General features: G+C 32.3%; 1 protein-coding gene across 1 annotated transcript; it reads left to right on the top strand.

The window, feature by feature from the left end:
* Positions 1-19,370: 19,370 nt before the first annotated feature.
* On the top strand, positions 19,371-58,800 carry LOC114327660 (tubulin polyglutamylase ttll6-like). The gene is made up of 2 exons (XM_028276332.2): positions 19,371-19,800; positions 57,206-58,800. Exons 1-2 carry the CDS (start codon positions 19,458-19,460, stop codon positions 58,798-58,800), a joined length of 1,938 nt encoding a protein of 645 aa, XP_028132133.2. The 5' UTR covers positions 19,371-19,457.
* The last annotated feature ends 13,289 nt before the right edge of the window (positions 58,801-72,089 follow it).

The following is a 72,089-nucleotide window of genomic DNA, read 5'->3' as shown; positions in this document are numbered from 1 at the left end:
CAGCACTATCAGTCACAATTTTTAATACTTCCCATATTTATATTTTGTTTGATTATTATTTAAAAAAAGATTTACAGGTTTATAACCTGATCTTCTAGTCATAATATTATAAATACAAAATAACTAGTGACTATTTTGGTATGTACCTAGAGTGTTATCGATTATTTTTATTTTACGCCTATTAAGTAATCAATATTATTCATTTATTGTACATGTTTAGTAAATATGTGGTCTGTTATATTATTATTTTGCATGTAGACCAGGGCGCATCTGTAAAAATATTAGTAGGGGAAGTCGGGGCAAAGTGAACCAGTTAAGATTTGTCAAATAATATGACTTATACGAAGATAATAATTACGACTATTTTTTGTTCATACGATAGCAGAATCATTTCATTACATATTCCAATATCTAATAACTAAAACACAGTTTTATGTAATATGCTGTAGACATATTTCCCAAAAGTCGCAAAAAGTTCACTTTGCCCCACAGGCGGGGCAAAGTGAACTTTGTGTTTGGGGCAAAGTAAAACATATCAGATCAATTAAACATTTTATCAGGAAATACAATTAAACAAACTGAAAACATAAAAGATTCTATATAAACTGGATTTTTCCATATCTGAGTCTTTTATGGCGAAGCTTTCCCATGATTTGAGATGCAGTTATTACCGAGATATCATCTACCTCTGGAAAGACGAAGATGTTCCAGTTTCCTCTATACTGTCTCATAAATTTTATTTCATACCCGTTTTTTAATGGATCTTTAACTTGGGCAACAAATTCTTTTTTTATTTTATCATTAGTTAGTTGAACTAATATAAAATCTTCGGCAAATACATTTTTCGTTGGAACTGCATTAAGCTGGTTTGTTTGCAAAATTTCAACATCTTCATCACTGAAGGTTTCCGTGTCACTGGAATCTTCGCACAAGTGGGCGTCATCAACATCATGGTCTTCGGAGTCAGAAGATTCTGGAACAGCAATTTTTGGTTTTACTGCAACTTTTTTTTCTTTTTTCACTATTTTTGCCTTCTGTTGTTCTTTTTCAGCTTTCAGGTCAGCAAGGTAAGGGGAAGATGTTATTACCGTTGTAGATCCTTTTTTTCTCTCCTTTCTCAGAGCAGTTTTAGGAGCTACTTTAGGGACAGGCATTATATCTCTTGGGGATATCGCTTGGCTAAAATTGGCTGAGTTTGTGGTATGGAGTTCGTTAGCTACCGAAACATTTTGCAGCTGATAATGTGACGAGCTAGAGGGTTTATGGATAGGCGATACATCTCTTGATGGCACCAAGTTGTCTAAAATGTTTGAATTTTTGACAGCGCCTTGAACTTCATCAGATGTTGAACGAGTTTGTTTTATTTGTGAAGTATGACCATAAAATTTATTAGTGGATAGTGGTGGTAGATTTTCATTTGTTCTGCTTTTCTTACTAACCGTACTGGAACTTTCAGCCCAAACATAATCATTTTTGGGTGCATTACAGCGGTCGGCAACATCTGCAGTATCACGAGTGATATTTTCTACACCGCCATTGTCATTATTTTGAGTTAAAAGAGGACGGTCAGTAACCTCTGCAGCCGTAAATGCCATATCTGGGAAATTGTTGTTATCATAAGGACAAATTCCCGTTTTTTTAAAACCGGATAAAGCATATTCAAGTGTTGCAGCCCTCATATATGCTTGACCAAATATTTCGCTCACATCATGTATCGTCACGACTTTACCAGGATTATTTCTTAGCCAATTCTGAACACCCTGGCTATAATATGAACTCTACGGAAACATAAACGCAACATCAAGAGGCTGCAAACGATGAGACGTGTGTGGGGGATTATAATAATGTGAACGTTACTTTTTCTTGCCATTAAAATCAAATTTAAATTTTTAACATGTGTTGAATGACCGCCACAGATAAGTAACACTGGGTCTTCTTCTGTTGGCTTAGCATATTTTATAAAATGGGTGAACCATGTTGGTGCAAAAATATCACTTTGCATCCAACCTGAAGGATGAGGAACTACTATACTTTCAGGTGGTAGACTCCTTGAGAAGTTGGGATTATTTTTTACACGAGGGAATATCAGCAGAGGTGGTATATATTGACCTCCTGCATTAAAACAAATTTCTGCAGTGATGAGTGTACCTCGCTCTGCAGATGAGAGGCTACCGACCTGTTTTTTTCCTTTAAGAGATAACACTTTGGATTGTCTATTCGGAACTGTACTAATTCCGGTTTCGTCACAGTTATAAATTCTACTGGGAGAAAATTTGTAAGTGTCCATAAGATGTTTTAAAAGATCAAAAAACTTTTTGACATTTACTTTATTAAATGCAGATGCTCGGGCTGCAGATGTTGCCTCCGGTGTTCGAAGAGATAAGTTATGGTGTCTTTGAATAAATTTGGAAACCCAGTCTCTTACTGCTAGTTGTTTTTCTTGAGAAAAAGTGTGCGGAATATTATTTCTTTCGGCATATTGATAGGCAAGGTGCCTAAAATTTTGAATCGTTAAACCAAACAAATGTCATTCCATGTCAAGTACATGCTCATTTAATTCATTTTCCTGTTCTGGCGTAAATACTGTTCTAAATCTACCCAGCCCTTTCTTTGCTGCCAGGTCAGATGTTCTATTTAATTTCAGTCTTCGGAATAACGTTGCTGGTGGCACATTAAACTGTGTAGCAGCTGCTTTATATTTTAATGTTCCCTCCCGAACAGCATCAATAGCATTTTTCATCGATTCCTCTGACCAAGACTGTTGATTGCTTTTACGAACATACGTTCTAACCATTTTACCTTAAAGATAAATTTCTCAACATTAAAAGTGTACTCACTCCAGCAAACAACTAATTTATAATATATCTATAGTAGTCGTTTTATCCGGTTTAATTTTAGGCGATACAAGAATTAGTAAATTAATCTCGGATAATTATTAAACCGAGATTTACAAATCCCGACTAAATATAGTTTCTAACCACCAACCTTCAATAAATACATTCTACAAATCTACCTACTACAAAACAATAGTGGGGGCAAAGTGAACCTAGGATCACTTTGTCCCTTGTGAAAAACTTCACTTTATCCCACACTGGTACTTTTTTGACATTTGACATGTAATGTGAAACTGTCATTACATATCATCTTCGTTTTCTTGCAAAAGTATATCTAATTAGATGCCTAACATAATAGATTAACAACGTTTGAATGTAATAATAACTAGTTGAGTTATACATTAGATTACACACTTACCAGATTAGAATTTTACCACGATAAAATAAAAATTTCATCCACAACTTAGCAGCTTTCGTCAAACGTGTTCTCGTCGTAAGCACACTGTTACCAACTTAAATATATTCAATTTACGTTTGAAACTGTATAACTGGCGCGAATAATTTACAATTTAAAAAGATAGTTCACTTTGCCCCAACGGTTCACTTTGCCCCGACTTCCCCTACATTTGGACGTTGAAAGGTGACTCAAATTTTTTTGCAGAAATTGCTTGAAAATAACTCAAATAATAATATTTGAGTTATCCTCCCACTCAAAAAGGTCCGGAACATTGTTTAAATAATCCAAATATCAAAAAGTGAAGGAAAAATTCGATTTTTTTCTTCGTTTTTGATTATAACTTTGAAAGTATTCATTTTCGAGAAAAGTTGTATTGACCTAAAAGTTGCGTAATTAAGTTTCCCACAATACAGAATAGGTTAAAAATTTAAAAAATAGTCATCCTTGTTGCAAAATAGCAATAATTGCGAAAAAACCATAAAAAAAATAAGTATTCGCAGTTTACGTTTTCCAACCATTTATGCTACACCTAAGACCTTTATATTTTACCCAAAACAACTTTATGATATAGTAAACAATACTGTAAATTTCATTAAGATCGGTTTAACAGATTTTGCAAAATAAATTTTGCAATCCAGCTTTCGCAAAACAGAATCATTTTTTCAAAATATTGCAGGACTCAAAATAAAGAAGATAGCAAGTTGAAATTTTTTTTTGCGTATAGAAGTGAACTACCTTTCATTTGCAATTTGCAAAATTAAAATCGATTAACTACCACGGCGTCAGAAATTTTGTAATTACACATTAATTTTTGGTGCTACGCGCAGGACAGCGGATAGTTGGCTCTGATTGGGCATTCCAATGACCTGTGATAATGATTGATACATTTTAATTTTTATTACATTTCGATATAAATAAATAAATTTGTTTATTGCAAAATAAAAACACATACTCTGTCCTTTTAAATAACACTTTTTTAGCACAAACTATCTTTGTTAATATATTTTAACTTAAGAGAATAAAAGTTTATTATTTTTAAACATATGCAATTGTTTAAACAAAACTTCACAAACAATAATAAAATTAGTTGATTTTGGTGGAATAAAATATTAAAATACAACAAAATATAGAGTAAGAAAATAATATATTAGATAAAGATTGGAAGAAATTTTGGTGGAAATCAACTGGTGAATCGAACACCGCTGTTCTGCGCGCAGCACCAAAAATTAATGTTTATTTTAAAAATTTCTGACGCCGTGGCAGTTAATCGATTTTAATTTTGCAAATTGCAAATGAAATGTACAGTACACTTCTATACGCAAAAAAAATTCAATTTGCTATTTGCTTTATTTTCAGTCCTGCAACATTTTGAAAAAATGAATTTTTTTGCGAAAGCTGTATTGCAAAATTTATTTTGCAAAATCTGTTAAACCGATCTTAATAAAATTTACAGTACTGTTTTACTATATCATATAGTTTTTCTGGGTAAAACATGAAGGTCCTAAGTGCAGCAAAAATCGTTTGAAAATGTAAAATGCCAATACTTGTTTTTGTACGATTTTTTTGCAATTAGTGCTATTTTGCAACAAGGTTTGCAACAAGGGAATTAAAATTTTTAGCTAATTCTATGTTGTAGGAAATTTAATTACGCAACTTTTATGTTGGTACAACTTTTCTCCGAAATGTACACTTTTTAAGTTATAATCAAAAAACGAAGAGAAAAATCGAATTTTTCCTTCATATTTTGACATTTTGATTATTTAAACAATGTTCCGGACCTTTTTGAGTGGGAGGGTAACTCAAATATTATTATTTGAGCTATTTTCAAGCAATTTCTGCAAAAAAATTTTAGTCACCTCTCAACGTCCATCTCAAAACAGATGCGCCCTGGACAAATGATAAATATAGAAATATAAATTAATATAGTTGCATAAAATCTCGGAACTCATTTTGTTTCATTTTGGGGAGTGCAATTAGAACGAAAATATGCATTGTTTCGGAAAAATCCAAACAAACTTATATTTTTCTAAAACTTTTTTTGTTAGTTTATATACCTGTTAAAGTAAAAAGTTCTACTCCCAGATTTGGCCGCTAATTGTTTATTAATTGTTTTGGCAATAACAATTGGTTTGTATAAATAATTTTAAAAATATTGTTAAATTCATCATTTTACTTTAATCAAATATGTTTCTATTTTGTTTTTGATTATGCTGAATCCATTGCAATTTGACAATTCTTATACAGAAGCTCTTATACAGTGTGTCTGCGTAGCTAGGAACCATATGAAAAACTTTTCAACGAAAACTTTTCGTTTATAAATTTGCAAAAGTTTGTGTGTTATTGCGTCGCCGCTACTGCAATACTTAGAGCAAGTGTATCGATGGATTCTTATGTAGTTTTGCCTTCTGAATCCAAATCTGAAAACGGCATTTCGATACCTCTAACCGTCTTCGAGATAATCGACCTCAAACTCTAAAATGTGACGTCACAATCCGCTTATCTCCTACCGACGCACTAAACGTCAGCTCAAATGGTTGATTAGGAAGTAGGCTACTTTTTTAAATCTCGATTTGTTAAACATAACATAGGTTATTTGTTATTTACATTTGAGTTTGACACTTCGTGAATGTCAAACTAAATTTTAAATTAAGTATTAATAAAACATCAATGACATTTGATAGTGAATTTAATTATTATATAAAATAAATAAGATGTTCAAAAATACAATTTGAGTATAATATTTTAAAAGCAATAAGTTATTAACAGCTCTAAAAAGGTTTATACCCGTACGCCCTCCCCTTTATGATAAATGGACTGTTCCATTTGCTACGAAATATGAAATTAAAATATACCTAGCCGGTTCGCTAAACTCGACACAACTGGTTAGTGATTTTAGTAGGTAATTTTTTTGTTTTTTGAGAATTTTGCCGAAATTGGCAAAATTACTAAATATTTAGTAATTATTAACTATTTAGAAATTATTTTTTTGTCGAATTGGCAAAATTATTGACTAAAATCACTAGCCAATTGTGTCTGAGTTTAGCGAACCGACAGTATATGAAATAATATTGTTTGGTATAAAAAATATGGTCTGATATGTGCAATTACATCCTTCTAATGGAAAAAAATATTTGAAGATTTTTCTCAAATTACGGATACTAACAACATTTTCATTTATAACTATTTTATTTTTAATTTGACGAAGAAAAGTTATTCTTCATAAAAAGCTCTTCATGTTCTAAGATTTATGATGCAACCATCATATATAAAATTTTATTCATTTTATACGAGGTATATAAAAAATATGAAATTCGATCAAGAGTAAACTACCTTTATAGTTCATAACATTTAAATTTTAATGATATAATTGCACATTAAAACATAATTATTAATTCTAACCTACTTTTCATAATAGCAATTTTCCATATTATGAATTAAAATACGTAAATATACAAAGTTTTCGTTATGATAATGCTCGCATTTTCAACTTGTTTATTATCAATTTTACGGAAAAAAGTTATTCTTAATAAAATGCTCTGGATAGTTAAAAATTTAAAACTGAACCATCAGATATTAAATTTTATCAATTTTATACGAGTTATGTCAAAAATATGAATTTCGTTAAAGAGTAAAGTACCTTTATATTCCAGAATATCAAAAAATGCTATTATGAAAAGTTGTTTGAAATTAGAAACTACATATGTCTAAATATACAGTCACATCATTCTAATCGAAAAAAAATTTTTCAATTTTTTCTCAAATTATGGATACTCATCATCATTTTATTACAATTATTATAACTAATTTATTATCACTTTTACGAAAGAAAATTATTCTTCATAAAATGCTCTCCCTGCCCTAAAATGTCAAAAATCAAAGACACAACCATCAAATATCAAACTTTTTTAATTTTATACGAGTTATGTAAAAAATATGAATTTTTCTCAAGAGTTAAGTACCTTTATTATTAACAAAATTTTACTTAGAAGGATATAATTGAACACCAAAACATTTTTTTAATTCCAAACAACTTTCCTTTATAACAATTTTCGGTATTGTGGAAGGTAAAGGTACTTTACTCTTGAGTGAAACTCATATTTTTTGACATACCTCGTATAACATTAATTAAATTTAATATTTGATGATTGCATCTTAGATTATATACGATGCAGAGTATTTTATAAGGAATAACTTTTTTTTCGTAAAACTGATAATAAAAAAGTTATCAATTGGTTCCAAGTTACGCAAACATACTGTATAAGAGCTAAAAAAATTTTTCATGTTTGTGAGAAGGGTGACTTTAGCGTTATAAATAAAAAATTCTAGAAGATACAGATTTATTTTAGCAAATTCTTTATATAAGGTTTTTTTTTTAAATTTTCGGAATTTTTCAATTAGACCAGTAAGGATCTGCGAAAAAACGTCTATTTTTGGATGTGAGAGATTCGGATTTTTGCAGATAAAGTTAGGTGACACCTTCAGTAATAATAATTGACTTATGTTCCTTCTCAAGTAATCCCGGAGCACTAATAAAAAAATTAAAATATTTAAAAATTTCGAAAAACATCGATTTTTGCTGATTTCTCTGCTTATAACTTTAAAACGATTCGTTTTGGAACAAAATCGGTGAGAAATAAAATAAAGATAATTGAATTTTGTATGATATACGACTGGTAAAAATGTCTTAAGGTATTACCTTTTCTGCAATATAGCAATAAATACAAAATAAGGGGGCAAAATTAGTCTGTTGATATTCAATATTTTTTAACCACTTTGGTGGCACTTAGAAGCTTAGTAATTCTTATAGGAAATTCTTTGTAACATACTTAAATCGTGTACCAAATTTCAATAAAATCGACCTCAAAGATTTTGCATAATAAATTTGCAATCTAAATGTTTTTAAAAAAGTTCAAATTTTTTAAAATCTTTCTGAACAAAAAGTAGACCATTTAGAAGTTGGCTAATTTTTTTACATATAAAGAGGTGCTTTACCTATCTAATACACTTTACAGAATTAAAATCGGATTATTTAAGGGGCCTCAGCAATGTTTTAAATTTATAAAAAAAAATTTGGCTTATAAACAAATAGCTTTGTTTAATAATAAAAAAAATAATTTTTAGCAATGCAAATAATTAAAACCGGCATAATTTGACTTAAACTTTCAAATGCTGTCAGCAGAATTGCTATTTTATTTTTTAATCAAACGTTATTCGCGTTCAAAAATTGCAATTTCTCGATTTTTTTAAAGTTCCACCGCGTTTATCTCGAAAACTATGCATCCTACGAAAAAACTTGTAACTTGTATTTTTTGCTTAGAATTACCCAAGAAATACAAAAAAAATGTTTTATTTTGCGAAAATTCGATGTTATGTAATTCCTCAAGTTCTTTGTTTATAATAATCTTATAGACATCCGGATCAACTGTTACCCAAAAAATTTGTGTTATACGGGTCAAAATATATAAAAAACTTAAGTAAGTCTATCTAAATAAAGGAGCCCGTAGCACCCCCTCCTGGCCAGAGCACTAATTTGTTTATAGGCCAAAAAATTGTTTATAACTTTAAGACATTGCTGAGGCTGCTTAAATAATCCGATTTCAATTCTATAAAGTGCATTAGATAGGTGAGGTACATCTTTATATGTAAAAAAATTGACAAATCTTTGTATAATCTAGTTTTTGTTGTGCAAGATTTTAAAAAATTTTAATTTTTAAAAAAAAAATTTAGATTGCAAAATTATTATGCACAATCTAGTAAGTCAATTTTAATGAAATTTGGTGTACTATTTTAGCACATTACAAAAATTTTCTAAGCCAATTAAGAAGGTTCCAAGTGTAACTTAAATGATGTAATAATGACAGGCTTGTTTTGCCCAATAATCATTGAATAATGACAGGCTTGTTTTGCCCCCTTATTTTATATTTATTGATATTTTGAAGCAATTGTGATAGATTAAGACATTTTTAACCAATCGCATCTGATAGGAAATTTAATTATCTTTGTTTTATTCCTATACGACTTTGTTCTAAAATGAATAGTTTTTAAGTTATAAGCAAAAAAATAGAAAAAAAAAACGAAATATTTTGAAATTTTTAAATATTTTATTTTTTTTATTAATGTTCCGGGCATATTTGAGAAGGACCATAAATCAATTATTATTAACGAAGTTATCACCTAACTTTATTCGCAAAAATCTGAATGCCACCTCTCACATCCACCTAAAGACAGATCCTTACTTGTCTAAATGGTCACGTCAGTTTTTTTCTAAAATTTATATTTTCGGAGTTATTTAAAAAAAACATCTAATTTCGTAATTCTTTTGTTTAATAAAAAATTAAGCACCCACTTCTCGAGTAGAACATTTTGACGTGTTGTTTATTAAACATTTCTTAATAAAATTACAAAAAGTTCTATTTTGTTTGATTTTTTCCGAAGTGAAAGTCTATATGCACTCCCCTTTAAATAAAAAGCAATGTTTAACATTCCTCCTTTTTAAAAATGACGATTTTTATAATATATTTGGGTTATTAAGGGGATGACAAAATACTATAATTACTACATAAAATTAAAAATAGTAGGGAGCAAAGTATGCTAAATGTGCAGTCACTCGGGCGTTATGGGGACCTATTAAGTTGTGAAGAGTAGGTCCTAAACCCAAAAAAAGTTAAGTATAGTTTTCCATCTTAGTGGGCGCTTGCCATTTTTTAATTTAATTTTCCATTTTCAACAATCGTTTTTCCGATTATAACGCCATCTATCCATAATTCGAAAAAATGTTTCGAATAAAAGTTACTTATTTTTACGTAAGGAATCCAAATCTGAAATAAAAAATGGGGGTCCTTATTTAAGATTTTAAAGTAACTCCCCACCCCACCTCAGTGGGAGGTCGTGTTTGGTGTTATTCGGTAGATTTTTCAAAAATATTGATTAAGTGTATTTTGCAGTTTTTCGATCTGATGTTTATTTCGGGAAATATCGCGGGATTCGTATTTAAAATAATAAATTAACCACGCACCCCTCTCCGTGGGAAGTCGTGTTTGGTATCATTCGATAGATTTTTAAAATATATTGAGTACGTATTTTTAGTTTTTTGATCTGTCATTTATTTCGCGAAATATTAGCTTTTTTCTTGTAAAACTTTGGGACTCACCCATTTCCTTACGCCCGGCTCAAATCGTCAGATTTAAGAAATATACACTCTTTTGCATGTACTTAACTTACCTTATCTTAATCTGACAATTTCGAGTTTTTTTAAGGATAGATATTTTTTTCGGGTCCCCTTAACGAACTTCTCTTGAAGAGAGATTAGCTCTTCTAACGAAGAGCCAATATATGGTAGAGGTATCTGCAGGGTACCAGGTTTCTCCCCATAGGCTAATCTGACGCGCTCGAGTAACTGCAAAAATCCCCGCTTGGGCTCCCCTACCAAAAGTATAATTATGATTTCAGTTAGTAGGTTAAGGCAATTAAAGTTATATCAAGATCTATGAAACATAAAACTAATTTATAAATTTTTAGGGATATAAAGGTCTTCAAGTGTTTAAAATTGCAATTAGATTCTAAAACTAATTATTATTAAAAAATATTGTCAGGTATTGAGGTTTTATTTCTTTCGTTGATGTATATATTTATTATTTATGTAGTACAATCTACCATAACATGTGATACAGATATACCACAGTTACAATATTTACAGGGCGTTTAGCACAAAATAAATCAATAGCACCTAGAGACTTGCAACTTTTGGTATTGTGTTCAGGATGATGTCAGGAAAAAAGTCTACTACAGAAAATGGGGTGAAAATGGATAATTGCAACTTAATAATATGCATCCAAAAGTACATAAACACGTCAAAGTAAGTTTATCAAGGGCCAGATTTTGTTATTCGGGGATTTTTGGGGTCGCTGAAGATGAATACGCCATCAGAATTGACCACCGGAAGAACTGGTCCCCAATTTTACTCCTAAGGCACGTCATCTGTAATATCGAGGGTTTTATTTGCATCCATGCAAATCCTTCGAAAATCCAGAAGATGACGTTCCTTAGAAATAACCATGTGCACTAGGTGCTCCGGGAGTCGGTTCTAATGGCATATTCGTATTCAACAACCCAAAAAACCCCTGGTGTAGTATATGTTTGCTTCAAGTGGTCAAATTACTCCACACTCCAGGAGATCCCACCCAAAAAGCTCCCAAAAAATATGTTTGCGTCAATTTAATGCCAAAAACCATCAAAACTGCAGAAGATGACGTGGCTTAGCATTAACACTAGTGTTTCCCAAAATCGGTCTTGGTCTTGCAGTCTTGGTCTTGGTCTTGCGTTTCGCAAGAGCAAGACCAAGACCAAGACCACCTAATTTTAGCAAGACCAAGACCATGACTTACCGTGCAAGATATGAGTAAGAACAAGACTAAGCCTGCGAGACTCTTGCATCTTGCAGTTAGAACTGAGGGTCGTTTTAGGGAGTATATAAATTTCCTCCACATACTATCACCTCTATTATATAACGCTTATTCTGAAGAGGTAATGCGAGAAACTCTGGAAGATGAAAAAGTCGGCATAAGAGTAAATGGAGTCTTAGTTAATAAAATCAGACATGCAGATGATACAGTAATAATAGCCGATAGTTTACAAGACCTGCAAAGACTCATGAGTAAAATAGCAAGGTGTAGTAGGGAGTACGGCTCTCTCTCAATATCAAAAAGACAAAGTTTATGAAAATTAGTAAAAACAACCATAATACTAACGAAATCTTGATAGTAGAGGGCCAGCAGATCGAAAGAGTAAAAAAGTACACTTACCTAGGAACACTTATAACAGAAAATAATGACTACACTACAGAAATAAAAGTCAGAATCGAAAAAGCACGTTCTAATTATATAAAAATGTAAAAGGTCCTATGTAGCAAAGATTTAACATTAGCTCTTAAAGTACGCCTAACAAAATGTTACGTCTACAGTGTACTATATTACGGAGTGGAATCATGGACGTTAAATGTAGAGACAATGAGACGACTTAACGTCTTTGAAATGTGGACCTATAGAAGAATTATGAGGGTTTCCTGGATAGATAGAGTTACGAACAATGAAATACTGAGAAGAATAGGTAAAGAGAAGGAAGTTGAACTTACAATTAAAGAAAGAAAGCTACAGTATCTCAGACATGTGATGAGGCGAGAAGTATGGCATCCTACGGCTCATAATGCAAGGAAAGATAGATGGCAAACGAAGCATCGGAAGAAGACGAATTTCATGGCTGAAGAACCTGAGAGAATGGTTTGGATGTAGCTCAAAACAACTATTTAGAGCTACTACCTCAAAAATTAAAATAGCTATGATGATTTCCAACGTTCGTAGCGGAGATGGCACCTGAAGAAGAAGAAGAAAGGGGTGATTTGATTTACGCATAAGGTACCCATGAGTTGTTATTCTGCTGTTCTCTGTACGCAAACGAGCGACTTTAACGTATAACTGGCGGCTAATAATTGTTTCACACCATGAGTTTATTGTAGGCTTATTAGTAGGGCAATAAAAGATGCCCTAATTAAACCAATCGGCGAGTTTCCTTGCGCAACTCTTTGCCAAGGTAATCGACTAATTGATGGGTACTGTGGGTTGATATGTGTTGATGAGGAGTCCTTTAACCCGCGAGTAGTCGCGCGGTGAGATAGAATCTCAATTTTTATCCTTTTTCGCGATAACTTGATGAAAAATTTTGCAATTTTGAAAAAATTTCGTAAGTGCCTCAAGGAAGGGTGTAGTAATGCGTAGGATTTTTTTTTTCTTCTTCTTCTTCTTGTGGAATTTATGGCTTTTGGGAGAGCAAATTAGCTTTAACCCGCGAGTAGTCGCGCCGTTAGATAGAATCTCACAGTTCATCCTTTATCGTAATACAGTAAAACCTGTCAGTAACGGCCACTAAAAATGAAAGAACTATTGGCCAATATAGAAAGGTGGCCGCTATTGCCAGTTTTTGTAGTCTACATATAATTGGTTTGGGAAACTTTTAAACTGGCCGTTAGGACAGGTGGCCGAGGTTAGCAGGTGGCCGTTAACACAGGTTTTACTGTACAGTAAAATTTGTCAGTAACGGCCACTAAAAATGAAAGAACTATTGGCCGATATAGATAGGTGGACGGTATTGCCAGTTTGTGTAGTCTACATATAATTGGTTTGGAAAATTTTTAAACTGGATGTTAGGACAGGTGGCCGATGTTGGCAGGTGGCCGTTAACACAGGTTTTTTAATAAAATTGTTAGAAATATATATTTTCAATATAAAATGTAGATAAAAATAATACAAAATAAAAATTTGTTTTAAATTCGTATTTTGAGATAGAATCTCACACGCGACTATCGACGTTACAGAAGTGAGCGCGACTACTCCCGGGTTAAGGTACCAAAGAATATTTCCATACCAAATAATATCTGGTACAGTAAGAAAATGTGCCATCCATATAATATATAAAATTGAATGTGGCTAAAAGTCTTATATTTGTTTCACAATTATTTTACTTTTGACACAGTTTATAAAGAGAAAATTTTCCCTTTTGGTTGTTTTTTAAGCACAACAACAAGTTCACAAATTCTTGAACCTTACCAATATTGGAAGGAAGTCGACCAGGCATCATTTTTCGTCAATAATTATAAGTATATATTTTCAACGAAAACTTTTCGTTTATAAATTCGCAAAGTCTGTGTGTTATTGCGTTGCCGCTCCTGCAATACTTAGAGTAGATTTATCGATGGATTCCTATGTAGTTTTATCTTCTAAATCCAAATCTGAAAACGATATTTCGATATATTTAACCGTCTTCGAGATAATCGACCTCAAAATCTAAAATGTGAGGTCACAATCCTTTTATTTTCCGCCGACACACTAAACGTCAGCTGAAATCGTTTATAGTAAGTAGGCTAGTTTTTTAATCTGAATTTTTTAAGCAAATCATAGATTATTTACATTTGAGTTAAATTATTATTTATTATAGGTTTATATTAGTATACGGCCTCCCCTTTAATGGGACTACCTAATGATAAATGGACTGTTCCATTTGTTATGAAATGTAAATTGTTATTATAGTCGGTTCGCTAAACCCAGACACAACTGGGCCTCGATTTTTGACCCTTCGCTTCGTTATCGAACGTATTCGTTTCGTATCTGTTTAGTATATGAAGCGAATACGTTCGATAACGAAGCGAAGGGTCAAAAATCGAGGCCCTAGCTAGTGATTTTAGTAGGTATTTTTTTTTGTTTCTTGCCAATTTTGCCGAAATTACTAAAACTACAGAATTACTAATTATTTAGTAATTATTAACTATTTAGTAATTATTTTTTTGTCGAATTGGCAAAATTACTGACAAAATCACTAGTCAGTTGTGTCTGAGTTTAGCGAACCGAATATATGAAATGTTCTTTGGAATAAAAAAATATGGTCTTATAATATGTGCAATTAAATCCTTTTAATGGAAAAAAATATTTGAAGATTTTTCTCAAATTATGGATACCAACAACATTTTCATTTATAACTCTTTTATTTTTAATTTGATGAAGATAAGTTATTCTTCATAAAAAGCTCTTCATGGTCTAAGATTTATGATGCAACCATCATATATAAAATTTTATTAATTTTATACTAGGTATATAAAAAATATGCTCCCAAAGCCACGTGAGCGGTATAAAACGGGAGACTATTATTATATAAAAAATATGAATTTCGATCAAGAGTAAAGTACCTTTATAATTCACAACATTTAAATTATAATGATATAATTGCACATTAAAACATAATTTTTAATTCTGAACAACTTTTCATAATAGCAAATTTTCCATATTATGAATTAAAATACGTAAATAAACAAAGTTTTCGTTATGCTGGCATTTTCAGATTATTTCTTATGTAACTGACATCAATCGTAGAATTATTTCAGGCAAATTAGCTGCAAGCTCTTGGCGTATAATGTTTGCTGGGTTTTCAGTAATATTCTCTTCAGCTTTACGTTTACAAAAGTTAGAAACAATTTTCCCAACAATTTTCTGACGATCTGGTTCATGATAATGTTGTTGTTGTTGGTTTGGGTTTATATTACTGCGGATACTAAATCCATTCGCCAATTTTACTATTTTTTAATTTATTAGTCATTTTTTCGTATCCTATCCTAAAACTAATACTAATATTAATCTCTAATAAACAATTCTACTAATAAATAATGTTTTTTTATTTTTTTTAATAATTTTTTTTAACATATTTTTTTATTTATTTTTTTTTCTAAATGATGTTCTCATAGTTCGACAGCAAAAACTGCAACATTCTTCTTTAGCCCTCTACTTAATTCGAAAGCTATTTACTATGGACTGTCCAAGTTCGTCATTCATTTTTATTTACATATTTTTTATATATTTTTTTATTATTATATTTTTTTTTTCTATTACTTTTTTTTATATTTTTTTTGTTTATATATTTTTATATTTTTTCTTTTTTTTTACTTTTTTTATTTTTTATTTTTTTTTATTTATATTTTTTTTCTTTTCTTTTTTCTTTTTTCTCTTAACATATAACAATTTACAAGAAATACTCTATATTTTACATTTACAATCTAAGTTTAATATCTAAAATATGTTTATACAATAGTCGGTATACCAACTCATTATTTTCTAATGTTAATAAATAATTTAAATTAATGGGATGGTGGACATCAGTCAAAGAATACAGTGAATTTAAAAACATATTAACTTTATTAGAGATAAGAGAACAGGTCAAAATTTTGTCTTGTAGATTGCCCAACGGTCCACAAATACATTGTGGACTATCAGCTATTTTAAGTTTAAATAAATATGATTGTGTAAGACAGTGGTTAAATCTCATTCTGCATATGGTTCTTGTCATATCTTTTGTCGACTCCATTTTAGAGAACCAAGGTTTATCTGTTATATAGTTTCTGATTGATCTGTAGTGGTTTCCTCTATTTATGTTTTCAGCAATATACCTTTCTTTCCATTCTTTCTTAATCGCTTTGAATAAATCTGATGCAATTTCTTTTGAAATATGTTGTAGGCTACTTCTAGGTATTGTAAAATTTGCACCAATGGTAAACAATTTCGCACTACAAGTTGTTTTATTACACCTCCAGAACATTTCTGCACTTTTTAAAACTTTCACTTTATAAAAAATAAAATTTTAAAATACCAGTAAAGGTTTATCGCGATTATTTTCTAATAAGGGGATGGGTACCTACGTATTTTCGCCTACAATGGTATTTAAATGGGGATTCATTTTTTTTCCAATCCTGAGAAAACTAATAAGTATTTTTGAAAAATATAAACGCAGAATGAAAGATTACGTTCTTACCGAGGGCCGAAAGTCCCTGAAAACTTCTATAATGTATATTTTAATAAGTTACAGGGGTGAAAATCTAAGAGAAAATGTAGTGTGATTTTTAATTTCAAATATCTCATTCAAAAGAAACTTTTTATTCATTCTAAGGGCCTTTCGGCCCTCGGTAATAAAGTAGTCGTTCATTCTGCGTTTAAATTTTTCAAAATATTTATTTTATTAGTTTTCTCAGGAATCTAATAAATGATTTTTGTCAAATTTTAATTGTGACTAAAAATAAAATACTACAATAATTAATTAAGTAATTATTATAGGTACCTACTGTAATTTTATAGTAGGTAGATAAATAATTCCCTTGCATGCCTTTTATTAAAATCTACCTGAAATAACCACTTCGATTTTGGCGAGGAAAATACCTGTGTGATTATGACATGACATACCCTTCAAAACGCAGGCAAAAGATTATTTTAGTGGGGAAATTACACCCGCCGAAAGATGGAGTGACGAGGTAGAGGGGATCTTAAATCATGAACATCAGGCAGTGGCGAAGGAAAGTATCCGACAGGTCAGAATGGAAAAACATTGTTAAGCAGGCCAAGACTCACACAGGGCTGTAGCGTCGTTAGAAGAAGAATAGGAAGAAGTTATTTGTCGAAAATAATTTATTAGTAGTGCAGTAACTGAAAGTTTTCACCTCCGATTTCGTTGAACCTTCATCGATTTCCATGAAAATTGGTGTGTAGTTAGAGGATACCTCAAGGAATAAAGGTGACACGATGCCAAGTTGCGCTTTTACCCTGGGGGTGGATGCCACCCCTTCCTGTGCATGAAAATTATTTTATTAAAAATAATACCACTAATCGATAGACGGACAAATTATAAGCAAAATTTGTTATATAAAGATATTAATATAAATAAATACTTTTTGAGTTATTAAAGATCAAAGATTTTATTTTTTCGTAAAAAAATGCATGCTTTAAAGCTGTTTTTCACGTATGACTCAAAAACTCTAAGCTTTTACAAAAAAGTTATTATTACCAAAATTGAAGATAATGAAAAAATTAATACACTCCTTAATTCAAGAACTAAACTAATGTTAATTCAAAGTGAGTTATGGGTAATTGAATGCATATTTTTTTCGACGAGTACTCAAATCTAAGTATCCAATCTTAAATAAAGGGAAAACTGTGCATTTTATAAAATATGCATGCTAAACGCTTCGTCAAAGTACTTCGGAATACCTATCAAATGAGCTCCAGAAGAAGTTAATAGTGTTAAAATTACGCAAGTTATGATGGATATAAGAGAACCCTTTCGAATTTTTTAGGAAAAATGAAAAATAAAACATACGCCATTTCCACAAAAATTAAAATGTATAGTAACCCTTACCATAATTATTTTTTTATATTAACATAAGTAATGATTTCAATAATTTTGACCGGCTTAGAATGCATATTTTTGAAAAAAAGGTGTAATTTAAAAAAATCAGAATGTTTAAAATTATTAATTTCATTTTCTTTTGATAATAACTCAAAAAATATCTATTTTATAACTGTATTGAATATTTTACCAGTTTTACTATTTCTGTTGGGTAAAAAATACCCGAGATAGAAACGTTTAAAGCTTAAATTTTTCTACGAGAACCATGCAGGCGGGGCCATTTAACCTATTATTTTTTAAAAAGTAAAGGGTTTTGAAGATTTAATTCAACGCGGTGTGATAGCCCCTGGAATTAGCTTTCAATTGGTTTTCAGGTGAACCAGATATCGTAAAAATTAATATATAAAAAAATTTTAAAAGATAAATTTTTAAAAATTTTTGGAGCATGAATTTTAATGGAGTTTACTTGTTCGGGGGCAAAGTTGATAGATATTTCTAAGTACCTTGACAAATGTTTAATAAGTTTATGTTATAAATTGCATCATTTTGCCGTTATTTAAGCTTGAATACTTAGATTTGGGTACTCGCAGAACAAAATATACATTCAATTACCTACAACTCACTTTCAGTTAGCACTAAAAGGTTTTTCTAGTAAGGAATGTATTTAGTTTTTTATTAGTTTCTCACGAAAAATTAAAATTTTTAATCTTTAATAACTAATTAAAGGTTTTGGTTTATTTTAATAACTTGTATTTTTAATATAACAAATTTTATTTAAAATTTGTTCCTTTATCGAAGTATGGGGTCATTTTTAAGAAAATAATTTTCACCACGAGAAGAGGTGGCATCCACCCCCATGGTAAAAGCGCAAGTTGGCACCATGCCACCTTTGTTCCTTGAGAAATCCTCTATCCACTCACCAATTTTCATGCATATCGATAGAGGTTCAACGAAATCGGAGGTAACAGCTCATATCCAACTTCAGTGACTGTACTATAGTCGATTATAACATTATAATTGTGTTTCAATAAAATTTTGAAATTTAAAGTTAAACTGACGAATTTTCTTTGTTATAGATATTTAAAGCGAGTTTAACTTTTCAATTTATTCAAAAAGTAAAAATATTTATCTGATAAATAAATAAATAAAACAAATCTTATTTGACGTTGCGCGTTGGTGAAACGCAGATCTACTAGTTTTTTTTGATCGAATAACTTTATTCATCAAATAAAGTACTCTTCGTCATTGGTGAAACCGGCCATTAGATTTATAATATTATACGAGTATTTCTATATTGTTTATATAAATAACAATGCAAAGTGTACTTTAAAAACTATACTGACAGATATAATATACAATATAAACAAATTTCAGTTGTCAATAAATGTGACCATGTCACAATCAAATTTATAAAATGTGTAAAAGAAGTAAACAATATATATATAAATACAAATAAAATGACTAACAGATCAAATACAACATTATACGCTAACGCTGAGTCCGATTTCTCAGATTGGTCATCTAGTGAAGAAAAAAGTCAAAGAAATACAAACTCCATAACTCTACCACTTTATACAGCGAAAAAGGATGAAAGCAGTAAGCCAAAGAAAAAGAAAAAACAACCAGTAACAGTTTGCCTCACCCATTGTAGGTACGATGTCATTCGAAGAGTTGCACAAAAGTTTGGATTCCGGGAAGTAGCTGAAGGAGAAAACTGGAACATGTATTGGATGGATTTATCTATTACAGTTGATAGATGTAAAGATATGAAAAGATTTCAAAAAATTAATCATTTTCCAGGTACTAAGATTTTGAAATTATACAGTCAAATTTTTATTATTTAGAAAATATCCGCATAACCCTTAAAGTCTAATAAATTGAGGTAAAAATAAAACAAAAATCTGTGGCTAACGGACCTGCACCAAGCCAATTTTTCACATACACACACACACACAACCCTTATACGCCCAACAATATTTAGGTTTCATGTATGCTCAAGGGTGGGTAAAAATGTCCATCTCGAAAATTGCTAGTATATTTATTGGGAGTTGTTACAAATGTCAGAGATAGATTAAACTTAACCCTTAAGTACTAACACCCCGTCTCTCAGACGGCATGCTTGTCGAAAGTGGGATCTTTCCCTTCCAAGAAAATTTTGAAGGTCACCCGTTTATGACTTTTTAAGTTGAGTTGTTCTTTAGTAGTACTGAACTCGGAAATTTGCGGCAGGTTGTTATTCGAAAGATATTTAGGCTCAAAGTGTGATTTCCGTCTAATAGACGGGGTGTTAGTGTTTGTGCCCAGTTCGTCATTACACATAATGTGTCTCAGTTCGTCAAAAAACATCAACTAAGGGAATAAAGACCCTGAGGAAACTCTTTAGAAATGGTTTGATGAGGTAGAAGACGACATAAGCGAAGTGGAATCAATTTGTGATGAAAATGTTGCCATTGACTACCATCTCTACACTGTAATAACTATAGTACCTACCTGTCAGTTTTTGTTTGTTTTAACATTTTTTAAAAACTACTTTATTTTAATTTTTCCCTATCTTTGTTTAACTCGATTATAAATTTTTATTAATATTTTTTAATTTGTTTAATTTTATCACACTTTTTTCAGGAGTAAAAAGTTACACAAACAATCCTTCCATTCTTGTTATAGTGTTTAATATTTTAATAAATACAGAAAAACTAGAATAACTACTGTGTTTTTTAGATAATAAATACTTTAAGTAAGTCATCGAGATATTTGTTTGCGTTAAAATGCCGGGTGTCCACTTATATTTCCCCCATTTTAAATGTCTATAAACCTATAACTTCTAAACGGCTTAAGATAGAAATATGCAGTTTTCGATGAAATGTTTTATTTTAGTAAAAGTTTTGTCTGAATGGATTGAATTTTTTATATCGCTTTCAAATACGAAAAGAGAAATGGCGGATTTTTGAAAAAAACGTTGTTGACTTTTTTAGTAGAAAACCCAGTATATTTTTTTGTAAATTGAAAGAAAGGTCATTCACCTATCCAGCGATATAAAGTTTTTCAAAATCGGTTGTCAAATCACTGAGTAATTAATTTTTAAAATGAGCGGTGCAACGTGGATATCACATACCTAAATAACATAACTAAGCAAAATGATATTTATGTGATTTCCACATTGCATCTTTCATTTTAAAAATTATTTGCTCAGTCATTTGACAACCGATTTTTAAAAATTTAATATCGCTGGATAGGCAAATGACCGTTTTTTCAAGCTACAGAAAAATATACTGGGTGTTTCAATAAAAATAGTCAACAACGTTTTTTTTTCCAAAAATCTGCCATTTTTTATTTAAAAGCGACATAAAAATGGTAATTTACCTAAAAACTTGAAAAAAACGGTCATTTCCCTATCCAACGATATACATTTTTTTTTAAAATCGGTGGTCAAATGACTGAGCAATTAATTTTTAAAATGAGAGATGCAATGTGAAAATCACATATAACATAATATCAATTTGCTTAATAATTATGTTATTTATGTATGTCATATCCACGTTGCACCTCTCATTTTAAAAATTAATTACTCAGTGATTTGACAGCCGATTTTGAAAAGCTTTATATCGCTGGATAGGTGAATGACCTTTCTTTCAATCTACAAAACAATATACAAGGTGTTCCATTAAAAAAAAGTCAACAACGTTTTTTCTCAAAAATCCGCCATTTTTCTTTTCGTATTTGAAAGCGATATAAAAAATTAAGTCCATTCAGACAAAACTTTTACTAAAATAAAATATTTCAGCGAAAACCGCATATTTCTATCTTGAGTCGTTTAAAAGTTATAGGCAGTTAAAATGGGGGAAAATATAAGTGGACACCCGGTATTTAACAAAACAAAAATTACCACTAAAATGTTAAACCCGTCTGGCAGGCGGTTAGCTAGTGTTTAGGTCATTGATTTAAAAGGTTAATACTTAAGGGTTAAGAATCTACTTATGTTTAAGTAATTAAAGAATCTTAAGAATACTTAGTAAACACATATTTTTCTAAAATATTAATATAAACGATTAGAGCTGGATCCCGCGTAACAAAAAAAGTTGACTAATAGCAAGCTAAAAATTTGTTAATAGCTTAACGGTGTCTAGTCGAACAAACTTTGCTGTATGGGAACACTGGAACAGAGGAAGTTTTAATTGTAAAACAGGTTAAAAATTTGGAACGTCAGACTACGAAAACGTTCCATGTATTTTGTCGGACAGAAATTCCAATTGACTTGTTACCATTTCATTAAACTCTCATGCAAAAATCAGACTGGTGTATATCACCAACTGGACATTTTAATAAGTGGAACACGAAGAACATGTCAAATGACAGGAATCATGTTGGTTAGTAATAGCAGCCTGATTTTTGCATGAGAGTTTAATGAAAGGGTAACAAATCGATTGGATGTTCCAAATTTTTAAACTTTTCCACAATTAAAGCTTCCCCTGTTCTAGTGTTCCCGCACATCAAATTTTGTCTCACTAGACACCGTTAAGCTATTAATAAATTTTCAGCTTGCTATTAATCAACTTTTTTTTGGTCCGCAAGATCCAGGTCCAGATGTACAAACCTTACGAAACGAACGAACTATTGAAAAAACAGTCTGAAATAAGAAGGCTAATCTGACTCCCAAACAACAGCGGAAGGGTGAGCCAAGTATGCTCTACCTGTTTAACTCACATACTGATGCACGTGCGTTGCATCGGAGTTGTCATTCTGAGAATCATCAATTTCAAAATCTTTGTTGTGTGGATCGGGTAAAATACAATCTTCGGTTTCGCATACATCTGAATCATTATCGTCTTACTCAATGTCTGAATCACTAGCACTATTATTCTATATCTTTGCTATTTCTAATTCCACCTTTTTATTCTGACAAATAATTGCTCATTTTAAATCAATTGCGTCCAATATTTAGTAAAAAATTTTACGAAGAGTGGACATTTTGTGCCCACGTATCTTTAACTCATGATATTACTTTAATTTTCAAAAATATCGGTAAAATCAAATTAATATTCGATAAACTGATAGTAGTCTTTTCAACAATAAATAATTTTTGAAAAATTTTGAAACACATAATAAATTTTATTGAAAAAATCCTTTGTAAAAGGTATATAAGCTTTTATTAAAATCCTTCTACATCACAACATAACGTTTTCGATTTTCTTACAAAATCATCATCAGTGTTAAAACAAACAGGTTGAATGCTAGCCGAGCCACCAAAGAAATACCAGGGTGAGAAGCCTTTAATTAGTATGTAGTTATTTTACAAATACAAACTAGGAATTATGCCCTTAGGTAAGGTATGAACACTCCCATCACATGGGATGTAAATTGAGTTGTTTTTACATTACGACAGTCTACATTATATTAAAATACATTACATTACATTACATTACATTACATTACATTACATTACATTACATTACATTACATTACATTACATTACATTACATTACATTACATTACATTACATTAGATTACTGTCGTAATATAAAGACAACAACTTAATTTACATCCCACGCGTGGCGGCTCGTGGCTTTAGGGACAGGGTCGGCAAGGTTTTGTCTCTTCAGATAGGTATGCCATCTAATTAAAAGGCTTCCATTTCATAGGGGATTTTTGGTTTTTGTTTTGTTTTATTTTTTATTTTTTTTTTATGTTATCATCCAAGAGTGTCGTATATTCGTGGAATGGGGTACCTATAGGTACGTGCCTTGCTACCGTTGCAGAATACGGGGAATGTATAATTGGTTGCCTATCGGCTAATATTCCATAGCTTCTTATTACAAGCAAATCGTCAATCTGGGGACGGCTTGCCGAAGCGGGCCTTGTAAGAATTCACACAATCGCACTCGGGTGCATAGCTATAGGATCATTAATTTGAAAAGTCTCTTACGCATAGCGCACAGGGATCACTTAACGTATCGGATCGATCGAATTCTTTTAAAAACAAAGAATAAAATTTAGTCTGTATTATCCCACAGATATTTTTTTTATTTCACAGAAACGAATATCATCAACTCTTAGTCCAGAGAAATAAGATTTTTCTCGTGACACATCCCCCTCCAGGCCGAAACCAAATTTTTTGAGTAGTATGGATATCTATATTATTAACCTATATGTTTCCTGAAGCCAATTTTGATGATGTACATAGTTATAAACAAATGAAGATCAAAAAACGCTACATTTTCGCTTTTTTCGTCTATTACCAAAAAGTTAAGCAATTTAAACAAATTTGAGTATAAGAAACTCATAAATCGTATAAAAAACTTCAACATGGCGTTCGCTGAATATGTCCATCCTTATTGGTTGCTTAGAAAATTGCAAAATAAATCATAAATTTTGAGTTTTTAAAAATATTCATAACTTATGTAAAAATTAACTTAGAACCTTCTTATTACACGGAATGCTGATACTTCTTGTACTTAAATAAATTATATTTTAAATTTCAAAGCAATTGGTCAAATAGTTTAAAAGTTATTTAATTTGTTTATCCCAAATTCATTTTTTGCAACACTACAAGTCAGAAAATTATGAGGCTACAATCATACTTCGGACAGTTTATGAAAGAAGAACATTTATACTATTACCATTATTAAAAATAAATGACAAAAAATAATTTTAAACAGTGTAAAATTATTTTGAAAGAACATGTCGATTTTTTGCTTACTTATAAACAATTAGAATAACTTTTTAACCATTACCTGTAGAAAAATTATTTTTTCATATTTAGAAAGACTGAATTTTTATACACATTTAGAAAGAAAAACAACTGTCCTAGAACAATTAGGGACAAAGTTAGCCCCCCCATTTATTTAATTCACATGTTTTTGCAAAATAATTTTGCAATATTTATAATTATTTTTTGTATTTTTTTTTAATTAAATTAATACTGTAAATTTCCTTCTTCCATAAACTATCCAAAGTATTACTGTAGCTTCATCATTTTCTGACTTACAGTGTTGCAAAAAAAATAAATTTGGGAAAAACAAATTAAATAACTTTTAAACTATTTGCCCAATTTCTTCGAAATTTAGGGTATGAATTAAGCACCATAAGTCTCAGCATTCCGTATAATAAGAAGGTTCTAAGTTAATTTTTACATAAGTTATAAATATTTAAAAAAACTCAAAATTTATGATTTATTTTGCAATTTTCTAAGCAACCAATAAGGATAGACATATTAACCCTCCGTTAGGCGCGTGGTCTACAATCGTAGACCACTCTCCTTTAAGTGGTCGCCAATTGCATAAAACCGCACATACGCCCCCATCCCGCTTAGTAGCTGTCACTAATACTTCCAACTTACTCTTCAGTTTGCTAAACACCGCCGATCTGTTTGCATTATTTTTTTACCATTATTCAAAGAGCACTGGTCTACAACCGTAGACCACGCGACTAAGCGCGTTCCAGTTTTTAGTTGTATATATAAAGCTAATATGTAGCCTGCTGTGTACATAAAGCTAATAACATAAATGAAAATGTTTCAAGAAGCGACTTCATTGAAAACTTAGCATGGGAACTAATCAAACAGCAAATTGAATATGGATCAACTATGCCTTCCCTGCTAAGAGAACTTAGACGACGAGCTCGCGTACTGCTCGGAGTTCAAGAAGTCGTACCCCCTTCCCCTAATAGTCCAACAAATTACGTGAGACGAAGTTGTATTTGTGCATGAATTTGCAATATGTCAACAAGAAGGGCATGCCAAAGATGTGACACATTTGCATTTAAGGATCATTTTGGGGATATTTGCACTGAATGTTTGACGGACTAAAATTGTGCCACTTTGACCATTTAATAGTTTTGTTCTTTTTTTACTTTTTAGTTCTATTCTTTGTTATTTATCCCTATTGGTCATTCTATAAGTTCAAAGATAAAAAATATTTTGTGTTTTTTACTAAATTGAGCTTATTTTTGTGACCATTTTCATTTACTTGCGAATAAAGACCCAAAAAATCATGACTTGGTTTTTAATTTTACCACTGTCAAAATGAGAAAAGCCAAGGAACAAAACAAATCTAATATCAAAGTGCGAACATAAATAAACATGTTATTAACCACTAATTTGTTAATTTTGCCAAAATCCGGTATTATACGACAAAAAACTCTTGGTCTACGATCGTAGACCACGCGCCTAAGCTTGTCAGCAATAACGACGCGCCTAACGTAGGGTTAAGCAAACGCCATATTGAAGTTTTTTATACCGTTTATGAGTTTCTTACTCTCAAATTTGTTTAAAATGCCTATTTTGTTAGTAATAGACGAAAAAAGCGAAAATTTACCGTTTTTTGATCTTCATTTGTTTATGACTATGTATGTATATCATCAAAATCGGCTGCAGGAAATATACAGTGTGTCAATTTTAAAACTTACAATGGCTATATCTCACGAACAAAAGCTGAAAACGAAAAATGCTTGAAACCGTTTCTAGGATAGTAAGGGGGAACTAAAATGACATGAAAGAGAACTCACCACCATCAACCCCCTAGGCCCCACCCACCACAACCAAAAAAGTTTAAATTGCAAACCCCTACTTGTGATACATCATTGAAAAGGCTATAAAAAATGCTATCCAATGGTATAAATAATAATTATACAGGGTGAAGCAATAATTGTGAAACTTTGGCTTAAATGAAAAATTTAATGAGGTTTTGTTGAACTACAAATTTGATAAAAATGTCATTTAAGTAAATGTTCAAAGTGGGTTCCGTTGTTTTGTAAACAATAATACAGTCTATTTTCAAATTCTGCACGAAATTTGACAAATGTTTTTCTAGTAATAGGGCGACATGCTTGAGTAATTATTTCTCGCAATTTCCCAAGTGACGCAAGTTAAGTTTTATAAACAACTGATTTAAGGCAAAAATGGCAAATTAAGTTTTAATTAACAAAAAAAAAGGACGAGCGGACACTTACCATTTAAAATAATAGTCCGGGAGATAGCATTACAAATACAAAAATCACAGTAAGCCAGCTGATATTAACACCCTGTAAAATTATTATTTGTACCATTGGATAGTACTTTTTATGATAGGATAGTATATTACTTTTTTCTATGGGGTTACCCTAAATCGGTTGTTTATAAAACTCAACTTGCTTCACTTGGGGAATTGCGAGAAAGAATTACTCAAGCATGTCGCTCTGTTACTAGAACATTTGCTAAATTTCGTGCAGAATTTGAAAATAGGCTGTATTATTGTTTGCCAAACAACGGAATTCACATTAAATATTTACTTAATTGACATTTTTAATAAATTTGTAATTCAACAAAACCTTATTAAATTTTTCATTTAAGCCACAGTTTCACAATTATTGCTTCACCCTGTATAATTATTATTTATACCATTGAATAGTATTTTTTATAGCCTTTTCAATGATGTATCTCAAGTAGGGGTTTGCAATTTAAACTTTTTTGATTGTGATGGGTGGGGCCTAGGGGGTTGATGGGGGTGAGTTCTCTTTCATGTCATTTTAGTTCCCCCTTACTATCCTAGAAACGGTTTCAAGCATTTTTCGATATCAGCTTTTGTTCGTGAGATATAGCCATTGTAAGTTTTAAAATTGACACACTGTATAGGTTATTATTATAGATGTCCATATTACTCAAAAAATTTGGTTTCGGCCTGGAGGGGGTTGTGTCACCAACCGGCTACTTTTTTTCCTTATTTCTCTGAACTATCTGATTAAATTAAATATTTAAAAATATATATAATGTGTCCATAAATATGTGGGTCGGCACTGCCGACCCTGACCAGCCGCCACTGATCCCACGTGATGGGAAGGTTCATACCATACCTAAGGGCACAATTCCTTATTAATTATATACAGCTCATGGAATTTTAAGAAAATGTGCATTTTTGTAAAATTCCTACATACCATTTAAAGCAGTCATGTCAAAGATACGGCCCGCGATCGCAATGTGTCACAGAAAGAAGAATCATGTTTTTTAGAGCTTTTAGACTTCACTCGATTGCTCTACGGAAGTTTTAAAATGCGTACACTACACTACATTTATAAGTCATTTCAAAGGCAGCGCGTGCCTAGACAAGCGAGAGAGATAGACAGTAACACCATTTCTTAGCGGAAACACCCTATTATTTTTGTTGAGAACAATAGAATCTTCCATGCGCTTCGAGTCTAGACTAGAACCTTCCTTATCGATATAAAAGAAGTGCGTCGACGTGTCACGTGAGTCAGTTGCGAAGTAGTGGTTGAGAAGGTATTGTACATTTGTTTGTGTCGTGCGTGTGCGATATCCATAATTGTGTCGAGTTCCATATTTGTTACGATTTCGGCATAATGTCACAAAAACGTAAAGTTGATAGTGAACGTAGAGTTTTTCAGTCTAAATGGGAAAATGCATATTTTTTCATAGAATGGAAAGGTAAACCACTGTGTTTGATTTACAATCAAACAGTTGCTGTTTGTAAGGAGTTTAACTTGAAGAGACACTATGATACGAATCATAAATCAAAATTCGATTGTTACACTGAAAAAATAAGAATGGACAGATTGTCATCTTTAAAATCTAAACTTCAAGGTCAACAATCGATGTTTACTAAAGCTAATACTGAGAGCGAAGATGCCCTGAAATCAAGTTTTATTATTGCATTAGAAATCGCGAAGAGATCAAAACCTTTCACTGATGGTGATTTTATTAAAGACTGTATGTTGAAAGTTGCCGATGTTTCATTTCCATTTCAAAAGTCAATAATTCAAAATATTTCGCTGTCAAGAAACACTGTTGCTTCAAGAATAAATGATTTATCTCAAAATTTGGTTCTTCAACTGAAGGAGAAAATTAAGGAATTTACAAACTTTTCACTGGCTGTTGATGAGAGCACTGATACTGTTAATACAGCTCAACTTGCTGTTTTTATACGAGGTATTAACAGTAACTTTGAAATAACTGAAGAACTATTAAAGTGCGTTCCATTGACAGGTACTACAACAGCAAATGATATTTATTCTGCATTGGAGCATTTGATGGCAGAATATGGACTCTATTATTGGAATATACTTAGCAGCACAACTACGGATGGCGCTCCTGCCATGGTTGGCCAACATTCGGGCGTTGTAACTAAATTAAAACAAAACATCAGGAAATTTTGTGGGATTTCACTGTATAATTCACCAGGAATCATTGGCATCCAAACATTTAAAAATGGACCATGTCATGCAACCTATAATTAAAATAGTAAATTTTATAAGGAGCAGAGGACTAAATCACCGACAGTTCAGGCAGTTTTTACAAGATTTGGACGAAAAGTTTTCTGATGTCCCTTATTTCACCGAAGTTCGTTGGCTCAGTCGAGGAGTAGTTTTAGAAAGATTTTTTGCATTACGTGACCCTATTCAAGCTTTCATGTTAGAAAAAGGCAACCCAATTGATTATGACAATGACTGGTGGGTTGATTGTGCCTTTTTGGTAGATATGAATAAACACTTGACTGATCTGAATGTAAAGTTACAGGGTAAAAATCTGATTGTCACTCAAATGTACTCATGTATTCAAGCCTTTGAAACAAAGTTGAGGCTGTGGGAAAATCAGGTAAAAATCAAACTTTGGATCATTTCCCTCATTTAAAATCATTTGGCACAGTGGATCAAAAAAAATTTGATCAATATTCTCAACTTCTGCAAAATCTTATCACGGAATTCAACAATCGTTTTGAAGACTTCCACAAAATGAATGAAATGGAATTCCCAATTTTCAACAATCCATTCAATTTTGAAGCTTCACAGGCACCAGTTCATTTGCAAATGGAGTTGATAGATCTTCAATCGGACAGTATTTTGAAAGAAAAATTTAAAGAGGTTAACGCACTTACATTTTATACACAATATTTCAAGAGTTTGGATAACTACCCGGAATTAAAAAAGCATGCAGCACGCATTCTGTGCATGTTTGGTAGCACCTATTTATGTGAGCAGATGTTTTCCGTCATGAAAATAAATAAGAACAAACATCGCACAAGACTTACAAATGAACATCTCCAATCAATTCTTAAAATAAATACAACGAATATGATACCTGACATCAATGAGCTTGTCAAAAACAAGAGAAGTCAGGTATCTGGATCCTCGAGCTCAAAATAATTACCCTCTTTTATAACTTTGATATGATTTTTAAGAACCGTATATTATAAGTATACTATTAAATAAAATGTTATAATAATTCAGTACATTTTTTTTTATTTGAATCTGGCCCGCCGACACATTCTGAATTTAATATATGGCCCTCTGCAAAATTGAGTTTGACACCCCTGATTTAAAGGATTCTCACCCTGGTATTTCCTGGTGGCTTAGCTAGAACTCAACCTGTTTATTTTAACACTGATGATGTAAGAAAATGGAAAACGTTCTGTTAAGAGGTAGCCCTTAAATGGATTTTAATAAAAGTTTTAAACCTTTTACAAAGGATTTTTTCAATGAAATTTTGTGATACAGTCCACTACTGGAAAATTATTTCTTTTTCTTGTGGATTTTACATAATAAATAATAATATGTTACACGGGAATACAAGTTACGTGGGCATTTTTTACCCACCGTTGGGCGTTTGAGGGTTAACCTCGAAGGTCATTAGCGGGACAACGAAAACACAATTAGTGTACAAAGTATCAAATCAGGTAGGTACACTATATCTAACTTGCTAAGTTACAATTTGACCAAACCTTCCTAATACGTAGTCAAACGACTATAAGTGAGATTATAGTAGTCTCCCAAATTGTGTTGATTTGCCTTAGTATAAAGTTTGTCCTCGAAACGTCCGCTTGTTAGGTCAGTATTCGTTTATGAGGACTAAGTGTCCGCATGCGAGCATTTGTGTACCAAGCTTGTGGGGCAAAGATTACTTTTATATTCGGATTTTATAACATTTTAAAGGTAATTGTAGTATTTTTATTTAGAAATAAATCAAAACGGGAACTGGTGTATGTTTTCAAAGACTGATAGTGTGTAAATAAATTTATTAAAAGTACTTTCAGCATTTTTAATGCCATCATCAGAGCTATCCTATAAAAAAACTAAGTTGAAGAATCTTATTCATAAAAAGTTATAAAGTGAAACTTACGTCTTATGGTTGTAAATACTTCAAATGAAAAAAAAAAAACTTCGAACAAACACATTCTCGCCACACAGATCTCACCACTGGTCAGGGTAAAAACCCTTGAAGAAATATAAAATATCAAATTTAATGTGTTTACTGATAATGTGTTTAAGCAGTTACTGATAATAAGACGACAGGATGCTGACGGAAACAAGAGTTCCTAGCGGCATCTGTGTTATTAAAATTACTTAGAAATTTGAAATTTTTAAGTTTTAAGTTTTTAAGTTTTTTCAAATTTTTAAGTAATTTTAATAACACAGATGCCGCTAGGAACTCCTGTTTCCGTCAGCATCCTGTCGTCTTATTGTTAGTAACAGCTGCTGATTGTAAAAATGGTAGCCATTTTTTAAAAAACACATTAAATGTGATATTTTATATATTCATGGGTTTTTACCCTGACCAGTGGTTAGATCCCTTGTTTAATTTTTAATAGTAGATTGTGTTTGTTCGAAGTTTTCTCTTTATTTGAGGTATTTACAGCCATAAGACGTAAGTTTCACTTTATAATTTTTTACGAATAAGATTCTTCAACTTAGTCTTTTTATAGGATAGCTCTGATGATGGCATTAAAAATGCTGAAAGTGCTTAGCTGACATTAATATTTACACACTATCAGTCTTTGAAAACATACACCAGTTCCGGTTTTGATTTATATATATAGAAGTGTGTTCAAGTCAAACATTCTTTTTCTATTTATTTAGAAATAGTTTGTAAAAAATACTCTCTGTTCTTGAAAAAATTAAAAAGAATATTGAGAAAAGTTATGTGTGAAGTCTTGTCTGAAGATTATATTCAGGAACAAATTGATTTAGATAATGAAGAAGAAGATTTAAATGAAGTTGGTGAAGTTGAAGTCGACATTTCCGATGATACAGAGTAGGAAATTTCTGATTTCGATGAAAATGCCTGAAACTCCTACTCCCACATTTATTGGCAAATGTAACATATTATGGACCAAACATCCTCAACCAAGGCACGGTAGAACTAGGGCAGAGAACTTAACCCATTTACGGACAAAGGTGCGTAAACGCAACCTTTATTGTCAATTTTTTTGGCCTGAGGATAATTTTTCTAATAATTACTTTTTGTTTAAATAACATCTCAATAAAGTATCATTTTTCTTTAAAAAAAAATAGTACTTTTTAAATATTTTAAGATTATTATAAATTTTCATAATTTCATGATTTATGCAAATCTTCATACACAATTTTTTCCGAAACTAATTATAAAGATAATTCATATTTTGTATGCTATAGTTGTAAATATATGTTGAAATTTTTATTATTCTAAAACTTGTTCATTCATTCTTAAAAATTAGGCCTATAATTGCATGTTTATACGAAGGGTGCATAATAGGGTGGTTAGAAAAAAAATTTTTTTTCTTATTTCAGATCGCTATAGTGCGCAAAAGTTGCCATTGGTATAGACTTGAAAAAAGCACTAATTATTATTTTTTTATTAATTTGTCTTCCGGTCGCGCAATGCCATCGAAATTAGCAAAAATTTTGAAAACCTTAATTTTTCATATTGTTTTTTAAACAGGCCAGATGGTTTTAATTGCGTTCCTATACCATAAATTAACTACTAAAGGTATGTAAAATCAATATAAATGCACCTATTATACATTTGTATCATATCTTCCGGTCGCGCAAAATAATACAAAATTAGTAATTTTTGCAAAATTTTGAAGTTTGACTGTTTAGTACAATTCGTCGCCTTAGTACTATAACTTGATAACTCCAAAACTGACGTTTTTGAGATAACTAGTTCACAAGATGTATTTTATTTGCCTCCATGTTATGTAAAAACTCGATAGCTCACTTCAAACGGGTTAAGTATTTATTAATGATTGACGAAAGTTGATAAAACTCAAATGCCAATAATATTCAGTGCTAAAACTTGACAAGATAAGTTATGAAGCTATTATTTAATCGAAATAATCGTGAATACGACATACACTGAATGCTATAACTAGATAACTCGAGTTATCTAGTTTTAGCACGTGTTTTTCTGAAACCATTGAACTTACCACATAATTGCTATCTGTTTATTCGGTTCATTTTAATGCAAGAATTCGAGAATTGTTAGCAGATCTGGCAACCCCCATGGCAGAGGGCTAATTTTCAACAAAATAATGTTTAAAATATTAGTTGTGTTAAAAAGTTCACTTATATGCGACTTAGCACAACATGCGACATTACCAAATGTTAACATTATGGTAGTGCTAAAAGTTGATAATTTTAATTTTTCATGTTTTTTTTCCATATTGGAAAACAAATTTACACCATATTCCTAAATAGATCAGTTGCAAAAAAGTTAAGGAACAGTATTTTAGAGCCGCAGAGTGAATTCCGTATTTACCAACATCATGGTAGCAGCACAAATATCTTTAAAATCTTTAAACTCGTTTATCTCAAAACTACTACTTTCGAGTTATCAAGTTATAGTATTAAGGCGACGAATTTAATCATACGACTTTTACAGATGCTACAGTTTAATTCAATTACAATAATATATTTAAAATCCAAGCATATAAGATACATTTTGATATTCAAGTGGAATTCGGTCGCGCAGCTTCGTCAAAAATAGCGGACTACTGAGAGGCGAGGCGAGAGTGACGAATGCCAGCGAAGCTAGCGCAGACACAAATACAGATACATGTGGGAAGACCTCTACAATGGAGTATTTGTCTTCTCCATTACAACGAACTTCTATTCCGCCACCTTTTCCAACACTTAGATAGAACTTCAACAGGCACTATAGGATATCCGGACCGATTGGAAAGGCCCTACCTGATTGTGAAAGACTACCAGTTGTTGTTGATTTTAATCGTCGGCATCTTTGAGCTATGCAATAATGTGGTTCTAATATAGCCGTCTCTGGAACTGTGTCCACACACTTTACTTGAAGCTTCGGTCACTAGCTTAACGCATCTTTCAACTGCCTGTCTATGGCATGGCAAATTATCTATACTCATAACAAGCTTGAAATCATTGCTCACATACTGTTTTATCTCTTCATTAGTCAATGTTCTTAGCAGTAGAGGGGAGTCAGTGTACTGGTGTTCCATTTGATAATTTCGTAATACTATTTAGATTCATAATTTAAGTTTGGGGGTTTAAAGATTCTGATAGAGTCACTTTCAGATATTGCTTGATTTTCCTTCATGATACACCTAAAGCCCAGCTCTCGGACATGGTTTCTGTCATCAGTTACTATAGCCAAAAGTAAATTTTCGGGATGGGCAAAGTAAGCATTCCGTTGTAAAACGGGATCAACAAATTGAAGCAGCTCTTCTGGTAAATACCTTGAAGATTCAATGATTTTGTAATCATGTCTAGGCCCATCTGTGAATTTGTGGTTTATTTTTGTGGCAAACCACATAGGCATATTATAACATTTGAGAATGAATGTGACAATCTCTCTCAGATTTTCAGAAGGGTTGGACACACTGATGTAGAAACGCAAAACTAGGTTTGCAGTAGTAACCCATCTTGAATGTGACGTTGGGCTAGGCTCACGTACCCACTACAAAGTCTTCTGAACAATGTCCTGACTTGATGACTTCTGATGTCTCAAGCAAGTAAAATTATAGGTGCTTGCTAAGAATACGCTTGTCAACTTTTGGAATTTCACAATCAATAGGAATAAAATCAATAAGTGGTAGTCTTTCACAATCAGGTAGGGCCTTCCCAATTGGTCCGGAATATCCTATTGGGCCTGTTGTATTTTCATCTAAGTGTTGAAAAAAGTGGTGAAATGGCAGTTCGTTGTAATGGAGAAGACAAATACTCCATTGTAGAGGTATTCCCACATATATCTTTACTTGCGGCTACGCGCGCTTCGCTGGCATTCGTCACTTTCGCCTCGCCTCTCGGTAGTCTGCTGTTTTTGACGAAGCTGCGCGACCGAATAACAATTGAATATCAAAATTTATCTTATATGCGTGGATTTTAAATATATTATTATAATTGAATTAAACTATACCACCTCTAAAAGTCGGATGATTAAATTGTACCACAGGGTCAAACTTCGAAATTTTGCAAAAACTACTAATTTTACTCATTTTGTATTATGTTACGCGACGGGAAGTTATGAAACAAATGTATAATAAGTGCATTTATATTGATTTTACATACTTTTAGTAGTTAATTCATGGTATAGGAACGCAATTAAAACCATCTGGCCTGTTTAAAAAAAAATATGAAAAATTAAGGTTTTTCACAATTTTTGCTAAATTCGATGGCATTGCGCGACCGGAAGACAAATTAATAAAAAAATAATAATTAGTGCTTTTTTCAAGTCTATACCAATGGCAACTTTTGCGCACTATAGCGATCTGAAATAAGAAAAAAAGTTTTTTTCGAACCACCCTAGTGCGTAAACGCACCTTTGGCGGAAACCATACTATATTTTTTTCGTTAGACGTCATTACGCTTCGTTCACTATTTATAGAATTTCTATGTGCTGTAAACGTTATATTTGTTTTCTTTTTAACTTGAATCAGTTTGACAGTTTATTTGTGTTTATTTGTTTTACATTTCATATAAATTAAAATGAGTTGTGTGGGGAAGTGAATGAGAATTCTGATGATTCTGGTTATGATATTCCTCTGAACCACAGATCAAAACGTCCAAAGGAAAAAAGCAAAAATAAAAAATCCAAATTTGTCCAAAGTTGGGTAAAACCAGATACTGCTTCGTACCCATCAGTAATTCAACATCAGTCTGATCGATATTTAGAAAATATAAAAGCTAAAAATGAAGGCAAGTCATCTATTAAAGTTTTTTTTACCCTGTTTTGACAGAGAAGTAGTTCAGAGCATTCGATATTTTACAAAAAATATTTTTACATCGCAGAATGTCCGTCAGGATTTTGAAATGAATGACATAGACTTAAAAAAAATTGATTAGCATATGTATATTATCTGGTTATTACACTCTGCCTCAAGTTGATTTGTATTGGTCGAAGGATGAGGATAAAGAAGCATGAGCATTATAAGAGAAAGCATTAGCCGATATAGATGGAAAATTTTTAAAGTTAAGAATGATTCTAAAATTTCCCAAGTGTTTATTCGAGATTGGGTCTTTACTTACTAAAATATAGTGGACATGTAGAGAATAGTTAAGAAACTGCTACATCAGTGTCAAACTAAGTAAATGGACGTTCAATCTAAATTTGCTTTACTAGTCCTGTCGCCAGTGGGGGTACAACGGCCTCCTTAATTCAGATGGACTTACCCAAGTTTTTTTTTATGTATCTTGACCCGTAGAACATGAATTTTTTGGGTAACAGTCGATCCGGATGTCGATAAGATTGTTATAAGCAAAGAAGCAATCACATAACAGCCATTTTTCGCAAAACAAAACATTGATTTGTATTGTTTGGGTCATTCTAAACAAAAAATGTTTTTACAAGTTTTTTCGTAGGATGCATAGTTTTCGACATAAAGTCGGTTGAAATTTCAAAAAATCGAAAAATTGCAATTTTTGAACTCGAATAACTTTTGATTGAAAAATAAAATATCAATTCTGCTTACCGCGTTTGAAAGTTCAAGTCAAATTCTATCGGTTTTGATTACTTTAATTGCTAAGGATTAATTTTTTTATTGTTAAACAAAGCTATAAACACGTAGTGATTGAATAATGTTTTCAATGCATTTCCCATTTGAAATCGAACGAGTAGGCGCGCATACCAACGGCGGATCCAGCAACCTTGCAAGGTGGGGGCAATGAAATACAAATTTTCTCGTGACTGGCGTACGCAGGACTCTTTTTCGGGATGGGCTGTTATTTTCTTATTCTTCATGTATCATGTCCTTTCAGAACGTTGGTTACCATCATAGGTATCTTAATTTTATTTATTGCCACCCTAAATCAACCATGCTTCTTCGTCCTGGACTGTGTTTTCCTGCTATTTTTACTTGAATAATATTTTGTACTTATATTTGGGACCTCTCATTAAACGTCAGAAATAAATAATCCAGCTATCTCTTATTGATGCTTTTTATAATCGCAGTAGTCTTGCTGAGACATTCTAGTATTGTGGAGTTTCGAATCTTCTCCATTCAATAAACTTTGAAAATTCTTCTATTATATCCTATTTCGAGAGCCCCAAGACCATTTAGATCCATTTTATTCACAGTCCAAGACTCGACACCATACAGTAAGACCGAGAACACGTAGCAGCAAAGTAGTCGGATCCTTAATGCCAATTTTAGGTCTCTGTTACATAATACTTTGGATATCCTTCTAAAAGCGGCTCTTATTCGGGGGGTTTTATTAAATAATCAAATTACCATAACATAGCACCAGCAATCACTATTTTTATCTGGTCTTTGGCATTGAATTGAATAGATGGCAATAAACAGATTTATTGTGGGACTCTTTCATTTATTATGTTCCAAAGACTTTTAATAATTTTCGATTTCAAGGAATTCTGCCATATTTATGTTTCAGTTATTCAGTTATCAACATGACACCAAATTCACTATTTATGTTCAATCGTAATCTCTTTCTTAAAAACAGTGTCAGTAGATACCAGGCGAGGTCTCAAGGAGGGGGCAATTGACTCCATTGACCCCCCCTTGGATCCGCGTCTGGCGCATACAGACAATTTCTACGTAGATTACGTACATTGAAACGCATGCATTGGGCACGGGAAACACTATTTGTTTATGGCTTTGTTTAACAAATAAAAACTTAATTTTTAGCAATGCAAATAATCAAATCCGATAGAATTTGACTTGAACTTTCAAATGCAGTAAGCAGAATTGCTATTTTACTTTTTAATCTAGTTATTCGGATTCAAAAATTGCACTTTTTCGATTTTTTGAAAGTTCAACCGCGTTTATCTCTAAAACTATGCATCCTACGAAAAAACTTTTAAGACCATTTTTTGCTGAGAATTATCTAGAGAATACAAAAAAAGTTTTGTTTTGCGAAAAATCGCTGTTATGTAATTCCTTAAGTTCTTTGTTCATAACAAACTTATCGACATCCGGATCAACTGTTACACAAAAAATTCGTATTCTACGGGTCAAAATACACAAAAAAAAACTTGGGTACGTCCATCTGAATTAAGGAGGCCGTTGTACCCCCCTGGCGACAGGACTACACCAGATGAAACTAGATTCTAGAATATTGGCCATAATAAAAAGACACGATAATAGCGCAAGAAAAAAAATTTCATCTTAAAATTTAATTTACATTTAAGATTCGATATGTTCCTTTATTAAAAATTGTACCCGTATTCGGCCAAAAGTGCGTATACGCACCCATCTGTTTTTCCTTACTTTAGAAGAAGAAATACATATTTTTTAGTTGTAAAGGCTATAGCGGAATAAGATGGTCAAAAATGCCCCCGCACCCATCAGCCCCGCTACTTATGTTTTCGATAAAGGATATAAAATTATGCCCTCATGCAAATTTTTAGCTTCCCAGAGGTCCTAAAACGTTCTTAAATCGAAAAAAGAAGAATTTTTAGGTTTTATTTCTTTGTAAGCGTAATTTTACTTTAAAAAATCTGAAAAAAATCAAGAGGTTGTATCTTTAGAATACAAAACAACCTAATTTTTTTCAGATTTTTGTAAAAAATAAGCCTAGGAAAAATTTTTGAAATTTTCAAATTATGATAATATGATTTGGCCAACTTTTAAATTGTATTTTTTTTAGTAATTTTTGCCGTTCTTTTAAATGGCAGAGGCAGAATTTTTAATATCTGAGCGGAAAGACCGAAAATATAGAAGAAACCGTTTTTGGCTGTCTCGAGATGCATCTCGGGACAGCCAATTTTAGGATTTAGGATCCTGACTACAACAACTGAAAAAGCAACTAAAATTATGAATTTTGTCATAAAATCTGGTATGTAGGGTTATAATAATATTTGAAACAACTTTTCCAAATAACTTTTATCGATATCTGTAACGCGAAGCAAATCGAATCGCATATCGAAAATTCACCCTGTTTGTGGATTCGCAGTAGGCCGCGTTTAAAATTTAAAGTTCAGTTGACTATTTTAAAAATTGTGAATCATCAACCTGCATGACTGTGCAAAATTTAAAATCTGTATATATTTTGATAGCCGAAACATAGGGGTGTCTTCATCGTAAATGCAACACACTGTATCTTATCAATTTGATAATTTATTGCAACTAATATAGTCGTATTTTTTATAGATTCAAAATATACAATCAAAATACTGACTAATTCACTAATTTTATTATAAAAAGTTCAAATTGATTGCATTGAAGTATTGAACCAATTAATAATGTCGTGTATTAATAATTAATGTGTATTAATAATGTTTAGTGTATATAATTATGTGTAATAATATAATATAATATACAGAGTGAGTTTTATGCATGGAAATCCTCAATTATCTCCGAAATGGCTTGCACGATTTTTATGGATTGTGGTGGGTTGGGGTTTTCTAATGTGGCCGATATTATAGTAATACTTACATTGTTGTCAGATCTTCCGTTTTTCTGAAAATCTAATTAACTTTGTTATTTCAAATGGAACACCCTGTATATTTTTTGCGTTTTGAAGTCCGTAATAAATACTGATTATTTTCCATGTTTAATTCCCTATACATAAAGGCCATAATTTCGGAGTTATTGCTACATTTATTTAAAAAAACTTTTTAAACAAATTATAAAAATCTATTTTTTTGGCTTGCGTAGACATTATTTTACGTTCTTTGGACCATTGGGAACAGAAAAGTTCTCTTGTAATTTTTCTCTAAAGTTAATCGTTTTCGAGTTATAAATAATTTAAACTGAAAAGAAATCGAATAATTACGATTTTCAAGGTTAAAAAACACAAATCAAAAATATTATTTTTGAAACTGCCAAGTATAGAAATTCAATCTAAAGCCTTATTTTATCAGTTGCCAATAAGTAATTAGAGCTTGTTTCATTCTAAAATTTTGTTTTTAGTTGTTAATGCAGCCCGATCGCCCGTCCTCTCATATGCGCTTCATTAACATTTATTAAAAAGCAATGTTTTAGAATAAAACGAGCCAAAAAATTTTATAGCCAGCCCCTGGAAGAAGGGTTTGGGTACTCCGCAGTTTCAAAAATTATGTTTTTTATTTTTGTTTTTGAACCTTGAAAAATTACAAAAGTACTTTTTTTGTTCCCAATGATCCAAAAAACGTAAAATAATGTTTACACGGGCCAAAAAATTAATGTTTATAATTTCTTTAAATTTTTTTAAATAAATGTAGCAATACCTCCGAAACTATGGCATTTAGGTATAGGGAATATAACAAAAAATAATCAGTATATAGGAAAAACGGAAAATCTGACAACAATGTAATTATCACTGTAATATTAGAAAACCCCTAACCACCAAAACCTATGAAAAACGTGCAAGTCGTTTCCGAGATACTTGAAGGTTTTTATACATAAAACTCACTCTATTTATTATAATAATTATAATAATATTATATTAATACGCATTAATTGGTTCAATATTTCAATGCAATCAATTTGAACTTTTTATGATAAAATTAGTGAATTAGTCAGTATTCTCATTGTATATTTTAAATTTATAAAAAATACGACTATATTAGTTGCAATAAATTATCGAATTGATAAGATACAGTGTGTTGCATTTAAGATGAAGACACCCCTATGTTTCGGCTATCAAAATATATACAGATTTGAAATTTTGCACAGTCATACAGGTTAATGATTCACAATTTTTAAAATGGTCAACTGAACTTTAAATTTTAAACGCGGCCTACTGCGAATCCACAAACAGGGTGAATTTTCGATTTGCTTCGCGTTACAGATATCGATAAAAGTTATTTGAAAAAGTTGTTTCAAATATTATTATAACCCCACATACCAAATTTTATGACAAAATTCACAATTTTAGTGTTTTTTCAGTTGTTTTAGTCAGGATCCTAAATCCTCAAATTGGCTGTCCCGAGATGCATCTCGAGACAGCCAAAAACGGGTTTTTCGATTTTGATAAAATTATCGTTCTTTCCGCTCAGATATTAAAATTTCTGCCTCTGCCATTTAAAAGAACGACAAAAAGTACACAAAAAAATACTATTTAAAAGTTGGCGAAATCATATTATCATAACCTAAAAAATTTTTGAAAAGTTCAAAAATTTTTGAAAAGTTCAAAAATTTTTCCTGGGCTCATTTTTCATTACAAAAATCTGAAAAAAAAACAGATTGTTTTGTATTCAAAAGGTACAACCTCTTGAATTTTTTCAGATTTTTTAAAGTAAAATTGCGCTCACAAAAAAATAAAACCTAAAAATTCTTCTTTTCTCGATTTAAGACGTTTTAGGACCTCTGGGAAGCTAAAAATTTGCATGAGGGCATAATTTTATATCCTTTATCGCAAACATAAGTAGCGGGGCTGATCGGTGCGGGGGCATTTTTGACCATCTTACCCCGCTATAGCCTTTGTCTTATGTGTTTTAATCCATTCTAATAAACAAATTGTCAAATTTCTCTTCGTTTATGGTCTTGGCCGTTAATGGGTTAATAAAACATACATGCCTGGTGTAAAAATGTCACTAAAGAATTTGAGAACGGAGTTAGAAATTTGGAACTATGTACTTTTTTTCTGACACCATGTCAAATATATTTGGAGAGTGCAAAATAAACACATTCAAGTAAGCCGGGAACACTATCAACGTGAAAAAGATGCCGAATACACAGATTTAATAGAAATCAAGGCTTTGAGTACGTTATTATATCTAACAGGAGTTCTCAAATCTAGTCGATTAAACTGCGAGGAAATATGGGATAAAAAATATATTTTGATAAATCAGATTTATTTTCCGTCTACTACGACAACAATATCGATTTGAAAGTTCTCTGTCATTTTCTGACCTCCAATCACCACTTCTTCCGCTTGTTGCATAGACCCTCTTCTATGTTTCTTTTTCTCAGCTATTTGTCTATGCCTTTGCTGAAACTTGTTCTCGGTCTACTTCGTTTTCTCTTTCATCTGGTTCCTATTTTAGTATTTCCTTTGGTATTCTTTGTATATGCCCCAACCAGGTAAGTTGTTTTGTTGATAAGTTATCTGTGATATTTTTTGTTTGATTTTCAATCTCCTGTCGCATATCTCCAAACATTCATTCCCGTTGCTCTTGACGTTGCCATTGTTTTTTCTTTCATTGGCCATACCTCACAGTTATATAGAGTTATACTTTTCACTATAGTCTCATATATCCTCTGTTTATTCTCATTGCTGACAAATTGGTCCCATAAATTAGTGTTTACGATATGATGGATTTTCTACCTGCCTGCAATTCCTGCACGTCCTGCACGTTTCATCGTGCAAAATATTGATACCTAGATATCTGTAGTCGTAATAGTGCTGTATCGTGGTTATATCGTCTAATATAAGATCTTTTTGATTGTCCTTCAATTAGTCCATGTGGTAAGACCGCTCTCGTCTGAAAAAATTTCTGATTCGGTTTCTTTGTGGATTCCTATTTAAAAATGTCCCCTTTAAACAAATCAGAAGGGTGCCGGGCGGAATTTTTGGGCAGAAATAATTGTTTAAACAATATTTTTAAACAAATATAAAAGATCACTTTTTTTATCCTAAGAATATTTTTTTAGGGTTTTTGGGTCATTCTAAACAATAAAGATGCTTTTTCGCAAAAATTTATAGTTTTCGAGTTATAGGCGATTTAAAATTTGAAAAATGCAAAAATAAGCATTTTCAAGGCTTAAAAACTCATATTTAAATTAGTATTTTTTGAGGTTACCAATTATTTGAATTATTGTAGTACAAACATTTATTTTCAAGATTCTGCAGACGGCTCTAATTTCAGTATTCGGGGTGTGCAAGTACTTGGAAGGGATACGCGAAATGATCGTGCGCGAATAGCGGAGAAATATTGCAACTTTCTTAAATAATTCATATTGTCAATTGAAATTGTCAAATTGACGTACATTTAATACTTATTGTCATTTAAGAAGAAAAATTATATATTGCTCCACAGTATTGATATGATATGCAATTATTATATATTATATTATATTATTATATAAAGGTAAATTTAATTAATTGTATTTTGCTTGCAGTACTGCATTCTAATAAATAATTTTATTTACTACATACAATTTTTTACGTTTAAATAACATAACCTAAATCTTATTTTCTTTTTCTTATTATTTTTTTTGGAGTATGGCCTTGAAAATTATCTAGTAACCCGGACCATATGATTGGCCAATATAATCAAAAGTGCGAATAAAATTGCAGAGCGTAGAAATAGGTGTCGCTTTTCCGAACTTTCATGGTCCCAATACACCGTTGTTATTTAATTGTTAATTATTCGTGTCCATCCGATTTTTTGCCGGTGCGGTGCGCACTTTTTCCAAAAAGTTATTATATCTAACAGGAGTTCTCAAATCTAGTCGATTAAACTGCGAGGAAATATGGGATAAAAAATATATTTTGATAAATCAGATTTATTTTCCGTCTACTACGACAACAATATCGATTTGAAAGTTCTCTGTCATTTTCTGACCTCCAATCACCACTTCTTCCGCTTGTTGCATAGACCCTCTTCTATGTTTCTTTTTCTCAGCTATTTGTCTATGCCTTTGCTGAAACTTGTTCTCGGTCTACTTCGTTTTCTCTTTCATCTGGTTCCTATTTTAGTATTTCCTTTGGTATTCTTTGTATATGCCCCAACCAGGTAAGTTGTTTTGTTGATAAGTTATCTGTGATATTTTTTGTTTGATTTTCAATCTCCTGTCGCATATCTCCAAACATTCATTCCCGTTGCTCTTGACGTTGCCATTGTTTTTTCTTTCATTGGCCATACCTCACAGTTATATAGAGTTATACTTTTCACTATAGTCTCATATATCCTCTGTTTATTCTCATTGCTGACAAATTGGTCCCATAAATTAGTGTTTACGATATGATGGATTTTCTACCTGCCTGCAATTCCTGCACGTCCTGCACGTTTCATCGTGCAAAATATTGATACCTAGATATCTGTAGTCGTAATAGTGCTGTATCGTGGTTATATCGTCTAATATAAGATCTTTTTGATTGTCCTTCAATTAGTCCATGTGGTAAGACCGCTCTCGTCTGAAAAAATTTCTGATTCGGTTTCTTTGTGGATTCCTATTTAAAAATGTCCCCTTTAAACAAATCAGAAGGGTGCCGGGCGGAATTTTTGGGCAGAAATAATTGTTTAAACAATATTTTTAAACAAATATAAAAGATAACTTTTTTTTATCCTAAGAATATTTTTTTAGGGTTTTTGGGTCATTCTAAACAATAAAGATGCTTTTTCGCAAAAGTTGATAGTTTTCGAGTTATAGGCGATTTAAAATTTGAAAAATGCAAAAATAAGCATTTTCAAGGCTTAAAAACTCATATTTAAATTAGTATTTTTTGAGGTTACCAATTATTTGAATTATTGTAGTACAAACATTTATTTTCAAGATTCTGCAGACGGCTCTAATTTCAGTATTCGGGGTGTGCAAGTACTTGGAAGGGATACGCGAAATGATCGTGCGCGAATAGCGGAGAAATATTGCAACTTTCTTAAATAATTCATATTGTCAATTGAAATTGTCAAATTGACGTACATTTAATACTTATTGTCATTTAAGAAGAAAAATTATATATTGCTCCACAGTATTGATATGATATGCAATTATTATATATTATATTATATTATTATATAAAGGTAAATTTAATTAATTGTATTTTGCTTGCAGTACTGCATTCTAATAAATAATTTTATTTACTACATACAATTTTTTACGTTTAAATAACATAACCTAAATCTTATTTTCTTTTTCTTATTATTTTTTTTGGAGTATGGCCTTGAAAATTATCTAGTAACCAGGACCATATGATTGGCCAATATAATCAAAAGTGCGAATAAAATTGCAGAGCGTAGAAATAGGTGTCGCTTTTCCGAACTTTCATGGTCCCAATACACCGTTGTTATTTAATTGTTAATTATTCGTGTCCATCCGATTTTTTGCCGGTGCGGTGTGCACTTTTTCCAAAAATCTCCTTTTCCTCCGAAAAATATATTTTTTAAATTTTTCGGGACATTCTAAAAATGCAAAAGGTTTCTTGTCATTATTCTCAAATGTTTTAAAGTTATAAGCGATTTAAAGCGCATTTTCAGATTTTAAATCGCTTATAACTTTAAAACCATTAACTTCTGGGAAAAATTACAAGAAACCTGTTTTATTTAGAATGTCCCAAAAAATGTAAAGATATATTTTCCGAGGAAAATAGGAGATTTTTGGAAATAGTGCGCACCCGCACCGGCAAAAAATCGGATGGACACGCATAATTAACAATTAAATAACAAAGGAGTAAATTTAAGTTAGACCCGATCAGTCTGCAGAATATTGAAAATTAATTTTCATATTTTAAATCGCCTATAGCTCGAAAACTATCAATTTTGGGAAAAATCACAAGATACCCTTATTATTTAGAATGACCCAAAAAACCTAAAAAAATATTCCTCCTGTCAAAAAAGGTGCTTTTGTATTTGTTTAAAAAAATTGTCTAAACAATGTCTGCCCAAAAATTCCGCTCGGCACCCTTCAGATTTATTTAAAGGAGATATTTTTAAATAGGAATCCACAAAGAAACCCAATCAGAATTTTTTTAGACGGGAGCGGTCTCACCACATGTACTAAATGCACAACGTATTCAGTTTCCGTTTTATTTACTCTATACCCCATAATATCATACTTTTTATCATGATTTCAATTAATTTTTGGGCCATATAATTTAAATCATCATAATTTTGAGTCACTATTATTTTATCGTCTGCAAAGTTGAACATAGTGTTGGTGAGTGGTATCCCCATTGTTCTGCTTTTTTGTTACATTATTTTTAAATACCTTTCGAGGTAAATTTAAAAAGTGGGAGAGAGGCAACATCCTTCCTTCAATCTCTTTGATGTTACAAATTCTGTTATTTGTGTCCCTGTTTTTATTTTTTTTATGGGTTTATTGTACAGTACTTTGAAGGTTTTACTGTTTTACTAATTCGCGCTTTTCATTGATTGCCCCAGCTTCTTCAGTGGAACACTATCCTAGACTTTCCGTAGGTCGACGAACAACATAATATGAGTTTCTTGATAGTTTCTTCTATTATTGTGGTCAATAGTGGATCGACCCGTGCAAAATCCTGCTTGTTCTTGTGCTTCAGAATATAAATATTCATTGTCGATAAGATTATTTAAAACCTTTCCATATACAGTGATGAGTGCGCTAATAACCGACAATATAACGCAAAAGACGTAAAACATAATACGTTGTAAAATAAAAAGGAATGAAACTAGTAGAGGTGGGAAATTTTCAATAGAAATCTATAAGTTTACATTATATTAACCTTTAACTACCCGCGCATCAAGTTATAACATAACTACGCGCGTGGCGTACTTTATACGCCACAAGAAAATACACTTAAAAATAGCGGATGTGTTTATTTTTTTTTTGAAAAAAATACACTTAGTTGTTTGTATAAACCTTATTCGGCACCAGTGAATACTTGGAGTTCCTTCTCAGTAAGCCAATTGGGATTTATAACTGAAATCATGGAATAACTGGATTCCATGATAAATAAAATTACTAATAAAAACATTTTTGAAATGTGATTTTTTACAGGAGAAAAAGTATTGTTTGTAAAGAAAAATATCGTTTGTGCCATAATGACTAAAAAGCAATTGAAATATGTACTTATAATAATATAATCGTGGCGTATATTGTCCACCACCGGAAACACCAAATAATAAACTGTAAATTACGATCTTCCCAGAACGCCGATTATAACGAAACTAAAACCAAATTGTAAAGCACACTCCAATGATAGGTTAGAGAGATAAACAAGGTCAAAAATTAAATTTTTAAATATATTTTCAGTAGAATTCTTATATCTGGCGTACAAAATACGCCAGCGCGTGTAGTTAAAAGTTAATAGTTTACCACCTTCAGACGTATCGAAGAAGTTTGACATCTGCCACTGTGACAGGAGAATTTTATAAAATTGTTAAAATGGATCGATTTGCTTGAAAATTTGAGAATAAGTAGTGGATAGTCAAAGGATGAATGCTGAGAGTAAGCTGGATGGACAGGGTGCGTAATGATATTATTCTGAGAAGGATGAAGAAAGGCAGAGAACTGGTAAAAATAATAAAGTCTAGAAAACTCGAGTATTTTGCGCATGTTTGTAGACATCCGGAAAAATATAGCATTCTACATCTAAGTATGCAGGGTAAAATAAAGGCAGAAGAAGTCGAGGAAGAAGAAGAACATCTTGGTTAAGAAATTTGAGGCAATGGTTTGGTCACACTTCGGAATCGCTCTTCAGATCTGCTGCGAATAAAGTTATGATAGCCAACATGATCGCTAACGTTCGATAAACGGACATAGCACCCGAAGAAGAAGAAGTCAAAGGATCAAAATCTATATGATGTCGAAAGGATCTTTTACCATGGGGGTGGTTGTCACCCCTTCTCGGGGGGTGTAAACTTTTTATTATATTTTGACCGCAAAAGTTGATAAAAACATTAATCCTAAGCAAACAATTTTATAAAATTCTTTTGTCACATCTGTCTTTATAATATAGTACTGCGATATTATGTTTTCCATGCCATATTGTCCAGGAACCGAAGATTTTCACCTCGCAATTTTTACAGAATGGATCGATTTGCTTGAAAATTTGAGAATAAGTAGTGGATAGTCAAACGATCAAAATCTATATGATGTCGAAAGGCGCTTTTACCATAGGGGTGGTTGTCACCCCATCTCGGAGGTGGAAACTTTTTATTATATTTTGACCGCAAAAGTTGATAAAAACATTCATTCTAAGCTAAAAATGTTCTATATATTTTTTTAATAAAATTAATATTTTTCGATTTATTCGATCGAAAGTGTTAGTTTTATATCGAAAAAATCGATGTTTTTCGACAATACTCATTTATGTAGTCTATTAAAGTATTTAAACACGTATTTAGGAAAATATATTTATTTTAATACTTAAACTCGTTCACAATGGTCAACAGTAATCACACACCAAATTATAATACCTTTCGCCACGAACTTAGGATACCAATTCAGCTATCTATCGCCTTCCGCTGTGTTTATATCATCATCGCACCACCAGTAGGCCCGTATCTACTCTGTCCCAAGCTGTTGACCGTATAAGGCCGCACCTACATTGGATCCGATTTTCTCCGATCAGATCAGATCCGACGTCGGCCGACGTCGGAATAGAAAATAAACCCATAGTATTAAATGGGGGTGCCTACATTGGATCCGTTTTTCTCCGATCCGATCAGATCAGATCAGATCCGACGTCGGCCGACGTCGGAATAAAAAATAAACCCATAGTATTAAATGGGAGTGCCTACATTGGATCCGTTTTTCTCCGATCCGATCAGATCAGATCAGATCCGATATCGGCCGACGTCGGGAGTAGCTTCTCCTATTCTCATCGAGAAGTGTTTGGTTTCATTCCGATTGGTTGCAAGTTGAGTTGCAAGTTTAGTTGCAAGTTGGTTGCAAGTTGGTTGCAAGTTGGTTGCAAGTTGGTTGCAAGTTTGTTGCAAACTGGTTGCAAACTGGTTGCAAACTGGTTGCAAGTCGGTTGCAAACTGGTTGCAAGTCGGTTGCAAACTGGTTGCAAACTGGTTGCAAACTGGTTGCAAGTTGGTTGCAAGTTGGTTGCAAGTTGGGGGTTGCAAGCTAACATGTTTAAATAAATTCAATGTCATCATCTCCTTAACACATCTTCATCGGAACTCATTGTCGGTGGTCGGTGGTCGGAAGATTACTGAACCAATGTAGGCACCCTCGCCGGAAAACCGGTCTGATCGGATCTGATCTGATCGGAGAAAGACGGATCCAATGTAGGCGCCGCCTGTCGGATCGGATCGGATCTGATCTGATCTGATCGGATCGGAGAAAAACGGATCCAATGTAGGTGCGCACTAAGGAAATAAGTGCCACCAGCCGACGACCGCGACCGTATTATCAATTGAGTGTGACTGCATTTACGATTTACTCAATTTTTGCCGTAGAAATAGCTATTTGTATAACAAGGGAGGAAAGTGTAACTTTTCCTCCCGAGAATGAAGTTTACTGCCCGACGCGTAGCGGAGGGCAGTAATCATTCAAGGGAGGAAAAGGCACTTTACTCCCATGTTATACATATGGTTTTTCCACCTTCCTCAAATAACAAGTCATTTTGTCATTTTTACTTAATTTATTTATGTAACTAACCAACAAAATTTATTAGAACTAAAACAACAAGTAGGTACAATATAACTGTCAGCTGTCAAATATAAGTCAAATTATTAATGTAAACATTGTTAAATAAAAATAACAATTTACTGTTTTTTACCATTCTGCAAAATACAGGATGTTTTATAAATAAACGTTAAAATGTATAGATACTCCGTAATAGAAAATAGATATTATACAGGGCGTCAATAAGTTATATTTCATGAATGAAATATTATGACGTCACTTTTACTTTTCCTCCCTAGGGAGGAAAAATATTTTCCTCCCTAGGGAGGAAAAGTACAACTTTGCTCCCTACAATCAGGTCCGGAAAAGTATACTTTCGGTAGAGGTAGGTGGAAAAAATTTTTTCAAACCAACTTCTTGAGAATTAAATATCCTACCATTTCGTATTTCAATATTTTTTCGTATCTCTGATGCTAATCTTTCTATTCTGAAGGAAATGACATTTTTTACCAAACTACAAAAATTCGTTATTCGCTTTTGACTCCAGTTTTTTAAAAACTAATCTTTCTAAGCCAATCAAAATTCTAAAATCTCTTATTAATACATAAATAAAGAAGAATAAATAAGATCAATGACTAGAAACACAGCTAATTTACATTATTATGCTTCCAATTGGCTTTCTCCTTAAAAAAAAAGATTGATTTTTTAACCGTAACTTTTTTACTTTTTATCTTAGAAAGTTTGGTAAAAACTAATTTTGTAGGTTTTTACAAGATCTATAAGCCTATTAAGATTAAATCTTTTTAAAGTCCTCAGTCGCAAAAAGAGGTGACTTTGAACGGGTTGGTAAAGGCGGTTTTTACATGTTATTACAAGTTTTAATAATTGTCAACAGCTCACTCACTTTTTGCGGTAGAAAAAATTTTTGCAAACCATGTTCTTGGGAATTAAACAGCTTACAATTTCATATTTAAACATTTTTTCGTATCTCTGATGCTAATCTTTCTATTCTAAAGAAAAGGCCAGTTTTTTTCCAAATTACAAAAATTCGTTATTCGCTTTTAACTCCATTTTTTTAGTCTGGCTGAATGACTAAAAGTCTATGCCAATAAAAAAAATCCATTTTTTTCAAAACTAATCATTCTAAGTCGGTCAAACTTCTAGAACCTATTAATAATACATAGATAAAGAAGACAAAATAAGGTCAATGACTAATTTTAAATAGGGTGGTGATTAAGAGGTTGCTTCCGATCACTTTTTCGCTGAAAGAAATAGGGACTGATATTCTTTTTATTATAAGTCACTTAATTTTTGAACTAGAAGTTTTTTTTATTGCCGGAGACAGATATTTTTAAATACTTTAAATTAGTTTGAACAAGTTATCCACGAAAAATATATAGTTTTCCCGTCCTTTGACTTTGAAACTACAATATTTAGGATTTGACGAAGACGAGCTAACATATAATAAAGTATAGCTCGATTATTATTGGTCTTATAGAATGTTTAAAAAAGACGGTTTTGTTTATTTTTTCAAAAGGTACATTTTTGTTAAGCAAAGTTGTTCTGATAAAACGAAAACTTTTTGAGTTATTAGCAGAAAACTGATTGAAAACATTGATTTTTTTTATATAAAACTAACACTTTTGATAGCGAATAAATCGAAAACTATTAATTTTATCAAAAAAATGTATAGAAGGTTTTTGCTTGAGTTTATGCATTCTTGAAATAGCTGCCGAGGATGTTTGTATAATTTGTTCGTTCCGTATTTGAACAATTCTCCGGGTATATCCCCTAGCCCAAATGCTTTCTGGACGGTTTCCTCTTCAGCTGTTTCCATTCATTTTTAATTTCATCTGTTGTCAATTTTATTGGCGAGTCTACTATTGCAGTTCAATATTGGTATTGGTTTCCATGTTCTTAAAATTCGACTCTATTCTCTACTAAATGCTCTTCTAAATACTCTTTCCAGTATTCATGCTGTATGTTCTGTATTATGACTTTATTCTTTTCTTTTCTCAATTTTCCAGACTCTTTCTTCTTTCTTTTCTTCATCTCTTTTCTTTATACGTCTGCTTGTTTTCCTTTCTAATTAATTTTGTCTTGTAATATCTATTGTGGGAAGTGTCCATTTAAGGCTCTGAGTTGATTCTGGTTACATAAATCTACGAATCATTCACCATAGTAGTTCGTGGTGTTTTCTCCGTATCTTTTCACTATTTCATCCTCATCTTCTCTTCCGACTCTCCTGTTGTTAATATCCCCCATTAAAATTATTTCCTCTATTAATTTATATTTAACATTTCCTCCTGAAGTTGTTCAATAAATCGACGCTGTCAAGCCAAAACGGCATAAACGACATTAACTTGATTTTTCAGGAAACACAAAAAACTGATTATTTTTATTTTTACCAATTCTGCTTATCCGCACAGTGATTCAAAAAAATTGGTGATTTTTTTTTCAAATTTTAATATATTGTGAACACTAATGTGGCTGAAAATACTGTCTGAAATAAATTAAAAACTATAAAATGGCGCTTATGTCCAATCAAGATATAACATTGGTGAATATGCCAAACTTACCTCTGGCGTTTGTGTCGATCGCATCGTTGTAAGGTTAGTCAATATGGCGCTTAAAAGGGATATATGCCATTAATGAAGAAAGAAACGAAAATCAAAAATTGTCGTTTATGCCAACAAGAAAAATGATGAAATTACGAAGATTTTTGATAGGGTTTATTTTTTATTAATCAAAAATACATTCTAAGTTAAAAACAAAACCTTAAATTCTTTAAACATGTTTTGGTGCTAGGATAAAATACTTAAAATAAATATGAAATACTTAAAAGTGGATATCTAATAATAGGTAGTGGATTCTAATTGTCAATATTTGGTTCAACATCCGTATTGATTTGATTGCTTGTATTTTCCTTATTTTGATCACTACTTATACCGGCATCCAAACCATTATCTGTTGCTAAGTTGAAACATGATGTGAGATCGTGACTAAATATTTCTTCTTCTACTGCAACGTCTGGTGGTTCCTCAAAGATGATAATGTCATTGCTAAAAGCTTCTGCAATATTGGCATTATAAATGTCATAAACCTCTAAGGGAAATATAGGGCGATTATTGTCAGTCAGTATATCATTTTGTACTGATTCGGTATATGTTTTATTTTCATTTAGTAAGGCCATTATTTTTTTACTTCTGCTATTCATGTGCAACAAATAAATGGCATAAACGCCAAAAATCGATCGCCATTTTTAGCTATATAAAATTGATTTGAACTCTATGCTGTAATACAAAATGAATTGTTCATCACACTAGTACAAAGTTACAATAGAATATTTTAAAATAAACTTTTTATTTGCGCAATTTTTAAATAAGAAACCTGCATAAGAATACCATTGAAGAATGGCATTTGTGTCAACCACGATGTAAATATGTGGTTTTGGCATAAACGCCTCATAGTTTTTAAAGAAATTCAGTGTGTTTACGCTTCAAAAATCAATACAAATTGAAAATATTGCAAGGGTAGATAATACCATGTTACTTATCCATAAAAATTGTAAAAATACATACCTTTACTATTATTACTGGACCGAAATGTACACAATGATAATCTTACGGGCACTGGCGATTATGTCAATCGGTGTTCACGTCGGTGTTCACGTGCGTGACTAGACTGGCGTTTATAAAAATTTTAAACCTATATTACACCTATTTCACTTTTTCTGCGGTTATTCCGCGTTGACTGTCTGGTGCGGAAATTAAAATCCTATTTTTTAGTGCAGCTAACTAAAAAGTGGTCATTTTGGCGTTTATGCCGTTTTGGCTTGGCAGCGTCGAAATATGTACACGCATTTTTACGCATATTGTGGACTATAAGCTCATTAAATTGTTAGTTAATATCCGTGAAGACAGAATGTTGTGTCGTCACGGATAAGTAAATAATATGTCTATTATTTACTTTAATTATTAATCTTTCACTTATAGCTTCTAAAGTTGTTATAAACTTTTTTTGTCTACTCTATCTAATATTATGTGTAAGTTTTCAGTTTGTGAAAACTGTCATTATAGAGAGCAGTGCGTGAAGAGTTTAAAGTGTGCGTGAAGTAATATATACTTACGTGCATAGAAATCAGCCCACTTAAAAATTTGGTCATTTTCGATGTCTCATATTTTCTAAACCTGTTGGCCGATTTAAGTGGTTTTTTGAACATGTTTTAGACTGATTCCTTAGCAATACCATTGTTATAATATTGTTTCTAAACAGGTCAATCATTTTATACCGGGTGTACTAAACAAACTGTGTTTTTTCTCAAAGTTCGCATCATCCTGTGAAATATTCTAGCATTTATATAATACTGAAATTACAACCCAACTATAGCCTCAGGTCTTCTTAACATTCTGTTTCTTGATTCATTCGTTTTTGTTGGACAATAAAAAAGTTAGGTAATTTAACAACTAGACATATGTTCTTCATCAATACGCGGTATTTCTAAATAAGTGCGACAAACTTTAAGGGATAATTCTGCATTAAAAAATAATAACAGTTGGCTTTATAAACGTATGTCCGCAAATGTTTCGTTTACGAGATACGGGATGTTGAATTTTTTCTTAAAAACTGATGATTTATTTATTGCTTTAAAACCAGTTGAGATATGCAAATGAAATTTGGTAGGTTTTAAGAGATAGTTATTGCGGATTATTTGACATAAAACTAAGAATTTAATATTCACCATGGGGTACATGCGGGTAATATGATCGGTCATATTACCCGTATGCGCGCCAATGGTGAATATAAAATTCTTAATTTTATGTCAAAAAATCCGCCATAACTATCTCTTAAAACCAACCAAACTCCATTTGCATATCTCAACTGGTTTTAAACCAATCAATAAATGGTCAGTTTGTAAAAGAAAATTCATCATCCCGTATCTCGGAAACGAAACATTTGCGGACAAAGCCAACTGTCATTATTTTTTCATGTAGAATTACCCCTGTTTGTCGCACTCGTTTAGAAACACGGTGTATTGATGAAGAACATATCTAGTTGTTAAAGTACCTAACTGTTTTATTATCCTACATAAACGAATGAATAAAAAACAGAATGTTAAGAAAATCTGAGGCTATAGTTGGGTTTTAACTTTAGTATTTTATATATGCCAGAATATTCCACAGGGTGATGCGAACTTTGAGAAAAAACCACAGTTTTATTGGTACACCCGGTATACAATGAAACATTACCTGTTTAGCAACAATATTATTACGGTGGTATTGTTGAAAAATCAGGCTATTACATGTTCAAGAAATCACTTAAATTTTCCAACACGTTTAGGAAATACGATTCATCAAATATGACCAAATTTTTAAGTGGGCCGATTTCTATGATCGTAATGGGATTAACCTTTTCACACTGTTTTTTGACAAACTTTCATATAATCAAATATCCTTAACTTTCGCGTTGTCATGGTGATGACAGGTGAGCAATAAATTACAGCAACAGTTTTGACAGTTTTATTGTTTGAAAAAAGTTTGAATTTTTAAACGTCAAAGTTCTAAAAATTGTAGAATAGAAATGTATTCCAGTGACGAAGAGTTACAGTTTTTTTATTTGTTTATCGTAGATAAAATATTGTATGAAACTGTTCGTGAAGTACTTTTTGCGCACTTACGCGATATATAGCACTCGCTACGCTCGTGCTCTAAACATCGCGTGCGTGCGCAAAAAGCATATTTCACGAACTGTTTCATAAATTGTAAATCTGTATTGAGACTGAATAATTGTGAATTGTGAAACTATTGTGAATCATCAAAAAAATTCAATTTTGAGCTCTACATTATTTTGGTACTCCACTGCAGAAATGGTCATATTGTCCTAGATGTTTACAGCCGGTTTCTTTTTTTTTATTTCAGTAATAACTTATATATCTATTTTTATATCTAAACTAAAAAGGGGTAGTTCCCTAGGGAGGCTGTATACCATATAGTTAAAAAACGCTAATATGAAGTAAAAACCACTTCTATGTAATAGGTATATTTATTAAAAATTTTAAAAAATCCCAATGTATTGGTAGTCAGAGAATCACTTGGTAGTCAACGTTGGTCTAAGATGGTTGATTGAGTTTCTTGATAGAGTTTCATTATGTTCCCGGAGGTTATATCTTTTAACATCGGCGTTTAGCCTGATCAATATTACTTCAACGTAATGTAGATTTAATTATAATTTCAACCATTGTTTGGTTCTGGGGCTATTTGGCAAGTATTTGGATTCACTGATGATGGACTGATAGGTCCGAAAACGTTCTGAATTGGACATATTTTATTCAATCCATTGGGATTTTTTAAAAATTTTAATAAATATACCAATTACATAGAACTGGTTTTTACTTCATGTTGGAGTTTTTTATTTTTATATCTCTCCTTAAAATTTAAAAAATTTAAAATTTAAAAAAAAATTAAAAGTTTTAAATTTAAAACTTAAAATTTTCAGGAATGGATTCAGTTTGTTGTCTTAATTTTTCCGTTCAATGACACAATGCATTATTTGTAACAGGAGGCCTTTCTTTCACAAATATTATACAGGGTGTAACAAAAATAAAGGTCATAAATTTAATCACATATTCTGGGACCAAAAATAGTTCGATTGAACTTAACTTACCTTAGTACAAATGTGCACATAAAAAAAGTTACAGCCCTTTGAAGTTACAAAATAAAAATCGATTTTTTCCAATATATCGAAATTTGTTAGAGATATTTTATTGAAAATGGACATGTGGAATTCTTATGGCAGTAGTATTTGAAAAATTAAATTACAGTGAAATTTAGACACCCCATAAAAATTTTATGGGGGTTTTGTTCCTTTAAACCCCCCCAAACTTTTGTCTACGTTCCAATTTAATTATTATTGTAGTGTCATTAGTTAATAACAATGTTTTAAAAACTTTTTTGCCTCTTAGTACTTTTTCGAAAAGTCGAGTTTTATCAAGATATTTTGAATATTTGTCAAATCCACCACATATTTTTTGTGTATGGTTAAGTACGATTATGGAGACTTGGTAATAATATGAAAATTTATTTATGATTTACATTTTAGGTATATTTTGAACCGTATTAAAAACGAAGCCACATCTCAATAAAACGTGCCTTATCAAAAAAATACAAAGAGGCAAAAAAGTTTTTAAAACACTGTGTTTAACTTATGGTATCGCAGTAATAGTTTAATTGGAACGTACACAAACATTTGTGGGGTTTAAGGGAACAAAACCCCCATAAAATTTTTATGTAAACATATTAAAAAAGAAACCTTAACTCGATAAAAACCTATCTGCCTTATCGAAAAAATACTATGAGCCATAAAAATTTTAAACATATTGAATTTAACTAATGGTACCACAATAATAATTTATTTAGAACGTACACAAAAGTTTGGGGGGTTCAAGGGAACAAAACCCCCATAAAATTTTTATGGGGTGAACCAATTTCACTATAATTTTTCTGTAAGATGCTCCTGCCATAAGAATGCCACATGTTCATTTTCAATAAAATACATTTAACAGATTTCGATATATTGGAAAAAATCGATTTTTTTTTGTAACTTAAAAGGGCTGTAACTTTTTTATGTGCACATTTGTACTAAGGTAAGTTAGGTTCAAACGAACTATTTTTGGTGCCACAATATGTGATTCAATTTATGACCTGTATTTTTGTTACACCCTGTATTCTTACCGATTGTAAATTATATTTGTTATAATTTCTTTTAATTGAGATGTAAAAGATCAAATAATGTAAGAAATGTCGCTATATTATTCTGTTTGTTTATTTAGTCCATTTTTACAGGTATGCTAGAAATATGCAGGAAAGATTTACTTGCTAGAAATTTAAACAGGATGATAAGATTGTTTCCCAGGGATTATAACTTTTTCCCAAAGACTTGGTGTTTTCCAGCTGATCTTGGTGAAGCGTTAACGTATAGTAGAGTAAGAAAAAACAAAACATTTATTTTAAAACCAGATGCAGGAAGTCAAGGTAGAGGAATTGTGATAACGAAATCACTGAAAGAGATACGTCCTTGTGATAGGGGTATCTGCCAAGTATATATTTCAAAGCCATTTCTTATTGACGGATACAAATTTGATTTAAGAGTTTATGTGCTGATAACATCTTGTGATCCTCTAAGAATTTATATTTATAATGAAGGATTGGTTAGATTTGCAACTAGCAGATACAAAGAACCCAATGGAATTAATATTAGTAACGTGTTCATGCATCTCACAAACTATGCTGTAAACAAGCATAGCAGAACCTATAATTCGGACAGTGAAGGTGGCAGTAAAAGAAAATTATCGTGGCTTAATAATTATTTGCATAGCCTTCAACATGATGTTGAAGCTATCTGGTATAGAATAGATGATGTTATTATTAAAACAGTAATTAGTGCGTATCCTGTACTAAAGCATAGTTATTCAGCTTGTTTTCCCAACCACGATGTTGTACCAGCATGTTGTGAACTACTGGGGATTGATATTCTTCTAGATAAAAGACTAAATCCTCAAGTTTTAGAGGTAAATCATTCGCCAAGTTTTCACACAGATACAGAGCTAGACATTGAAGTAAAAGAAGCCTTATTAAGCGACATGTTTGCCATGCTGAACCTTGACAAATGCGATAAACGTAAGGTAATGAGAGAAGACAGAAAAAGAATAAGAGAAAGACTTGTAAACGGAATAAACTCTAAGGATAATTCAACTGATCATATTAAAATATTTACAGAATATTTTAAATTAGAAATGGCAAATAGGGGTGGATTTAGGCTTGTGCATCCATGTACTAATACAGAGCATATATACACAAAATTTTTCGACCAGTGTCAGAATTCTATATACTCTGATACTGCATCTAGTCGAGCCAGAGAAGCAGCTCAGAATGCCTTAAGGGATGAGATGCAACTCAAAGCAAAACTGGAAGCTTCCAAGAGGATTACTTCTAAATTTAAACCTCTTATCGAAAGTCCTACATTGAGTAGTATGAAATCCTCTTCAGTTACAACATCGCTGCCACTACATTTGAAACACACTTTGAGCAACTCATTTGATGCTCAAATGATTGTCGAAATTGAAGAAAAAGAAAGGCTGCAGAAGCTAGCACAAAGAGATTATCTCGTAAGAAGTCAAGGTATTCTCGAGTTGATTTATTTCTCAATGAAAAAGAACAATATTTTAAGACCACAAGATGAAAGGAAGTATGCACTATTTGACAAAATACGAAATGCGTGTGATGTAGTTAATAAGCAGTTTACACAAGGACCAGAAATATCAGATATGTTAGCAGGATTTACTGAAAAGGGTGCAGGCGAGTGTTTATCTGCTCAAAAGGAGATGTATTTTTGGCGCACAAATAAAGAGAAGGCTCCGAATCATACCGAAAATGTTTAAGACTGGCTACGATTATTTAGAAGATCATAACATTTGTTATTTATTTGTCTCTCTCAAATATGACAATTTTTCAAAAATTTTTGTCGATTTTGTTACCAAACAACATTACGATTTATGTAAATTGTTTTATAAAAGTTTAGTTCTGATCAATTGTAGTATTTATTTGTTGCAATAATTATTTTGAATTACAAATAAATAAAAACGTAGACCTCGGACCAGATGCTTGTAAAGGTTTGTATATTAAAAATTTAATTTCAATTATGACTAATAGTCTAAGAGCTGGGAGCGGATTTTGTGCGTGATAAGTAATATGGAAAAACTATACGTGGATATGTTGAATTAGTTGTGTACATGACTTTCACCAACGGCCGGAAACCAGAGTTGGGGCTGAGGGTAGTTATAAGGGGTCAAAGTCGCGGTTTTTATTATTTTTTTTATGACGCTCATGATCGAGATAGTGCACCAAAATTTGGGAATAAGTAGGTCATGACGTACCTAAGTAAAATCTCTAGGGGCGCAACGCTGCGTGGCCGACAAAGGGGTGGGCAGGGGTGAATATAAAAAATGTAAGGGGTTTTTTGCGACGTTCGTGATTGAGATAGTGCACCAAAATTTGGGTATAAGTAGACCATGACATTAGTAGGTAAAATCCCCAGAGCCGGAAACCAGAGTGGGAAAGGAAGGTAGTTATAAGGGGTCAAATTCCCGTTTTTTATTATTTTTTTTGTGACGCTCATGATCGAGATAGTACACCAAAATTTGGAAATAAGTAGGTCATGACGTAACTAAGTAAAATCTCCAGGAGTGCAACGCTGCGTGGCCGACAAAGGGGTGGGCAGTGGTGAATATAAAAAAATGTAAGGGGTTTTTTGCGACGACCGTGATTGGAATAGTGCACCAAAATTTGGAAATAAGTAGACCATGATATAGATAAGTAATATCCCCAGAGGCGGAAACTAGAGTGGCGGACGAGGGTAATTATAAGGGGTAAAATTCGCGGTTTTTATTATTTTTTTTTGTGACGCTCATGATGGAGATAGTGCACCAAAATTTGGGATTAAGTAGATCATGACATTACTAAGTAAAATCTCCAGGGGCGGAACGCTGCGTGGGGAAAAAATCTTGTGACAGGTCACGAAAGAAATACTACACACTGCGACTTTGACCCTTAACCCCTTAACTACCCTTATTACCAACTCTGGTTTTCGGCTTTGGGGATTTTAATTAGCTAAGTCATGGTCTACTTATTCGCAAATTTTGGTGCACTATCTCAATCTAGAACGTCGCAAAAAACCCCTTATATTTTTATATTCACACCTACCCCATCCCTTTATCGGCCACGCAGCGTTCCACCCCTGGAAATTATACTTAGTTACGTCATGACCTACCTATTCCCAAATTTTGGTGCACTATCTCGATCAGGCATGTCACAAAAAAAATAATAAAAACGGCGACTTTGACCCCTTATAACTACCCTCGTCACCCACCTCGGGTTTTCGGCTTTGAAGATTTTACTTAGTTATGTCATGGTCTACTTATTCCCAAATTTTGGTACACCCTCTCAATCACGATCGTCGCAAAAAATCCCTTATATTTTTTGTATTCACCCCCGCTCCACCCCTTTGTCGGCATCGCAGCGTGCCAGCCCTGGAGATTTTACTTAGTTACGTCATGACCTACTTATTCCCAAATTTTGGTGCACTATCTCGATCATGAGCGTCACAAAAAAAATAATAAAAGCGGCGAATTTGACCTCTTATAACTGCCCTCGTCCCCCACTTTCCGGCTCTGGGGATTTTACTTAGTAATGTCATGGTCTACTTATTCCCAAATTTTGGTTCACTACCTCAATCACGAACGTCGCAAAAAGCCCTTTATATTTTTTATATTAACCCCTACCCCCACACCTTTGTCGGCCACGCAGCATTCCGCCCATAGAGGTTTTACTTAGCTACGTCATGGCCTACTTATTCCCAAATTTTGGTGCACTATCTCGATCATGAGCGTCACAAAAAAATAATAAAAATCGCGATTTTGACCCCTTATAACTACCCTCGGCCCCAACTCTGGTTTCCGGCTGTTTGTGAAAGTCATGTACACAACTAATTCAACATATCCCCGTATAGTTTTTCCATATTACTTATCACGCACGAAATCCGCTTCTATCTCTCCGACTATAATGGTGGAACGTGAGGAAATAAAGGACTAAATCATATTTATACAGTGATGAGCTAGCTAATAACCGCCAAAATTACACAAAAGATGGATATCATAACACGTTGTGAAATAGAAAGGGATGAAACTAGTAGAGCTGTATAATAATTATCAATAAGGACCTATAAATTTACGTTACATTACATACTTTCCCACTTTTAGTCGTATCGGAGGAGTATGAAAACTGTCATTGTGATAGGAGAATTTTATAAAATTAGGTAAAACACATAAGGAAGTCAATAGAGATTTTGCATACAAAAAAATTCAAACAAGATATACCTTTTTGTAATTAAGAAATGTTTATTAAAAACATCAATATAATTAATTGGGAAATTAGTTGTCTTTTTTATATACCTAGGAAAATATTAATCTTAAAAAAACTGACTTGGCTATTGAATAGGGTGGGTCGAAAAAAAAATGTTTAATTTTTTAATCGCTATACCGCGGAAAACTTGCCTTTGGGGTATACAGGGTAGCGAGAAAATATGGAAACACGGTGATTTCTCGGAAACCGCTCTAACGATTTTTATAAATTTTGGTGGGTAGGGATGTCCTAATGTGGCCGATATTATAGTGGTAATTACATTGTTGTCAAATCTTTCGTTTTTGAAGTTATACTTCTTTACGGGCGTAATGACGGTGAAATTTTATATGGTAAAACCTAGCGACCGGGCGCATGCGCATTATAACTTTGTTCTGATTGGATGTTCAAATGACATGACAAAAATTATCCAATATGGCAGCTGTGGCATAGCTGTGGGACTGTGGTTTGGTTATAATGTATGCTTGTTGCGTTTTAAAATTTGTAGGAAGAGAAACAACAAACAAAAAGTTAGTTAATGGTTATACTGCCTTTTTAAATAGTTTTCATATTATATTTTTGGACTTATTTGCATAGAAGAGATGATTGTTGCATGCCAATGTGAAAGCTCATCAAACTTTGACTAGTGTGAGTGCCGAAGATCTCGCTTATTCAAAGCTAAAGAATCTTTCACTGGTAAGTGTTTTATAAATAGTTGATCAAATTTTGTTATGATATTTGAACATAGCCACTTTGCACGACGCAAGTGATTGCGAAATGTATTAGTAGTTATACGGGCTCCGATACCTACCTTGAACCTACCAAAATACATAAGTAGTATGTAATACTTTTATTTACATAATTTGATTACCATCAAAATTTCTATCAATATTCACCTAATATATTGTTTTCTTACTCTATGTTTTGTTGTATTTTTTCAATTCTAAATCATTTCAATTCAAAATCAAAATAATTTGATTTACATAAGTTAAAAATGTCAAAAGGTTAATCTGTTTAGTTAGACGATCTTCGCACATAATGACAAGCTGTCTCTGTGGCGAAGTTTTAATGCGAGTGAATCCCAATACAACGCAAATACCAGCCGCGTGGTAAGTTGGTTCGAATCCCAATAGAAACTTTTATTTTTTTATTTTTTTTATACATTTTATGATTGTAAGTATATTTATTATATAATTTTATTTTCAGAAAATACGTATTTAGTTAAAAAATTTTCCGACAATTAATGTTCAGAAATCATTTGTGGCATTTTTAATGTGTTTGTGTGCGTTTTATTTTTTTATTATTTTAATTTTTGGCACTGTTTTAATAAAAATGTTTGAGAAGTAGTAAGTATAAATTAATTTAATATTTAAATAAAATATAAATAAAAAGTATATTAATTTCGTTTATAATCATATAATCATATAATAGAAGTATAACTTCTTACGTGCGTACAAAGTACACACACATTCTTTTTTCTGTAAATCTAATGAACTTTCTTATTTTAAATGGAACACCCTGTATACTTTTTGCGTTTTGAAGTTCTTAGGAAATACTGATTATTTTTCATGTTATGCTTTCTATACCTAAATGCCATAATTTGGGAGTTATTGCTACATTTATTAAAAATAATATTTTAACAATTTATAAAAATAAATTTTTTCGGCCCACGTAGATATTATTTTAGGTTCTTTGGATCATTGGAAACAAAAAAGGTATTTTTTAATTTTCCTCAAAAGTTAATGGATTCCGAGTTATAAACAATTTAAAACTGAAAAAAATCGAAAAATTCAAGGTTCAAAAACACAACTAAAAAAATAATTTTTAAAATTACGAAGTACCTTTTAAGCTCAAACATTTTTCTATCAGATCCCTACAAGAATTTTTGGCATATTTGATTCTAAAACATTGTTTTTTTAATTGTTAATAAAGCTCATAATGAGAGGACGGGCTATCGGGCTGCATTAAGAACTAAAAAATAATGTTTTAGAATAAAATAAGACCAAATCACTTATCGGCATCTGATAAAATAAGGTTTGAACTAGAATTCAGGCTCTTCATAGTTTCAAAAATAATATTTTTTACTTATGTTTTTGAACCCAGAGGATCGTCATTTTTCGATTTTTTTCAGTTTTAAATTGTTTGCTCGGAAACAATTAACATTTGAGGAAAATTACAGAAGAACTTTTTTGTTCCCAATGACCCAAAGAACCTAAAATAATATCTACCCGGTCAAAAAAAAAATAAATTTGTATAATTAGTTTAAACATTTTTTTTTTAATGTAGGAATAACTCCGAAATTATGGCATTTAGGTATAGCGAACCTAATACGAAAAATAAGCAGTATTACTTAAGGACTTAAAAACTCAAAAAATATACAGGGTATTCCGTTTAAAATAAGAAAGTTTATTAGATTTCCAGAAAAACGGAAGATTTGACAACAATGTAATTACCACTATAATATCGGCCGTATTAGAATACCCTTACCCACCAAAATTTATAACAATCGTTCAAGCGGTTTCCGAGAAATTACCGTGTTTCCATACTTTCTCGCTACCCTGTATAAGTAAAATGCAAAGTTGAATGAAGTTATAGTATATTGAACATCCAGCTAGCGCGTCATACTTACAATTTAGTTTTTTTCAGAAATCAGGACATTTTTCAGTTATTTTTACAATCTTTAGCCAATATTATTTGAACGTGCTATAGTGAAAACTCTTTAGTTAATAATTTAAAAAATAGGAAATAAATTTGAAACAGACAATAACTTTTAATTTGCAGTAGCGCAAAATACTCAAAAATTGAAAAAATTCACATATTAGTACCTTAAAAGAAGGTGTGGTCTAGTACTTTGTGTTGGGTGTTAATAGTACAATCCATTTTTTGTTCTTTTATTTGACACTCCATTTAATTGGAATAGAACTACTATAGTGTGTTTAAAGTTATAAAGGATATAAATAAAACAACTTATAATTTTAATAACATGTTTAATTGAACCAAAAAAGAAACTAAATTGTAGCCAAACAATGTCATTAAATTAAATGAACTATCGTGCAATATGTGACAACTAGTGATGTTTCAAGTGTTATCAAAGCGTATCCTAAGTGAGTGGCAAAACCGGTGGCAATTTTCAGTGTCCAATCTTTGGAATATTAAACCGAACATTAAACCATGGACAAGTTTCCCCACCAAAAGAAGGGATCAAGTGACAATAACCCGCCTTAGGTTAGGTTATACCAGTGCCACAAACAAGTTCTTAATAACAAAAGAACCCGAACCGAAATGTGACCAGTATAAAGTTAAACTCTCGGTGAAACATATTAATTGTAGACTGTCCAGTTTTCTCCACAGCAAGAAGAATTTACGGTATTCCAACAAACTTAGAGAAAGCACTTGGTGCAAATTGTTCGTTCACAAATATATTAAACTATTTAAAAGCCATCAATTTTGTAAATATATAATATTTAATATTGTAAATCTGCTCCTCGCTAATAACCTTCGGGTTGATGCGAATTTCTCAATAAAAAAAATTAAATTAAATTTTGATTTTAGAAAGCGTCTTTTACTCACTATTTATGAGTAGGTACGTTGAAGCTGCTAGCGCTTGCTGTCAAACTTTGGCATCGAAGCTCTGGAAGCTACGGCAGATTTTATGAAACCATCTTGTTCCTTAGCACCGACGACTTTTTTAGATGCTTCAGTCACTAACTTGAATCTTTATCATCAGAGATTCTCCATAACAGTGGTGGTGGTATAATTTATGTGGTGTTTTAGTCAAAGAATTCAGTATAGTCAGTCGCATGAAAGTTGAATTTAGAGGTCGAAAAACCCTAATTGTTTCTGTTTTTGTAGCTAACATCCTTGCGTTGATTATTCTTCGGAATCCTAATTCTCTTATGTGCTTCCTTTCATCAACTATCATCCTCAGTAGAAAATTTTCTGGGTAAAAAAATGCATTTCTTTCGATTAGAGGATCAACTACTTTAATCAAATTCTCTGGTAGAAATCTGGTTGATTTGATAGCCTCAAAAACGTGTTCAGGTCCATCTGTTATGTATTTGCTGTTCTTTATTTTAAACCATAGAGGCATGTATGATTTAATGAAGAATACTAACAATTTATGTTCAACTGAAGGCGTTTCCACACTTACATACATTCTCAAAACTCTGTTAGCAGTAGTCAACCATCGAGAGTGGGAAAGTGGACCCGGTTCTCGAACAGATAAGTCCACAGGGCAGATGCCTGACTTTATCGAAAAACTTATGTTTAGAAAATACTGTTGATATTTACTCAAAAGATAGCGATTAATGTCTGGCAATTCACAATCAATCCCTTACAGGGTTTGAAATAAATGCCACAACGGGGCAACTCGTTGAAATGCAAAAGGCATATTGCCCAGTGCAGTGGTCTTTTTACGCTTTAATAGAACTAATCACACCATTTTTCCAACCCGTGTTAGTAACGGTACCGTCACACCCCATTATTTCCTTATTTTTTACACTAATAACTAAACAGTTTTTACTATAGCACGTTCAAATATTATTGGCTAAAGATTGTACAAATAATTGAAAAATGTCTTGATTACTGAAAAAAAAAAACTAAATTTTTAGGAAGGATGCGCTAGCTGGAGGTACAATGTATAAATTTATTTTACTATACATTTTACTTATTTACCCCAAAGGCAAGTTTTCTGCGGTATAGCGATTAAAAAATGAAACAATATTTTTTGTTTTCGACCCACTCTACTATTGAAACTATAGCTTCTGTAATATTTTATTTATAATGCTAAAGTCACTCTTCTCGCAAATATTGGTGCACTGTATAGTAGCGTTCTTCGAAGGGCACGGTTGAGTTACTTTAATATAATTCTTTAAATATGTAGGTTACTTTAATATAATTCTCAGAGCTCTGCGGTACATATTTTCCATATGACGCAAGTCTTCGCAATGCCGCTCCTTAAGGAGGTAGGCGCATAATTTCGGCTCCAATGCATTTTAAATGTCTTTTTTTTCGAGTCCTGAAAAAACCAATAAGTATTTTTGAAAAATTTAAACGCAGAATGAAAGATTACATATTATTACTGAGGGCTGAAAGTCCCTGAAAACTTCTATAATGTTTATTTTAGTAAGTTACAGGGGTGAAAAAAAAAGAGAAAATTTGGTGTGATTTTTAATTTCAAATATCTCATTTAAAAGAAACTTTTTGTTTATTCTAAGGGACTTTCGGCCCTCGGTTATAATGTAATTTTTCATTCCGCTTTTAAGTTTTTGAAAAATACTTTAGTTTTCTCATAATTCGAAAAAAATAATGCATTTAAAAAGCATTGGAGCCGAAATGTTGCGCCTACGGCGTTAAATATTATTGAAATTTAACTTTCATTTTTACTAAATAAAACTAGACAAAAAGAGCGAAAATTTGATTTTAGAAACAAAATATACTATAAACTAAATTAAGTACAGTTGGAAAAATGAAAGAATACCCATGAACGAACATATAAAACACGCTGTATTTTCCTGTCACCTTGTCACAAAGAAAATTGCCCAACACAAGTACATGTAATAATAATTATTACATGTACTTGCGCTGGCCACTTTTTTTAATGACACGGTAACAGGAAAATACAGCGTGTTTTATATGTTCGTTCATGGGTATTCTTTCATTTTTCCTACTGTATGTATTAGCATTAAATAACAAATTTACAAAATATACAATTATACCCTTCTGACTTTAATTTTGGCAAACTCATCAATCAGACTGGTGTAGTCTAAAGCAGCTAGTGATGACTACCTTGCAATGAGTGCTATAGGGTCTATAGTCTAGTGCTTATAAATTGTTTAGTTCTGTTTGTTTTATGGAGCTTCGTAAATAGTTTTTAATAATTTTTTTATTTGAAAAACTTCTTACCCCACTATCTACTGAGACAGGGAGTGTTGTTAATAAAATTCTTAGTGATACCTAAGTACAACTACATTTATAAGAAATTATGTTATTTTTTCACAAATAGTTCAAAACCTCTAAAGATTTCATGGAGTATGGTATCATTTGGGATGTATCACGAAATTCTTCTATACTAAATTTACAATCAAGATGCAGTAGAAATAAACAAACCAAGACACGTTAAATGCTACTAGGAGCACTCCCGAGTCATAATTTTCCGGAATGGGACGTTTCGATGCCGCCGGTTCATCGCCGGCCGTTTCGATGCCGCCGGTTCATCGCCAGTCCATTTCATCGCCGTCATATCTCGCATTTCCTAGAAATCCTAATTAATACTAAAAATAACTAATAATTGTAACTGTCGAAAATTCGGAAATATATCAGATAGCGATTAATTGACTGGCGATGAATCGGCCGGCATCGGCATCGAACTGGCGGCATCGAAACGGCGGCGATGAAACGTCCTAGACCCTAATTTTCAATGTATATACATTGTAAATCCCAAATAATGATTTTCAAAGTTTATACATTGTAAATTATGTTTCGGGAGTGCTCCTAGTAGCATTTAACGTGTCTTGGTTTATTTATTTCTACTGCAACTTGAATGTAAATTTAGTATAGAAGATCATTTGCCTCTATATCCGATTCTTTTTCTATTGAATGAAGATTCATATAATATTTTTCTAGTGTTTTATCATCTAGTTCCCTCAATTTAGTGGATGGCGGTTTTGTCCCGTTTAGGTGTTGGCCTTTTCGTTTGGGTAGGCCATGTGGGGCATTTTGTAGTACGGCCGTCGTCTGGTATATCTGTAGGCCATATTTCTGGTTCTTGTAGTGGCGAAGATGGACAGAAACAAAATTCTTATCTGTTATAATTCTCGATTAGAAATTTACTTTGTTTACTAAGAAACCAGTTTTCAATCTTAGCGTTTTTTATATTCTGTAATAGAAAACAAGCAAATACACGTTCCAGGTTCTATCAAGTGTTTTTCTTGAGAGGGTACCTAATGTGATATGATATTATTAATATCACTTTGGTTTTGTTGGGGAAATGGTAATATAGTAATAATATGGCTGGTGTCAGTTATCATGGAACAGGGACAATTTGCTGTGCAGAAGCAAATATAACTTTGTGGTTTAGGTTTTATTGGATCTACGGGAACTATTTTAGTAAAGAAGCACTGGTTCTCACCAATTGTTTGATCAAAAAGTGTTGGCCATATGGAGTAATGAATTCCCTGATTGATTGAGACTATAGTATACAAGCACATTCCAGGCTGACGAATATATTATCTTTGGTCTGTAGTTATGATTATTTGCGATTCATACAGTATTATCGTTGATTGAAATATTACCTCAATCAACGGTATTATACCAGAAACCATTTGCTCGGAGTAAATATATGGGTTGCAAGCAGGTGGACACGTACAAAAATCATAACCTTTATTATTTGTAGCTGCATAAACAAGAACGTATAGTCAGATATTTAAACTTTTTCCTCTTTTCAAACAGAAACCGGTACCAGGTTGAATAACTTCATTAATATTTATTGGTACTGGAGTGGTACCAGATGCGTCTCCAAGAGGACAAAAACAAAATCTTTTTTATTTTCAATATTGGGCGAAGGGACATGTTTTAAATTAATAAACCATTTTACAGAGTTGAATGATAAAACCGGAGACGGAGACAAACAAACGCATGAGACATCTACTCTATATCGCGCTATCTGCGCAGTAGATGACACAACACCGATTAAACTAAGGGATCCAGAAATGCGCATAAACCACCTTACTAACGACGAAAAAGTACGCACCGGGATGGGTAAACCTCTGCACGGGCGACATCCCAATGAGGTCAGCCAAGATTATATCGACAATATAGCGTCAAACAACTGGTTGACATCAGAAAAGATGTTCCCCGAAACGGAAAGTTCATTGCTGGCCATTCAGGATCCGGTTATACCAACCAAAAATTACCTCAAATACATCGTCAAAGACCCTCAAGTTCAGAACGACAGATGTCGATATGGATGTCAAGCCCAAGAAACCATCCAACATCTTACCGGGGCTGCCAGACATTTGCTGCAACTGAATACAAGGAACGGTATGACACAGTTGGAAAGATCACCCATCAAGAGATAGCTATCAAACTGGGACTTTTCCAAACGGACCATCTCCCATAATATCAATACGTTCCTGAGAGTATGCTTGAGAATGATAACTATAAGCTATGCTGAGACCGCACTGTGCTCACAGACCAAACGGAGGCACATATTAGAGCAGACCTCGTATTAGTAAACAAATTAACGAGGCAAACTACACTCATTGATGTGGCCATTCCTAACAACAATAATCTACGTACTAAATTTACTGAAAAGATCACCAAGTACAGAGATCTGGAAATTCAAATACGGAGTCAATGGAGAATACAAGGTACCCAGACAATACCGATTATGTCTACTACTGGAGGCATTCCGAAGACCCTCCTCGAAAGCATAAAAAAGCTGAGTCTCAATGAACATCTTTATAAGTCCATGCAGAAAGCTGTACTACTCGCGACGGCCAGAAGTGTACGAAAATTTTTCGGAGATACACCTGCATTCCAAGTCACCTAGGGCTCGATAACACGGAAAGAGTCCCACCAGAGCTCAATCCTTTTGATACCGTAAATATCTGGGATAAGTCAATTTTCTCCTTAGAGGTAGTGTGAGTCGTATGGCTTAATCTGGATAATAATATTAATATAAGCACTACAGGCCTAGCAGGTCTATGGCTTGATGTACTATTCTCTCCCATTCTCGATTATCGTTAGCATTCCTTTTTAAGTTGGTTAAGTTAAGTCTTGTCGTGTTTTCTTTGATCTTATTGCTCCATCTTGACTTTGGTCGTCACCTTCTTCTTCTTCCTGCGAACGTTCTAGATGTTATCATTTGTGGGACTCTCGTTGAACTCATTCTCTGGACGTGACCCAGCCATCTAATTCTTTGAGCTCTTATTACTGCTAGTTAATTAGGTCCTTGATACAGCTCTGATAGCTCCTTATTAATTTTTCGCATCCATGGTCCTTTTACGTTCTTTCCACCAAAGATTTTGCGCAGCTCTTTCCGCTCCCAAACTAATAGCATTTCTTGCTGTTTTTTTATGTGCTCCATGTATTAGATGCATAATTTACCATGGGCCTTATTACGGTTTTGTGGATTCTTAAACTTGCTCCCCGGATCTATTTTTGATTCTCAACAGCCTGTTGACAGTATATATGGCACGATTACCTGACATAATTCTTCTACCTGTTTCTTCTTGGATATTAGAGTCCATTATGAAAATACTTCCTAAGTATTCAAACCTTTACATTTCTTCGAATTTATATTGGATTCCTTTTCTTGATTTCATCGTTATGTAATGGCCCTAAATAAATTATTTTTCTATGGATGCTATGCACTACTTACATACATTTAAAACGAATAATTTCTCAGGCAGTGAGAAAAGTCGGCCATTGCAGTGAGAAATATTTTTTCTCACGGGTTCACCGCCGGTTTACATACATATGATCGCCATTTCCATGGTAACATGCACAATATCAACACAATTATTTTTGTCAAAAAAAAATGTATTCAAACTTGTCAAAACTTATCAAAAATTAGCTTTTAAAACTGTTCAACTGTGAATTATAATTTTAAATAAATGAAGTATATAAATATTAAGAATATTAAATACCTATGAGCATATATGTATTTTATTTCTATTTAGGCATATAATATACCTAAAAATACCTAAATTATTTAATTTTGAAGTTAGAACTCTTGACAAAAACGCATCCATAGAAAAAGAACAGTGTACAACACGAGAGAAAATGACATATGTCTCTCTCGCTTGATTTGCGGCACTCGCCTCGTGCCTCGGCTCGTGCCAACAAACTTCTGCGATCGTGAGAAATATGTATTTTTTCTCTCTTGTTGTACAATATACTATTGTTTGACCATTCCATATACATATTTTGTTTTTTCTCCGATGATATGTAATCCTTTGGTCACCACTTTCTCCTCAAGTTTCTTGGCTGTTTCCATCAGTTCCGATTTGCTCCTAGCCAATATTACCAGATCGTCGTCAAATGATAAGCACTGGTGCTTTTTATGATATATAAGACCAGTTCTATTAATAATAATTGATTTGCACAATGCTATTCTCTATTATGCTAAAGTCGGTCTCGCCTTGACTTTACAGTAATAGGGTAAAAACATGCCGAAGATACATGGATGAGCGCGGTGTAGGTCGCGATCGCGGTCGAGGCACAGTATAAAGAGTAAAACCTCTTCCATGTCGGCACTTTGATCTCAAGAAGTAATACCGGAAGTACGCAATTGGTAATTCACCAGTGGCGGATGCGAGTTTTTCCTGTTAAAACCGGTACGTTTCTATGCGACTAGCAATGCGAGAGTGGGGCAAAAGCGACTGGGGACATTGCGCGGTCGCCATGCGCGACTAAAGTATTTACTTCCAATTTTTTGGAGAGTGGTTCTACTGTCCCTCTTTATACTGTGGTCGAGGTTTACATCGATGACGGGCAGAACATACCGAAGATACCTTCCGTATCCTGTTTTGGCATCGACATCGCTGTAAACCGCAATGCAAGCTCGCGAAGGTGAAAGGGTGACATCCTTCGTATGTGCGATCTCATAAGAAAATGAAGGTCTTGTTTTGATATCGATGTGGCGACCCCGATCGAGACCTACACCGCGCTCATTCATGTATGTTCGGCATGTTTTTACCCTGGAACTTAGGCAATGCAGTCTTTATCAGAGTTTTTAGAGCGGTGATGCCGATTTTATCAAAAAGAATTT

Source organism: Diabrotica virgifera, chromosome 7, assembly GCF_917563875.1.
Source record: "Diabrotica virgifera virgifera chromosome 7, PGI_DIABVI_V3a".
Lineage (NCBI taxonomy): Eukaryota > Metazoa > Arthropoda > Insecta > Coleoptera > Chrysomelidae > Diabrotica > Diabrotica virgifera.
This window is presented reverse-complemented; position numbering and strand designations above follow the sequence as displayed.

What these genes read in the sequence shown, in the direction of transcription:
- LOC114327660 (XM_028276332.2), top strand. Translation starts at nt 19,458, where the DNA reads ATGACTAACAGATCAAATACAACATTATACGCTAACGCTGAGTCCGAT. An exon ending in AAAAATTAATCATTTTCCAG is followed by an intron (nt 19,801 to 57,205) that starts GTACTAAGATTT and finishes CCATTTTTACAG; the next exon opens with GTATGCTAGAAATATGCAGG.